The sequence below is a fragment of the Spea bombifrons genome, chromosome 1 (genome assembly GCF_027358695.1).
Source record: "Spea bombifrons isolate aSpeBom1 chromosome 1, aSpeBom1.2.pri, whole genome shotgun sequence".
Taxonomy (NCBI): Eukaryota; Metazoa; Chordata; class Amphibia; order Anura; family Pelobatidae; genus Spea; species Spea bombifrons.
Window position 1 is genome coordinate 29,588,304 of NC_071087.1, and position 72,089 is coordinate 29,660,392.

The window sequence follows — 72,089 nt, forward strand, 5'->3', positions numbered from 1 at the left end:
CATGTTGTTAAAGACCATCCTCTTCCAGCACTTGAACACAAATAAATGGAAGAATTTTGCCGTATAAAAGATTTACTATTTGCTATGCTTTAAATAAATTCCGCTAACACCTCCAGGCCATTTCTTTAGGACAGTATACACAAAAGATCATAAATCGAGTAAGAAAAAAAAACTATAAAAATTACTCCCACTTCACCATTTTCTAGAATTGTATTGCAGAGAAGTGAGTGATGCGGCTGATAGTTGCAATGATTTAACATTTGTTCCTCTTTAACTTTAGATGATAATAAGTCTTGCTGGATATTACATACACTGGAAAAATAAAGTGTACACAGATTAAAATTATTAATTGATAACTCCTAATCCGTTTCACTTGTCGCGCTGAATTTATGGCTTGTCAGATGAGAAATATGCGCGCTAACCGGCTACATCTCCCAGCGGTTATTACCTAGTCTTTAAAAATTCCTCACATTTAATTTTACTATGATTCATCGAAAGGAACTGGAGATAATAAAACCTTTTAGGGTATAAATGAATCATGTTTACCTTTTTCTTCTTTGCTTTGCTAAGCTGGCCATGGTGAATTCTTATGTACAAATACTAAAGCCTTAATATACATTGAATGATAATTGAATAGTTGAATGTATATTGAATGACTTGGAGGTAAGCAGACAATGCAATAAAGAATCTCAAAAAGAGACCCCATCTTCGGAAGCATGTTGACGCATTGGAGAGAGTTCAGAGGAGAGCTACAAAAACGGTAAGTGGTTTGCAGGACAGAAATTATCAGGAAAGAATAAAGGACCTTAATATGTATAGTTTGGAGGAGAAGAAGAGAGATAGGGGAGGCAGGGCCGGCCAAAGACTTAACCCTGCCTGGGGTGAAGTTTAAAATGCCGCCCCCCCCCCGCCGACGCCGGGGGCGGCATTTTAAAATTTGCCGACGCCATTATCTACCCCCCCCCGGTACTTACCTTTAAACAGTCCTGCGGCGAGTCTCCCTGCTCTGCCACGGTGCCGGCTTGTAATGCTGAGCGCCGGAAATTGACGTCACTTCCGGCGCTCTGCATTACAAGCCGGCACCGGGACCGAACAGGGAGACTCGCTGCAGAGGAGAGAGAGAGGGGCGCCGAGCAGGTAAGCGAAAACCACTCGGTGCCCCTCTCTCTCCTCCGCTTCAAAAAAAACAAAAACAAAAACCACTTGGGCCGGCCCTGAGGGGAGGCAATAGAAATTAAATACTTAAAGGGATTTAACAAAGTTAAATATGTAACCTATGGATGTTCTACTTTACTAGAGAGGTAGTAGATAAATGGGACAGCCCTCCAGCAGATGTGGTGGAGGTTAATACATTGAGGGACTTTAAACAGGCATCAGATAGACATAAAGCCTTCCTCACTATAGGACATGATCAAAGTCTGATAGGGGTTTAAACCCTTTACATCAGAAAACAAATAGGCAGGAAAGATGGTGCTTGTTCATCACAATAATACCATCAGGCTATTGGCAGGCAGAGGACTGCTAACCGGTTCAAGGTCTCTGCGTCATTCACACACCCGACGACCGTCTGTTTGGTGGTCCCATCGGACGTCGGTGGGTGGCTCTGTGATGTTGGTGGGGAAACACCCCCATTTATAGGGAAAACTGGGCGGGAGCGGGGCGTGTCCCTGCGACCCAGAGGATTCTGGTCATGGCACGGAGAACCAGAAAAGCAGTGCGTCACCCGGAGGGTTCCCAGGTATGCGTATAATGTGCAGCAAGGACTTGTGATTGCTATATTGGTTCCTGGCTTACAATTTTGTACTTTGCTGACCTGATCTGTATACCATACCTGGCTACCAACCTTGGCTCTGCCTGACTACCCATTCAGTGTACCGAACCCAAGTTTGGCTACCTTTCTGCTCTACATTCCTGGCCTGGCATTCTGCGACACCTGTCCTGTAACCTACCGGCAGCATTTGTATTCCTGCAGTGCTTAGCTACATATAATCAATGACTTCAGGGCGAGAAGCTCCAGTAGTATGTTTTTCCACTATTCTTCCCTCTGTCCACTTTTGGATATATTGATTATTTGTTACCAAAACAGTAATTCTTTGAAATCGATCATACGCAAGTCCAGAGGAGTAAATTCTATGACTAAAAGTCTTGGCAATACAGGAATACGTAGTTGCATTCCTTGTGCATTAGAGGACACAGAATTCTGGTATTGGGTAAGTCTGGGGTTTGTCTGCTTTGCAAGTATAAATATTTGTCAATGCAATACAGGATATTTCTGACACCTTTATTAAGGGACGAATAAACTATGGGAAATTTTTAATTAGGACCAACCGTGCCTAGCATTAACAATTGTTTAGAGTAATACAGTGACTGGTTGGAGCTTGATGCCAGTGAAATGATTTATGATGTGATTAACTTAGTATATTTAAAAGTTTACAAAATATGCGTCATCCTTTATGACTCTCATAAAGTGACAGTCATTTTTGCACGCTCGACGCTTGAGGAACATGAAACGTTGATCTTTTATTAGCATCATACACCATTGCCATGTTTTCTTAATCAGGAGGTATCTCCCCATTCCCTCCCTGTGAAAAGCCACACCGTGGTCCAACTTTTATAGAAGTTAATAAACTGTTAGGGACAAAGACCTGACCAAAATCTTCTTTCATACTCAATGTGAGAGCAATGTCCTATGTGTTTTACCCCAAAGGATTTTAATATGGTCTCTACGAATTATAGGGGTTTATCATGTATAGTGTGGTACAAAGGTATCTGTTATTATATGAAGGTTCTACAAGGTTATGTTGTTAAATAGATTGAAACTTCTGCTTGATATTTTAATTTTAGCAAAAATGTTGAAAAGTCTCATTAAATATTAAAAAAACCTCTGTCAAAGAACTAACAGAAAATCAAGACGTCTTTTTGGCAGCAATGCGTCTTAATAAAATAGGCATGTTTGGTGTTGATGGCCAATTAATGAAACATTAATTATCAGCCTTTCCCAAGTACAGCTATCCAATTGTAATTTGGGCCCAAACATTCCTGTTTTTGTCAACGGGCAGCCATGTTTCATCATTTTACAGTTTCCATAACAAGTTCATAGACATACCGTATTTAGATAGACAACCTACCACCTTTATTGGACTCCACTTCCATAAGTGAACCCTGTCCTAACAAAACTTTGGGACATGGGAACTGGTGAGACTATTCACCATCATGTTATATGCCTAGAATCCAAGGAGAGTGTGGGTTTGGTAATTTGTACATACAATATGATCCACAATTCAGCTGTAGCGCCATTGTAAATTCTAAACATTAATTTGGATTGAGTTTTTTCAGCATCTCCTCAATCCTATTGATTGATCGTTCATAGGATGAGTTTCGTGTTAAGATGTTCTCAAGAATTAATTGTAAAAAAAATATTAGGAGGAGCAATTAGGAGAAACATCCCATTGGTTTATTGGTTGATTACAACATTTTGCACCAGCACTACTCTTTCTATATAACCTCCACCATGCAGTTGATGGTAACTCTATATTAAAAATAAAAAAAAAAAAAATCACATTAGAAGAAAGACGGGCAATAAAAAGAGAAATCTTCTCACTGTTATATGTGTAGGCACATCCTTAGCACAGTGCATTACTGAAGACTAGTGTATTCCCAGATGTTTTAATTTCTTCTAAAACTGTTTCCTATTACCAAAAGGTGAAGAAACAGATGCACGTTTGATGCATATCATTGCAATATGTGCATCATATATCTACTCTGCAACACCTGCTATTGACATGTCCATATTACAAACTGAATCACTCAGAGCTAAGAGTTACAAAATGAACAAGACTTCCTTTGCAGCTGGTATAGGATCCATAACTGTAATATGTCTTCAGATTACACTTACATGTGTGCACGTTCAATATGATGTCCACTCCTAAGGTATGTATGGTCTTTACCAGGGAAAAGGTATACAAGATGGAAAGGATAGATTTAACCGTAAATATTTTCCGTAAGGACAATGGATTTAGCCGTGTTGGTCTAGAAAGAGGTTTTAGTAGAAGGTGATATCTTTATTTAACCAGCATAGAAAAAGATGCAGTCCCATAAACTGTCAGGAGTTCAGAATATGCTCTTGAACCAAAAGTTGAAATTCTTCCTGTATTTTTTTAAAGATTCTAGACAAAGGTAATTATATAAGAAAATAAAGTATTTCCTCTTTATCCCAATGAATCCCTTGTTTAAACTTTGTAGATCATCAGGTGAAATTGGTCTACCTACATATAGCTGTCCTGGCCCATATGTTTTTGTTTTCCTTTTATGCCCCTTTTTTTCACTCTTCTTCTGTTTCATATTAGTGCTCCTTTAGGTTCTCTAGAAAGAAAATGGCAGTGATAGCAGCAGAGCTGAAAACAGTCTCTTGGTCGTGGCTAGCCTTACCATAGAGGCAAATTAGGCTGCTGTCTATGGCACTGAGCCAGTGTTAGACCACCATGATATTTCTTCCAATGTAAAGGGGACACTTTAGCCATGCACTTTATAATATTATATGATAGCTGTGTGTTCCTTCTAAACACTCATGTGGTCCAGTATGCAAATTCATTGGGGGGTTGTATAGAATACCCCTATATAAATGTCCCCCTTTCCACATCCCCAGCTAAATGCCCTGCACAAGATATGTTCTGCCAAAAACATGGTACTCATCTCCGGTCAGCTCCAGCACTGGCTCGGGTGAACGCTGCATGAAGGGGTTCAGACATATGTGGAAAGTGCCGCCATTGGTGTCATTGGGCGCACTTTCCTGTGACTGATTAACAGCTTCTAGCAGCAAATTGAATGCAGGACAGCCTTTTCTGTGTCTGGTAAATGCTTTAATATTATTTTTCTTTCTGCATTTTGGAAGAATGCATAATAAAGTAATCACTGGGTACTTTGATCAAGTAAATATGATACCTTTATTGGCTAAATGATGGATTGCAATTTTTTTAAGACTATCTAGATATCTTCAGTCATGTTATACTCTTTGACCACTTGGATGTCAAAAAACTGGCCCTGATGTCATACAGTATGCCTTTTCTTATAAATAAATATCATTCTCTATCTGAAACATCTATTGAACTAGAAGCTGCTGCAAAACATTACAGGGAATGATGAAAATGCGTGAAATTTTCAACAAACTCCTATTTTGATTCAGAATGTGTATATCGAGATTTAATAAGCCTACAAAATGGCATGCATTTAACACTTAATTAATTAGTTAATGAAATGTGATCTCTTCTTGCTTGTCCTTGATTCAACACCACCTTCTACTGTTAAACGGTAATCTGTTTCATATTTCACATAAAGTACTGTATATATTTGACTGCCTAAAATCCATTGTAAGTTGGTTTGCTTTTTTCGAGTGCCGTTAATAATGATGTAATTCCATTAAAATGTCCATCTACAAATTACTTTTATAAAACCACGTCTTTACCTTAACTTCCACTAGCAATTAGTTATCCCCATAAGTGTCATCTTAGCTTAGAGACTGAAGTCAATGCAATAAAAAATGTTTAGAATTTGCCAGTGTTTCATTTTCATTTAAACATCTTTACAGCTATTTACATAGTTGACCAGAATGGCATTTGCATCATGGAACGTAGTGCTAGTTCTACATAAATATTTATTGAAATGAAATACACGTTCAATTTAGTTGTCAAAGAGCAGTTCAGGATAAAATATGTCATGATTTAGGGCTAATAAAGCCTAATATACTACTTAGTTGTATGTCTTGGAATAAAAGTAAAGAAAACCACAGTAGTCCCAGGATCAAAAAGATCATCAAGGTCTTTGGATGACAGAGATCTTGGTTTATTCCCCCAACTGGAAAGATCAAGTTGGCTCATCATACTTCTTCACCTTTAAATTCGGCCTAAAAAAATGTTGTTGGGGTATGGCCAAATCTCTTTTATATCCTATTTCCTTTTAGATTAACTTTCTATTTCAAATAATGAAGGCAACTGGAGACCTACAAATCTAGCTGAACATCTAAAACTGTGTTTTGCTAGTTTCCTCTAATAATCATTATATATTCTGAATCCTTTCCATTTGGCGGATTTCTTTCCTAATTTATCTCCCAGACTCATTTGCATGTGCCCAAGACATCTTTACCAATTCATCATGTCCTCTCTGCGATTTAATAAAAATAATTACTTAAACAATAATTATTTAGACAATAGGCTTCTTGATGGTTCTAAAAAAAGAAAACCCAACAAAATAATAATAAACATATTCAGAAAATGTTATGTGTGTTTCTTTTTCTGTACTTTAAAGACATATCTGACAACTGCATACCATGGGCCTTAAAGTGTTATCTCTATATTCCTTTGAAGCCAAACATCTTGCCTTGATAAGCAGATTAGTTAAAGGGAATGAAAAAGCACTGTGATAATTTATCACATAATATAGTGATTCAGTTGTAGGATATAATTAAAATACATATATCACCACATAGATTACCATCTATGTTTTGGGTCGCTGGTATCCAGCATTTCACAGTAAGATTTCTGTATACCGTTATGATCACATCATGGTCATCAGACATGTAATATTGATATCTAGGCTTTGTTAATTGTTAGTTGACAGCACATAGGTTTATAAACATTATAAATCTCTTGCTGTGTTAATGATTTATTTCATGTTAGGTTATTGCTATAGGAAAGTCATAGCAGTAAGAAAAAAAAGCTGGCCCAATGATTCAATCTTTGTAATGAAACAAATATGAATCTTGCAATGGTTCAAACTGATGGATTCCTTTTTTTTTTACATATATTGTTATAATCACATTGCACATTTCTAACGGGTTAATACATTTAGAAGCATGTAGACTTTTGTAAATGTGCTGTGTTATTACAGTGGACCTTGTCCATACCTACTATATATTTTGAGTGGCAGCTTTGTAGAATAATGTAACTTCATTTGATATAGTAGCTCCTGTGTATTAAGGTCTTTAGAGATCTAATTTTTCCTTTCAATGTTGAGAGCATTATTTACATATTTTCCTTTACTTGATTGCCTGTTGTGTTTTCTCCTCTTGTCATTACATGGAGAGTTTCTGGAATTCGTATTAGGGTGCCCATATGAATGCATTCGTCTTTGGTGGGCTGGGGGATAGTACAATACGATGAGGACTTCTGGGTGCCCATGTCTATCCTGTACCCTATGTTGAGGAATATCATATATCTGGGCAAAGGCTATCCTATGCCTCGATTCCCCTCCCCAATGAATGTGCTGTAGTATGAGGAAGCATTAAATAACTTCTGCAGTGTGTACTGTAGATATTGGTCTTAGATATGTAGATATTAGAGAATTGTTATTTTTATGGAATTTATTGGGAAACAATTTATAGACTTATTTGTACCAGAGATAACTGAAAGTATCAAATGTGATACATTTTATTGGGCCAGCATTTAAAAAGATTTAAAGTTACATTAACTTTCAGAGCTTCAGAGGTTTCTTCTTCCATCTCTTCTTCCTTACAGAGTTAAGAGGCATATTATTTACAGGTCCCGACTGAAAATTAAAACAGCACTTGAAAAATATGGACAGTTTGCCCAAAAATGACACTATGAATTATGTGGCTGATAATAAATTATACTAGACAAGAGTTTCAGCCCCATTTTTTTTTTTTTTTTGCAAATAAGGACATTCAGTTTAAAAGTATATTTGGAAAATAGGGTCATAAATAAGCTACATATGAAAACATATTGTTCCTAATAGCATGGTGGCCCAAGACATCATGCAGTGGTTTGGGACAAACTGAGAGAGCAGTGGTACAGTTCAAAAATGTTTAAACAAATATTGAAATTATTAATCCTTTCAAATTCATTTAAAAAGGTTACTGAAAACAAACTTCTCTAAAGCACAGAAATTACTTCTAGCCTGCCTAAATAATTTATTAATTATATGAGTAAAATATGCAAGAGGGAGTCTGAGAAAGGAGAAGCGTGTGTGCTGCATGGATGAGGGAATGTGTAAGTTTGTATAAATGTGTAATAGTGCTAGAGTGGCTGTGCGTATGTAAGAGTATGGTTTTAGAGTGTCTGTGTGTATCTGTAAGTGTATGATTTTAGGTGGCGCATGTATGTATGTATGCTTTTATATGTAAATGTATTGTTTTAGAATGAGTGTATATGTATGTGTATATGTGTAAGTGTGTGGTGTAGGCATTGAAGGGTCTTTCTGTATATATTTATGTGTAAGGTGTTAGAGTGGCTGTGTGCATGCATGGGTAAGTGTATGTTGTAAGAGTGTGTGTCCATGTATGTGTAAAGTGTTAGAGTGGGTGTATGTATGTGTGTACATATGTATGTATGGGTAAGTGAATGGTGTTCGAGTGGCTGTGTGTATGTATGTGTAAGGTGTGTGGTGTTAAACCAAATATAAAAATATATCACAAAGGTTCGTCTACATTCAAAGGTATTTATTATAAGGTAACAACACAGCAAACACATTTATCTCATATACACACGCATAGCCAAACCCCACAGGACTACCACCCCCCTTTTATCTCTCTCTATACATATAACAATTCCCTTCAACACAATTTTATCTCACCCACCGTTGAGTCTCCAGAAGTGATAATAGCTCACTGCTAGGAGCTGACTCTTACCACATCCACCATGGAGGAAAAGGAAAAAGAACTGAACTATGTCCCATGTGGCATTATATTATATACCCTTCATTTGACACCACATCCTGTTTCCAGTGTATTCATACATCACTTCCTTTAAGCACTTAAGTCTTGAACTGTGGGAGGGAAGGATTCTAAGAATGCCCACCTAAACCTATTTGCTTTGTTTATGGAGATCACGAAGACAAGACAAGTTACCACAAGGTGTTAGACTGAGCACAAGTTTATGTATGGGTAAGTGTACAGCTTCCCCTGACCATTAACATACCCCCCACGTAATTCACTTCCATTCCCCACCACAATCATTATCTCCCAGATACCGTCATTCCAGATTGCATCACAATCATCCCCCTCCATCTTCAAGCCCCCTAACTTCTCTTCATTTCCATTTACGCACCCAGCATTATTTACCCATCATCTTCATACTCTTTTCTTAGCACAACCCCCTTCATAATTATACAAACATATTTCTCCCCTCACTTACCCATCCTCTGCCTCTGAGTCTGGCAACCTTTTGCGGCGACAGCTGCATTGGACACCATGTCTGGCCTCAAGAACGGCCCCACGGAACTCGGCCTACCTGGAAATTTCCCAGTCTCCTGGTCCGGCCTTGATTATGCACTGGGAATAATGTATAAATTTGGCTGTGTCTGCTAGATTTATAGCACTAAAATAAAAATGCATACATTTGTTGGTTTCCTTGACACACAGCTTTTTCTCATAGAAAAATACATTTTACTTGATCTGATTCTTGTGCCAGGTAAAGACATCTCCATTACTCAATACAGTCCATTGTATAAACACCTTCCTGTCTATGTATACTTTGGTATAATAACAAAGTAAAAGGGATGGAAAAATGTACTTGAATATTATTAGTTCACCTGTGTTCAGGCAGGGATATTTTAATACCCAGAGTATTTCCCCAACCTCTGGAGTGGAATTTCCAACCCTGGCTTTAGAAATACAGAAAATATAGGGGTTTTTTTGAAGCAATGCAGTAATATAATTGTCAAACAAACACTGCCTCTTGTGTAAGCTGTGCACAATTTTAGAAGAATGGGGTTAATGCTTTTAGGAAATCATGGTATTGACAACACAGGCACCTCTAATGTTGCTAATTCACAGCATGTGAGTGGTGCCCGATCCTGCTAAAAGAGCTCACAGCTGAAAGCATTTATCCAATTCCAATTGTTATTTGTGAAGGTAAACATTAATGGTAACGTTGTTCCAGTTGCTACTGTTTCCAATAATGGCAGCACTTTTAAGAGTAATTTCTTGAGTTAAGCGCAGAATTTATTATAGACCTCAATAGAACCTTAAAGTGTTGTATATTGACTGTTCACAAAGCAGACGTTAAAAGAATATGGAAAAGGCAGTGCACTATATATATATATAGATATATATATATATATATATATATATATATCATTTATTTTATATCTGGGGGTTTATTCATTAAACCATGCTTTTGCAGGTGAGTTAAGGTGAAATAAACCATTTTAATCCCTGTGTGCATGATATTTTATTAAAGGCACGAAGTATCTTCTTCTGAAAGTAAGACACATCATGCGTGGTATAATGCATAATATTTTCCCAAATCCTATATGTCATATTTCAGTCCACCAAAAAAAACCTGTGTAATGATGTTTAGATATTACAACCTCATTTATACCATTTTAACTTCCTATCCTTGGGATTATTCCTCCTTAATGTATCTCAGTTTACCAAAATGGCAGAGTTGGTCGTTTCCAAAATATAGCAAATTTTGATCATTGCATCTTACTGTATAACCCCAAATACAGAAAAAAATTCCCACCCGTACAAACTGAATTAAAGAAATAGTAACTTTTTACATTAATTGCTAAAGTTCCTGTTTTCTTATAGGACCCAGCAACATAACTAGAAGGGGGTCTCTAATTACAGTTATTGATGAGTATCATAGAAATCAGCTAATTCTCATCAGCTAGGCTGGTAGAGGCTCCATGTCTGTGCATTCCATAAAGCCCCAGTTTGTAGGATCTGTATCCCTGGTTAACCTATTTCCTTGAAGAGAGAACTTGGCAGAGACAAATGCAGAAGCCGGCATCTAATAATAACTTTGTAATGCTTTAACCTGCTGAAGCTAGCAAACTGTTCGTCTATGTTCTTCAGAAAATGTTTGCACAATTGTAGACATGAAAAGATCAGGATATCTATACACATATTTCAACAGCCTATCCAACAAAATGCAAAGAGTTTATAGTTAAAAAAGCTAGAGACTATTCATAACCGAATCCTGATTTTTATATCAAGAGCAGATTTGATTCACAGAACAGTTATTCCTAATTTCCCTATTAAAATATAGAAGCTTCCTCTTTTTTCATATATACTAGCGTACAAACGTGATTATCTATAAAAAGTGATTCTGATGCAAAGTTTGAAAAGTGGCAACCAATGGATTATTCTTGCTGATTAGACTATTCGATTGGTTAATATGGTTGTATTTTATGGTCAATTTTATACAGAAACTCTATGCATAGACATCCCAGCTTGTCAAGTGCATGCGCAATTAGTTGGAGTAAACTATGAAGAATAAAATGGAAAAATCCCATCACGCTATTTAGAGCAACCTTTTCCATTATTATGCTATCTTACAATTGTGGTGATTTTTTCCCCCTTTAAAAATAACATAGGGGAACATACCGGTATTCTACAGGGCTCCATTAAAACTACTGCTAGCTTTTTACATTCACAACCTGTTCAGGGCCAGTCTTAATGCCAGGTGAGTAATGCAGAGGCAGCGGGAAGCCGAAAGTCACTATAGAAAATGCCTCAAATATGTATAGGTGTGTCAGGTATCTCACATTGTTGTGACAGAATGCTCCACAGTACATAGGGAATGTGCACAAGATCAGTTTCTCCATCGGTGTTCTAAAGGGGCTTCTTGCCCTGGGTGCTGTTTGGTCGAGGATAGCCTGCATCGTGAACAAATAAATAACACACAGCAGTAAAAACAGTTTCTCTCAATATGCTTTATTCTTCACAGCCGATCGATCCTTAATATTAAAGATAGGAGAACGTTCCAGTTTTGGTATGCATATTTCTTTACAAGATTTAACTGCATAAAATCTAAAATATCTCTAAAAATGGGGGGAGGGGCATGCAAGAAATATGGAGATTTGTGGTTATAATATGTATATATATATATATATATATATATATACATATAATATATTAATAGGTGATAAGAAGCTTTCAGTGTGAATTCCAAGGTATATGATATCGTAATAAATATTCCAAGGTCTCTAATAAAAAGTAGGATTAATTATGGGTAAATCCTCTAAATATGCATTGGTAACATGTCCGTAAAATGTCAGCTATCCCCAAAGCTTCTTTCAAGAGAGTCTCAGTTAATCGTATTTCCATTTAAACACAACTATAATGGAGTTTTCAATTTGCCAATAAATGATGAAGCATATGGAAACTCACATGGAAACGTGCACCAGTGTCACCAAGTTTATTCCTGTGGGGTGCACAAAAACAAAAACCCTTCAAGCTGTTTCAAAACACGTTGTGCAAGAGTACAGGTGTCAATTTGTGTAATGTTCTTTGTTATTTTAGTGATATATTTTGTGGAATAACATTATCCATGAGGCTCACTTTGCACTTCTTATTTCCCAAATTTCCCCGAGCAAGTCTCACATTTCACCTGCTACAAATAATGCAGAACACAAAGGAGCAATCACTTATACACGTGTCAAATGATTGACCACCAATAATATTACCAAAAATATTGTGCAAAAAAAACAACTCGCATTTATTCCACAGAGAAAATTCTAGCTCGCTGCTGTGGTTCTGGCCAGAGCTGCCATTGTCTTGGTTTCAGACTCAGTGGTTTGACTGAATTATTATTTCTTCTTAAAGTAAAATTTTGTTGTTCTTTTTTTTGGATCAAAATGTTGAAAATAGATGACAGATAAAGAAAATGTACATGAATAATATTGAGAATGTCTTATTGTATAACTCTATCTCTCATAAGGCATCACATCTATCACACGTTCTGTGTTAACACATGGTTGGTTTAAAGACCTGGCTGAAGACATCAGGACCATGTCCTCACCTTGGTGACAGCAGCCATAGAAGAAATGCTACCAGGAGTGCATGTAGTGTTTCCTTGTCAGCACACATGTTAGCTTAACTCTCTGTGGATCATTTTTGCAGATGTATTGGCTACAAATGCCCTTATAAGCAGGCTAAATAAAAAAATCAATCTGGTATCTGGGGGGACCTATCAGATATATATTGCCAGGATTGACAAGGACTAAAAATGTACTCTTTCAATTTAATGGGGGAGTCCTATGAAAAAAGAAAACAAATAGTATACAGTAATATACAATATGAAGTAATGTGGTTTAGCATTGAAGAAATTGTGATTTTGGCTTCCCTGCTCAAATGTCAAATTGAGAGAGTTCATAATGGCAATGCTAATGAAGTCCTGTTTTTCTAATGAAGTCCATTCCGCCATAGACTTTCATGCGTAAGAGGGTCCCTATGGGTAAGAAGGCTGAGAACATTCTGTATTTTACCCCAAAGCGGTATGAAAAGGAACAGTGTGTTTGTCAAGTAGATAACTTGTTAAGTGGGTTAACAGAGATTGAACACAGATGCACCACAAACATGCAGCTGTCTAATATCATTATGTATTATTAGTTATTGAAGTATAGAGCACCATCATATTCTGCTGTGCTGTACAATAGGTAAGCATGACACCACAAATAGTACACATAACAATTTGGACTTTCTCAGTCAGGTTTGTGAAACTAAAACTGGAAACAAAACTTGTCTCTAATATTATACTATATGTATTTATCGTTAGTGCTGCCTTAGTCTTGACCCATGGCTTCCAAAGTCTGCTGAGCACTGAGATATGGTGTCCTCTTAGAGACGTGCTTTGGAGGCTGTGCCAGCTAGGTTATGTTGATTGGAGAGTTCAGGGATTTCCCTCCAACCAGACCATTGAGCAGCGGAGCACCAGGGAGCCTGATCGTCCAGTAGGGCAATCTGTCGATGGTTTGGTGGTGGTGGTGGTGGAAGGGCTGCCACCCCCCACCCCCCCCAGACCTGCTGTCCTAATAAACAAATTGGGTGAGGATCTCCACTTCCAAAAATCACTGATCCACATGTGATATGTCAGGCTAAACACTGTGCGTGTCTACATGTGATATAAAAATATGACTTCTTGGCAGATCCGATATGTCTTAGACCCAACCCAGGCTCACGTATAAACCTTGATTCTCAAATGTTTGAAAACAATAAATCTCAAAGGAATTGTAAAAATATTTTAGACAGCTTTTTACAGCAATATTACTTAACTAACGAGACATAAGTCTCAAAATATTTACATCTCTTTAAGTATTTGTTGGTAACACCTGATTCAAAAAACAAGAGGCCTCGTCTTGCCAAATGAGTATAAGATGTGAACTGAAATGCAGTCACATTTTTTTTCTCTGGGTGAATGTATTTTACTTCTTTATTTAGGGGCGATTAAATACGAGTGAAGTGAGAAAAATGCAGCTGTGGAAAATGTAGCAAATCATAGCTGTAGTTATAGAGCAGGAGAAATATTGCAGTAAAGTTGGGCCTAATCATGCACTTAGCCGTGGTAATGATGGAACCTGGACGCAGCGTGTTAGAGCAAAGTCTTTAACTGCAAACACAGTTGAGATGAGGTGAATTAGAAACATTATGGGCTTACAACCCCTCCGAGTTCCCATATGCCTATACGGCACTATCGAAAATTGGGTTATTTTCGCAAACGAAGCCAATAGCTCAGGCCTTAATATGAAGAACAGCTAAAGCACTGTACATGGGAAGATTTGCCCCCATGGTTCTGCAGCCACAAGCCAACAAGTAATTACAAAGCAAACACCGATGAAATATTGGATTGGTTTCGTTAGTGACAAGATCTACGGTCTTTGCCGCCAATTTGTTTGTATAGCTATATTTAAAGGCACTTGATTGAGGAAATGTTGAAAATAGCAGTTAGGGTTTCCCTAATGAGACCTCTAGAGGAAAGTAAGAAACATTCAGGGGCTCAAGGAAGATGAAGGGCCAGATGAGGAGGTATTAACCCTATGTAGCCTTCAGAGCTGGTGTCAAGTAATGTTTACATCTCAAGTTGCAGCTGTTTCATTTTAGGAATAGGAAGAGCTTTCTAATTACATTATCAAGCATATAGCTGTGTGAATATGTATTTCTGAATATATTTTTAATTTGATTTGTATTAATAATGATCTATTGTGCAGTTGCTTTAATATAACATATACATTAGTTTGTTTATGGATGTCTATATTCTCTTGTCCTAGATGAAAGATATGTAGATAGATAGCTGGATAGATAGATAGATAGATAGATAGATAGATAGATAGATAGATAGATAGATAGATAGATAGATAGATAGATAGATAGATCTAATCTTCTAATCCCTTAGTTTTATCCTTTAAATTACATTTTTGTAAATGAAATAATACATATATATATAAAACAGAGTTTAACTAGATAACAGATCTGTTTAGTTCAAAAAATGATGCCCTTATTAATTAATGAAACATATATTTGCTTATAATACATGATAAATACATGTTCTGAAGCTGTAATATTGTTCAGTGGATTTTTGCAGTTAAATACCGTTTGCATAAAGACCTGTGAGCTTGCTGTTTCTATTAATGTGTGAATATATATATATATATATATATACAGTGTGTATGTATATATATGTATATATAGTGTGCATGCATATATATATATATATATATATATATACATATATATATATATATATATATGTATATATATATATATATATAGTATAGAAAGGAAACACTTCTATTCATTATATATTATACTCTGTGACTCAGATGTATGTAGTATCAGAACTTACTTTTTACATTCATGTGGTGTCTGTAAAACTACTTGCTTATTACATATAATGTTTTACTATGTAAATTACACACTCCTACTGCTTTCTTCCCCCTCCTTCCAACTTTCTGTCTGCATTTTCTCTTGGAAATATTTGATATTAGAGAGCAGCCAGTGTGCTCTAGGATTCTTATATAATAATAATAATATGCCTGCAGTTTACTTATGTATTACATAGAAGTCCAGATAGATAGATATATAGATAGATAGATAGATAGATAGATAGATAGATAGATAGATAGATAGATAGATAGATAGAATTAATTCAGTCTCATGTCATGCTCACTTTGTTGCCAAGATTTATTCAAACACAATTTTACATTGGGCATTTAGATGAATTACACACACTTGTAACAAACCAGTTACACAGTATTTAACTTAGGTAACTCTACTCATTGACTGTATCTCATAGATTTAAGAGTTTTTTTTTAATTAAGTAAATTAAAAAAAGGACTGTCCTTGTTTTTAAATATGGATTTTGGTAGAATATCAGTTATTGAAATTACTAATTTTCCACTACAATATTTAATTATCATTTTTTCATTTTTTTGTTAAAATATACAGCTTGTGATAGTGGTTTATGAAACTTATACAACAACAGAATATTAATGGTTGGTACTACTTATCAGTAGAATTGGAGACTGTAGTGGACATGATCTTCTGTCTGGCACCCCAGCCAAGCTGCTGTGGATCACATTCTTCATGATCCTCAGCCAGTCTCCTGACCAGCCAAGCATCATAAGAGCTGCAGTCCAGAACCCAGAAGAGATCCACAGAGCCGATCAGGAAAATATGATCTTGAAGTATCACAAACCCTCAAAAAATGCAAGAGGTAGCTTTGAATTTTATGGCCATTGATATATATATTTTCCAATTATATATTTTGTTATGAAAACTTTATTCTTTAAATAATCTGTAATCTGAGGTTTTCAGAATATTTTGCTCAAATACATTTTAATCAATTGACAAAATTGATTAAATATATATTCTATATTTTTGCATTTAGTAAGAAATGACTGTTATTAAGGAAAGATAGATAGATAGATAGATAGATAGATAGATAGATAGATAGATAGATAGATAGATAGATAGAAAAATAGATAGATAGATAGATAGATAGATAGATAGATAGATAGATAGATAGATAGATGGATAGATAGATAGATAGATAGATAGATAGATAGATGGATAGATAGATAGATAGATAGATAGATAGATAGATAGATAGATAGATAGATAGATAGATGGATAGATAGATAGATAGATAGATAGATAGATAGATAGATAGATAGATGATAGATAGATAGATAGATAGATAGATAGATAGATAGATAGATAGATAGATAGATAGATAGATAGATAGATAGTGTCCATTTCTTCTGAGGCTGTACACAAGTCGTGTATATAAAATATAATATTTGTGGCCACAATCAGTGCTGGTCCTTTGCTTTTTTAACATGAGAAAAGAAACTGAATTGGATTTGCCAGTTAGTTTTCTTGTGTGTTCTGTTTATTTTATAACCGTTCTGCTCTCGGTTGTTTTATTACAATGTGTGGCATTTAACACAGCCCAGAGGTTGATTGTTTAGTACACAAAGCCTTCATCCTGATAAGATGTATGTTTGGTAATTTATAACATTCTGAGCTCTGGACCAGCCTGCCCCGTTATTTCACCCACTGAAGAACTTATCCCTGTCTTGCTTTATTTATATGGGTGAAATTCAGCTTGAAAGAGAGATCAGAGAGTGCAGGAGGGCCTTGTAACAAGAGAGTGACCAAATGACCTGTTGGCTGATTATATGTCATTAACTGGAGACTCCACGTATCTAAATTACCGAAAGGACCTCACTCAGCCAGATCAATTATCCTTACATACATTTAACAATGCTCCTACTGCTAAAAATACTGGCTATTTCATGCTTGTGTCAAAAATAACCACCCTTATGGGTTTGTTTATTTGTGCAAAGGAAGGTAAACAAATGAATTTCCATGACTAGCAATGGCATGGCCTCTTTGGATCTACTAATCTGCTCAATTCATTAAAATGTTGCAATGTATATATATATATATATATATATATATATATATATATATATATATATATATATATATATATATATATATATCCACAATTGTAGGTATTTGGTGTGAATTAGGACTCATATGATTTTAGATTAATAGCATAGATTTATATCCATCTGATTTTGGAGAGACATTGACCTAAAATAGTATTTCTTTTAGCAGCATTGGGACATATCTTTTAATTATTACTTTTTAATTTATTTATTATAGTGAATATTGTTGTCCGCACGCAATAGTTAAAATATAAAAGTGAGATGAGAGAATGGATAAATGCAACATGAAGGAGAAGAGAGGAAGGAACATTGATGACAGGCAAACATGAGACAGATTCAGTAGGTGTATTATATATTTTGGATATTTAGATATATTAATAGAAAAAGTTTATGTCTTCCTTTTGTTCTTATATTATAATTTAACGGGTTATAAAAGATTTTAAAAGCTCCCTAAATTGATAATAGTCATAATAGTAACGGAAAATATTTTTGGAAAAATAAATATGTTAATAAGCTTTAATAGCAGCAGCTACCTTGATGTTGGAGCAGTACATATTCATTGACTGGTACCCTGATTCAACTAGAAATCATGGCTATTAAAGAAAATCGCTAGTAACTACCTAAAATAACATCCTTTTCGTAATATAGTTAAATAGTATTCCGAGGAAGTAGTAATATTTAAACTATAATTAAATAATCACAGATCAGTTATGGGGTAAACATTCATTTACCTGTGTGTGGAGTAGAACTTTAAATTAAAATGCAATGCATGCGTCGTAATTAAACTGTAAATCTGATTTTATTTTTTTTTTCTTACAAATGATCTCGTTTTAACTATTTTCAAATAAAACGAATCAGGGACATGGCAGAGATTATACCATAATGCAGCTTGGCTTTATCTGTGATCCAAATAATATGTATCAATGCATATATTCTGCATTTGATGATATAGCACCTGGATCTGCAAAATATACCGAATAAATGTAAAATAAAGTAAAATATGCTGCTAATAAATATGCAGATTTGTGGATTATGTATATCCACTCTTTACAAGTAGTTTGTAAGAACAAATAGACACATTCCTTACAAATAATGTGCTTTATTTTATTGTTACAGTTTCAAGTTATTTTGGTGTAATAATGTTAAAAAATATTAATAATGTGGAGTGGACAGGGTGCATATTGTTCCTTATAATAATGGGACGCTCCCTTTCCCATTAATTTGGCCAGAAACTAAAATACTCAATAGAATGGCCTGAACCAACTAGTATCCCATATAGAAGATGAAATCTATGGACATGTAAAACAATGATTATAATCCAGTCTAATCACTGCTCTGTGTTAGTGGCTAATATGCACATTAACATCTGAAGTACTTTTTATTGCTTTTACTGCCTTCGCCATGTCTCTTGTTTTTCTTGCTCTCATCCCACTAGATGTTATCTGAACTTTGTGGTTTATTACTAAGACTGGGAACATCAGCATGTGCCAGGGATCGACCTCAGAGCTTTGCAGAGAGCAAGGAGAAGCTGCTGAGGACTGACACTCCCATGATCCTCAGCCGACCGAAGATCACTGGAGCTTAGTCCACAAAATGCGGGCCGACTGCCTGTAATGTGTTATACTCAATTATACCCACACCTTCCTGGTATCTAAAGCAGCAATATAAATCTTTCATTGCTCGCACCAAATCATATGATTACATCATAATTAATATATACGGGCTTTGATACCTTTGAGATTAGCCTGTCAAATGAATCCATATACATTCAATACAATAATCCTGTACTAATTCTGTATATCAGTGTATGTGCATTGTATGTCCAGCCTTCACAGACAGGTACCTACCCTATGGAATTCTGGTATTAGTATTATAAATGGTGTCTGTAAAACCAAAACCACATCCAGACCTTACTGTACTTTAAAGCAAGACATGTCCAATGCAGCCATTCACGGTAGTCAAGGAGTTAACCCCAAGAACACAAGAAGAATAGCATATCTTTTTAGACTTCACATCTAATGCTGACATTTTTTTAAAATCAAAAAACGAATTATGAACATGTGAGAAAAAAGTACAGTAATTGGCTAACATATTATTGAACATAGTACATCTGAAACTACAACTAAGGACGATACAGACAACATGCAAGTGGACAATTATCCGGGGACGCTCTAATTTTATAATGATTTACGTCACTGAGTGCTAATATGACATCATTCATTTAATTTGGGTAGTATGTATTCAATATGCACTGTTCGTGCAAATTTACCATGTGCGTAATTCACTTTTACAGCACTATTAATAATACGCATTATGTATTATAGAGTATATGCCTCTATACAACAATATACAATACAATGTAAAATGTATGACATGTATATAATTGTACATATATACTGTGTTTGATAAATGTATATATATATTATTTTTCTTATAGGAATACACCAAAATACAACATAACTATTTTCTAATATTGCATTATTGCACTAAATTAGTTAATTTAGATAGATAGATCGATAATTATATTACATATTATATACATAATATAATGTACTTAAAACTGCCCTGAGGCAACTTATCGAAATACAATGTTATACATTACGTATTACTGATTTAATTTCCCATCATTATACTGCGTCTTTTGCTGTCTAGCATTATATTCAACTTTACACACATTATATATATACACCCCGGAGACCAAAGTTCGATTTATAATAAGGTTTAATTCTATTTGAATCTAGATATTCATATTTTGCAACATTTTCACAGTGAAATTAGACCAATTTACTATATATATATATATATATATATATATATATATATATATATATATATATATATATATAAACAATTATAGAGCTAAACAAAAATATCAAATATTGGCGGCTCCACATAGAACAATACTATAAAGTAAGAAAAAATAAGCATTCTGCAACATATTATATCTTATAGCAAAGACCTAGCGATAGTGACTCCTTCACAGAACATTTAGCAAAATAAACATAATAAAAGGAAATAGAGTGCTTTCATAGATGCTGTGTAGCATATATCTGAAATATTATTATTAATAGCATGTTATTACCACGAGGGGGTTTTATACATTAATAGGCTAGCTAGGATCTCCTTAATCATTTTGCATTGTTATTCTAGTAGCAAGAAAATATAGGATACAAAATATATATATATATTTTAAAAAATAATGTATATCAGAAGTTGGTACTAAAATGAGAAGCAATACTGTACCTGACATAGGTTTATCCAGTTTATTTGAGTGCAGTGGTGTTTATGTAAATGTACATAACTATTTACCATGAAATACATACAGTTAAGCATCTGCTACACACTTGCATTAACCTCGGTCTGATGCTAGGTTTTTTTTTCTTCTTTTAATTATATTATGATTAGGCAGAGGCAGCCAATCCTAGAAGAGAAGCCCTTAAATTAGCAACGTGAACATCAAAAAGGTTTATTGCGGTGTATGAGGGGCCCACCCCTTCTGCTCTCTGATTGGCCGAAACGAGCTCTGACGACATATATTAACCCAAGCTTCCCAAATGATGTAGCTGTACATGGAGATCCTACATGGATATAGTGCCAGTGCTGAGTATTCACTGAAGGTCTATGGGGTGCAGAGAAGACACTGGGAGTTATTGTTAATCTACATGCCCACATACAGGGCAAAAGGGGATATATGCTGACATCCCAAGATCTTACACGTTGTCTGGTGTCCGGATTGATAGTATGCTTGGTGCTCAGATCATTTGAGGCGTAGGAAATGGATGCCAGCTCACAGTGAAACCCGATCAGAAACTGTATGCTCCCATTGGGAACTATGTGCAAGACCTGCTGTAAGTAACAGATCGCTGGTTAGCAAGTTCGTTTTACGTCACCCAGATTTTTGATTTAATGGAAAGGATTTCACTGGACCCTAGCAGCACCCATGCAAGCTCTGGTGCCTCGTAATACTTGAATTTACAGCGTTTGGGACATCTGATCTATTGCAGATCTGTACTAACGTTCCATTGCTTGCTTTTAATCTGCTGTAAAGGAGAGACAAGATCTATGGAGGGCTGGATATAAGATCATATTTATACTTGATATATATAGATATTTATACATAGACATTCACCTGGTGGTGGGAGGCATAACATCCCAAAGGAAAAGGACTAGGCAGAAGGTGAAGCTGCAATGAGTTTAGTTGGAGGCTTCCCCCACCACCCTGTGGTTCACCATGATGGGTACCCGTTTGCAGCCGCTGCAGCTGCCGCCGCAAGCCGCTGCCACGAAGAAAACCCTTATTTCCACGGCTGGCTTATCAGTCACCCTGAGATGTCTCCCCCCGATTACAGCATGGCACCGTCCTACAGTCCGGAGTACGCTAATGGTGCGGCCGGGTTGGACCACTCCCATTACGGGGGTGTCTCGGGAAGCGGGGCCGGTGCTTTAATGCAACGGCCTGTAAAGCGGAGGGGGACTGCAAACCGTAAGGAAAGGCGCAGGACTCAGAGTATTAATAGCGCCTTCGCAGAGCTGCGGGAGTGCATTCCCAACGTCCCCGCTGATACCAAGCTCTCCAAAATTAAAACCCTGCGCCTGGCTACTAGCTACATTGCCTACCTCATGGACCTGCTAGCCAAAGATGACCAAAACGGGGAGACAGAGGCCTTCAAGGCAGAGATCAAGAAGACAGACGTGAAAGAGGAAAAGAGGAAGAAAGAACTGGTCAGTATACGATTTCTTGGTAGTAATATTAATGTGTAAATGTTGGATCAATAATTTAGAAAAATTAATATTTTACTCAATTTCTTTCTTACGTATTACCAAGTTTCTGTCTTGCAAAATACAACACGATTTTATTTTATAAGTGTAAATATTCGCGTGATAAATATTGCTTACCATTCCTCAAAGATTTAATAGTACAGAAGAAAAATAATAAAGCTGAATTGACGATGACCAAATTTCCTTAAAAAAATTGTACGAACACGAATTGATAAAATACAACAATTACGCTAAAAAACAAAAAAAGTTAAAAAAGAGAAGGCTTCTTCCTATCCATTAATGCAATGATTTCCTAAATTCTCTGCCATTATACACAAGGCATACATCATATAATTATTATATGTAAAAATATTGTTTAATATTTATAAAATATTTAAGGAATTCATACATTGTTATATTGTATAATAATATTTATAAATAAAATACATTTTATAAAATACATATCAAGGTTAGTAAAAGAGTTAAGAATTTCAAACATTATATTATATAGCTGATGCTTTTTGTATAGAGATACAAAGAAATAAAATATAGTAATACATTTCGTGGTGGAAGAAAATATTTAAAATTATAATTACGTCTTTAGAAAATATTTTACCAGTGAGAATACATGATTACTAATACACGAATTATTAGTATTATTAGTATTTGTCATAAAAGCTCATGTATAATTCTGTCAGTTTGAACATATTTACAATGCAGAAAAGTGATATTAAATACATTTAAGATTTGTACTCATTACAGTAATTGATGATTTAAATTAAATTAATTTGTCGATTTTAAAGTGTATCAGTAAGAGGCAAGGCCACAAGTTAACCCATCTTAAAGTATTGTATTATTAATCGGCACTGGAATATTTTTTAAAACATATATTTTTCTATGAACTGAAATACCGAAATATTTTTATTCTAAATTAATTTTCTGTTTTTTTCCCCCCTTCGGTCATTTCCAATAGAATGAACTCTTGAAAAGCACAGTTACCGGCAACGATAAGAAATCGAAAGGGAGGACTGGCTGGCCACAGCATGTCTGGGCTCTGGAGCTTAAACAGTGACCTTATGGACTGCATCAATGAAGACTTCATATACATACATATATATGTATGTGTCTGTATATATATGTGTATATATGTGCCCTGAAAAAAACTATGTATTTGGAATCGTCCAGTTTATTTATGTGCAATTTCACCCCCAACCACCCCTTTACATGTGGATACCTGAAGAAAAGCATTCCATTTAATGAAGAGGAGTCTGAAGGTTGGTTTAAAGGGGTTTGTGAGTTACAGTATTTTCTCTGTTTGTGCTGAAAACACAATGACAAAAAAGACTCATTGGCATTAGTGTGTATGTGAAATGTATGTCTACAAAACCTGGCCTCATAGGTAGAAATATTGATGGTATTATAAATGTATAGGGAGGCTGAAACAATTGCACCAATGGTGGTAGATGAAGCATTTCCTGGTGTGAGAGGCCTAGGGGATACTACAGTCTGATCAGTATTATCTGCTGGCCACTTTCTCACACACTGAAAGCAGATTAATGGACAAAAGGAATTTTCCCTTTTTTGTACAGGTCCAACAATTGAAGTTTTTTTTTTTTAATCAGTTTTTGTGCACTTCTGTCAAGAAATGTGGAGTTTAATTAATATTTGAAGGTGTAAAACTTTATATGTGATCAATAAACCACTGAGTGTTTTTTGTATATATTTGTTACACTGATCTGATATTTTTTAGGCAGTGGGAAAATGATCAATGAACTCATTCTATATGTGCATAAATTCTTGACAAATACACATGGGTGTGTGTATGGAAATGCATATACATTGTTTGTTTAATATATGAAGCAATGTTTCATTATATATATATATATATATTATGAAACATTGCTTCAATATATATATATATATATATATATATATATATATATATATCCACTGGTACTGTTAATATACAGAAAGATAGCTGGTTGCTTTTAAATTAATTAACTATTTACATTTCCTTACAACAAAACAATTTTGTTTAAGGTTTAATTTGTATTATATTTTATAAATGAAGCCATTTTAAAGATAGACAATAATTTGTTTGCAGACAATTACAATAATTTGTAATTTGTAACAAAAAAAGGTTTACACTATTAGTAAAATCTACTGTGCTGGAATAATTTGAGACCCTCTTTTTACCCTTGACTTCAGATTTCAGACTTTCAGATTTACAACAATTTTCATGATCACAGGCAAATTCTATGTAGTTTGGATGAGATACAAAACCAACTGTTGTATGCAACCACATTGATATACACAACCTGAAATAAGTACGGTAGTTACTTCCTGATTGTAATAAAACATTTAATCATTAAAGCAGAGTAAAGAAAAATGGATTGATAAAATAAAAATCTAACAACCTCCCTTGCTAATCATATTGGTTTATGCCTTATTAATTTAACCCTTGGTGTCGGGAGGCTGAGCATGATTTTTAAAGATATTTTAAAATGACATTTCAGCTGAAACCCCTCCTAGAATTTTACTTCAATATGGTCAATTGGTGTTTTCCTTGACATTAGCTGGAAAACATGTGGGTGGACATGCAGTAGGGCTATAAAAAGATAAGAGGGGTCTTTCCACCAGGTCCCCATGTGTGGGGTGAGGGGTTATAACAACTTGGCCAGTTTGTAATGCCCTTTCTTGTCAGAGGTCAGAAGCAGGGTCTTATTCTCTGAGCCCTTGTGCCTAGACACTTGCTTTTGTTTACAAGTCTTCACTGTAGATTCAAAGTTGAATTTCCTTATATAGATCATGATATTTTGGGGGAAGTTCATAGGAATAGTGCCTGCGATAAAAAAAAAGGAACTGTCTTACAAAAGGAACCAGGGGTTTCTGGAGTATTGATGTTAACCCTATATAAAATAAAAATACAGTCAAATCTAATTTACCTAAATAGCTGCTTGCCTCATACTATACATTAACATTACATGCTTATTTCCTTGAGAATTGAGAATGATTATATATTATATATATATATATATATATATATAAAATAGATATATATAAAATATATATATCTATATATAACTATATAGATATATGTATATATATAGTTAATTTCAGATTTTTCTTTTCTCACTGTCCTGAGCCTCTAATTATTTAATTATTGTAATTATTGGAAATCAAGCTGCATGTAGGTCTCAGATCTTAGCTTTTCTCCTATACTACTAACCTTCTGATTGCATGAAAAAAAATCCTTCTGTGGGTACAAATTAAAAGCTCACCCTTAAGCTGAAGAATTTTAGTAGCCTCGGTGTGTTGCCAGCTAAGGAAATCTTTTTAATTACTCAGTAATGTGGATGTTGCCGATTCCTCGAGTCTAATCACTCTCAGAGTAACTCTCAAGAGTCCTAGACAGGCCGGAGCCAACAAAAATGTAGCTTTTGACGTTAAAAGCTAAATGGTGAAGCAGAGCTGTATAAGGGAAATAGACTGGTAGATTGGGATGTCAGTACCTTGGCCTCTGGTCGCCTAGCAGAGCTAGTCCACAGTATGATAACACCAGCAATCTTGGACCAGAAGCCTGAGAATCTGGATTAACCCCAGTCCCCTCTTTCCACTGGGCCCCTGATGGGAAAATTGCCAAGATAATGCCTTTTTAGCCTAATAATAAATAATATATATAAATTATAATATTGTATAGCGCTTTAACATATGGATTCCTAATATCCAATTATCATAAGTATGTTATAACTGAAGAAATAGATATTGATCAATTAGTGGACATTTAAGGGTTTCTTTAATTAAACTTAATATATATATAGTATTATTTGACACTTGAAATATTTTTGTGTGTGTAGTAATTCATAGAACGGAATTTTAACACAGGTATATGAAGAAAAAAATCAAGGATACAATTAATTCGATTAAAAAAAAAGGAAGCAAGCGAAAACCAAATGAGAGGAAATTGCTGCATTCTCCACATCAAATATTATTTAACCCTTTATCTATCAGATTGTTGATAAAGGCATTGTAACAGTGCACATACACCAGGTGCTCCAATGTATTCATTTTTTTTTTATTATTATTAAAATGACGGCAACATATTGCACAACACTGCATAATTATAGTATTTTTCAGAGGTTTTTTGTGAACGTTGAAGTGATTAATGTAAAATACATGCGCTCCTGTAGATAAGGGTGAAAGTGGAGTCTTAGAACCTAGTCAAAATAAATGCTAAAATAGATGAGATTTCCTATAATGACACAATGAGTGCTGGAAAAGCCATGATTTCATCGGTCTATTCGGCTCTGATAAAGCGCTTTTATCTGCTTCCCTAAACAGAGACAGTGTTATGAAGTGAGCTCTCAGTGCAGAATCAGGGCTGATAGCACTGCCAGTGAGAGCCATTAGGAGCCAGCAGGGAGATCACTTCCATTTGTCTTCTAATACGCTGGACCTGTCACATTGGTCTTGTTAGGAACCTTGAAAATCTGAGCCGATTTTTTGCTTGTCTTGAGTCTGTACTTCAAGTATCAAAGTAAAAACTGGTTTGTACACATTTAAGGCATCCCTGGTGCCCCTTCCAGTGGCTAATTATTGCTAATTTGTTATCATTGTCAAGATAGGGTCAGAGATAGATCTAATGATCTTGTCCCTCTATTGAACTTGTTCATAGGTAAAGTTCTCTCTGCCTGCGGGGTTAAAAACTAAACGTAATTATGAAAAAAAAAGACAGAATACATGTCTTTATAGATGAGCCAATCGATCATGTGTCAATTTACTATTTTAAAACCAGATTTGGGATTTAAAAATTGGAATGAGTTCCCTTCAACTAATTTTCTTGTTGTATTCATAGCAAGACCCTTATCACAGTGACGTCATTGTTTAAATCTTCTTTAGTATTTTAGCGGATATTGCTTTTAAATAATAGAATTCCTAACATATAAGATATTCAATTTCACATCAATTCCCTTTAACCAGAAATAGAAATAGGCTTAGTAATTACAGCTCTGGATTCCCTCTGTTTTAGACTCTAGTTCCACTTTAAATCAGTCAAACCTCACTGTACCCTGTTAAAATGCAAAATTATGCAGAATGCAGCTGATTATTAAAAATCAGGCACTCAAGCGGCAAGATTGTCATTTGACAGGTATTTCAAGGGTTAACGAGATGATCATAACATCGAACCAAAAAAGATAAATATTTCATAAGGGACAATTTAGTTTATTTACATAAACTATGACCTCACTAAAAATGCAATAAATTAGCATTGGCAGCCTTTCAGATTATGCATCATGTGCTCTTCCTTATTATGGAATACATTTCCCTTTTTTTCAAGGGCTTATTTTTCTTTGATGACTAGATCATGTTGAGTATGATTACAAAAAAAAAATCATTCCTAGGCAGTATATAAGTTTTTACATGTGCTATTCCTGACATCTGGGAGTGATTAGAGGCCAAATCCCTCCCCCATTTGTGCTGGCTATATCTTAGCTGAGAGCCTATAGACAAGCTGACGTCAGATCAGACGACTAGGAGCCATCCTGCTCTTGACTTGGGTGTAATCAGCTTCTCTTAGTCTTTGGATTCGAATTCAGTTCATTCCCCTAGCTGGAATGCGGATGCTATGGCTCCATATTCAACAAATATTTTCAGCTGATATGATTTTACTTTTGGAGGTTTTAAGCCCAACACACATTCCCCCCCCTCCCCTCCCCCCAAGGGGGATAGATCATTTCTTTCCATATTGAATACAAACACAGAATGATGTATCTTGCAACAGTAACCCTCTCTTTATATATCCCAATGCATGGCTCCCATCCAAGACAAACACGCAGCTTTATAATGGCCAACAGCAAACTATTAAACAAAGTGAAACTTTTATGATAATTCCTGTTTAGGGAAGATGTGAGTCTAATCATTGCAAGATGATCTTAGTTAGTAATTATTCTGAAGAAGCAGGGTGATGAATATGAAGAGAATGAGGCTTGTTAGACCAGTTTTCTGCACCTGTTCTGCATCCTATTAGCAGGTTACACCCTGGATATTCGCAATTACTGCTGGAGACCATAGGGTTAATAATGCGAATATTAATGCAATGTTGTATTCTAGCTGGGGGACAATAAACACCCCTGCCTTTTGCGTTAATCAAAGCCAGACAGATATAGGCAAATACATTAAATATTTCTAGGGATGGTGCATAACAAAGACATCCAATAAAGTGTTTAGCCATTATGAATCTGGACATTAATAATACCCAGAGGTAATCTATGAAACAAACCAAATTGATGATGACAGAACGTATTGTTTAAGAAAACAACTAGTCAGATATCCTTAGCACAATAAAAACTAAACTTGCCATTTGCTGGAACCAACTTCTCTGATTGTTATTAATTATCATTATCATGACCATCATCATTATCAAATGCCGCAGTAGCCTGGCTGTATTAAGTATTTAAACGGCAGCATCAGCTTTTTAAAAGAATGGATTTCTGTTTCTTACTTTGATTAAAACACTATTTTACAGGTCCCCGTGGCATTCTTTTGCGCCCTCTGTTCTCATGTATTATCAATATCAATACCTAATAGGAAACTAACTATTCCCAATCATTTTCTAACATATACCCTTATGAGTGGTTGCGACGTATGTGTGTGTGTATTTGTGTGTGTGCATGAATGTGAGTGATCAATGAGTTTTTTGCACCTTCTCATATTCAGAATAATATCTAGTTTTATTCTGCATGGATTATTGCAACATTTACCTTAGATCCTGGAGGCCTTTTCCCAAGCATTAAATAATATTGGACACCACTTTAAGTCCTGTAGTAAACACATAATTCCATCCTTTCACACAATCACACTAGATAGATAAAGCGATAGCAATGTAGAGTGGGAATAACCATAAACCGCATTTACTTGCTGTACAGCTCTGGAGTGGAACATGCCTTAGTACTTTGCCTATCTGGAGATTTATTGAGTGAGTGGAGAAGACACAATCTATTGCTAGTGTCTTGGTTGCCAAACCCAAGTTTGTCATCAAATTTATAACCAGTTAAATCGAATTTGCAAGTCTTAAATCATAAGAACTAATAAACAAAGAACTAAGGAATCAAAAATATCAAATATTTCTTTTTAAGAAATCGATCCTTATTTAGCCTTATCCCCAATATTCTATTTAATGCCAATATTCCTAAAGGTAACAATTATAACCCCAACATTACTTTTTTCGCCTTAATCTGCAGAGGGGTGGTTCTGTGTGTATATTTATATTGTTTTATCCTCAGAAGTTTAATGTTGTGACTGGTGTAAGTGTGATTAAGCAGGCCTACAGACCGTGTGATTAAACAGGGTATACTTGCTGGAGCTGTATATAGTGTTGTGCTGAATATCATGTCTGTGCCCCTATGGTGCTGCTGTCAGCAGTGACAGATCCCAGATGGAGCAGCTACTGTATGTGAGATTGAGTTTCTCAGCAGAAAAGACTTTGCCTTTCCTCGAAACGTCTTCAAAAAGCTTCTCTAGATACTCCTGGTCACTTCAAGCAAACGAAAAAATGCTGCAGACCGACCTGTATCTCTCTCCAGTTCAGATTCGGGGGAACTTATTAACATATTGCTTGCCGCATCAGATCTCAGTTTTTAATCAAATGGCTCATGGTGTTCCTTGACTGAAATCCCCTATGCGACTTATTTCAGGCTCCACAGATACAGGGACCCTGGATGTATGCATGTATGTTATGGTAAGTAATTTATTCAGTGTATGCAGATTAAGCTCCAATAACAATATATATATATATATATATATATATATATATATATATATATATCACATTTATTATATATGTAATGTATTTATATATATCATAGGTATTTAAGTATAGGGATATTCTGTTTGTCGACGTTTTTTGGATTCTTATGTTCACATATATTTTACATAGATATATTTTGTGAACTCGTGTACGCCTACATTGTGTTGATCGTGTCTTTATCTGGATGTTAATATCTAAGGCTGACCATATTTTGACTTGAGAAAGAATGATTCAATTCTTCACCATTTAAATTTCCCCAACAAATGCCCATAAAAGAATATTCACAAAACACTATGTAAATAAAAAAATGGACCTCCATAAAATCAAACGCTTAAAGTCAGAGAGAGTAATAAGTAGTAAATACACTGTTTTTATTGAAGAGGTCATCAGCTGGATGTTTATATGCGCACATATTTAATATTGTTAGTATAAACGCATCTGTGTATTTCTAGTATGTAGATAAGTATACAGGTAAACACATGATATATATGTACATACTACAGACACGTATACACAGGGAAGCCAGCATTTATTGTTTATTTAATATTATTTCCATATAATAATATAATCTCCATAAAATTTGACCTTTGGGATGGAGCTGTCTTTAGCTGAGACTTGATGTTCTGCAGCTTTACAAATATCATCAATGGATATTTCCTTTTTACACCAGATTTTGTTTTGAGAAGAAACCACCTAAATATCCTTCTTTTATTAGCAAGATTCTTAGCCAACTCTCCGTCCAGTGTGGCATTTACACAGTTAAACCCAGTCCCCTCTGCACCGATCCTCACTTTGTTGCATTATATCTTCAGACTAGGTGAGAAAGATCTGAAGGCATCTAAAACGTCTCAGGACTTGTGCTAAGAAAGCACTAATAGTGTGAATCCAGTGCCTCGTAAGATTTAGATGGTAGGATAAAGGCTCCGCATTCTCTACCCATTCAGCGCCCATAAACTATATGACTTTTAAATCGCTTTCTCAGTCTCCACTCATGGCTGCTTGAAACTTAATTTAAAAAATGTGTTTTGTTACTAAGCTGAACCCCCACAAAGAACTGATTTTTTTTTTGTATTCTTTTTTTGTAACTAAGCGTCAAATTAAATGGCAGCCTGTATTAGAGGCATAATTATGACCCTGACTGCTCCAGAAAGCCTCCTGTGGGGAGCTGGGAGCTCTGGGCATGAGGGAGGACAGACCTCCCAAGTGGCAGTGGCCTGGGTGTCACCACCAGGAACTCTCCTCCCTGTACTGGAAGGACTGCAGTCTCAGTGACATCAGTTTAATGGGGCATGAAACAAGCAATGTGATCTTATCTATCTACAACACTATACAGAATATATACTGTGGGTTTACAGAATCTATGATGATCATGTGATATATACATACTTACCTAAACACTCTTATACTTTTATCCATAGATAGTTTATTTACTTGTCTTTACATAGTGTGATTTAAAAAACAAATTAATCTCTATTAATAGCCCCTGATCACTCAAATACTTATGCTCTCTTTGCACATTAACTTTGTCAAGATAGTTATGTTTATAATAAGTTAATAAATGTATATATATTTATAACAATGGTATATATATATATATATATATATATATATATATATATATAATGGTTTCATTTTTCATAAACCTGATCTCATTCACTCTCTGTGAGTCGTAGGTTTTTTTTCTATGTGATTTTTTTATTTGATTTAATAAGTTACCGCCTTTAATTCGAAAAATGAGTATTTTTAGTTGTATGAGTCAGTCTCTTAGATTGTTGATGTCCTCTGCTCTGTGTGTTACTGCACATTACTAACACATTTAACAAATTGCAGGGCTATGGTGATATACACACAATATACTTATACAGAACTAGGAATCAACTGAAATAATAATAATAATAATAATAATAATAATAATAAAACACCATACACTAAAGGGAACAAACCTATTTTGTTATCGGGCGTTAAAAGATTTCTCATTTTAGTGAAGTGGAATTTTTGATTAAAATATTTTTTGGTGCGAAATTATTTCCAATATTTCAATTACTTTTAGCGACGACTTACATATTAAAAGAAGTTTAATTCCCTTTTTTACTGATAATGTTGATCTATAAACGATCTATTACATTTTGTTCTAGTTATTCTAAATTAATAACGTAACGCGTAAGGCGGATCTTCCCGTTGTACAGCGCATCAGAATATAAATTAAAAATAAATCTTATGTGTAGAAACACATATCTATAAATTCGAACATTGCATATAGTTAGTATCATTGCCCGCTTTATTTTAAATGTAATTTTAATAATTATACATGAGTAACTGTTAAAAAAAATAATAAATTATACAGGCCCAGCCTTTGCTATATATATATATATATATATATATATATATATATATATATATATATATATATATATATATATATATATATAATGATATTTACGATGTCAGGGTGCTTTTTATTTATTTATTAATTCATAATAGTTACCAATTACTTTGATTTATTAAATTACTTTTTGATATTTATGAAAATGTGCCTTCTTAATGTTGTGTTCCTTGATAGTAAATGGCCCGAGGCACCCGTGTGGTTATAATGCAGACAAATGTATTTTCTACAGAATTAAAGTCAATGTAAAGTTTTTACCAGATACACAATTTGATATGAAAGATTGAAATCGGGCATCCTGGCTCCATCTAATAGCTCTAATGGGCTGTTATTTTTACTAAACGTTTAGTGAGTGACATTTAGTGACCTCTGACTCAATTAAAATCATTTTGTATCATCCGCAGAACACAAAATAAAGCTCGCGTTAAGGAGGCTTTACCGCACATATGATGGATAGCGTGCTTATGTATCATGTGGAGATCATGTATCCGGATCACTGGTTTTATGCACTTTTATAATTTGGAAACAAATAGCTAAAACTCAGACAGGTCACTGCATTCGTCAGGTTACAGTATATTTACATTGTGCAGGGGTCCTATCAATAGATACATTTTAGCACGTGTTGTAATAAGACATATACATTATTGTTACATCATAAAACAATGACAATCGTTATTTCAGAGATTACTCTCTAAATACATTATTTTTCTTCTGGAAGTCTGCCTACTGTTACCGCTGCTACATGGAAAAGATTTTTTTTTAACTCTTTCCTTCTCAAAACATGAAAAATATATATATTTTTTTTTTACTCTTTCCATCCCAAATCAATGTCAATGCACCCAAATGTCACCTTAGGTTTCAATCTCTCTCTGAGATTAACACTTGTCTCAAGTCTCTCTTTCTCTAAGATTAACACTTCTATGCATCAATACTATAAATCACAATAAACATTCAGAATATTATATACAGATAATACAATTGGCTAGAAAAGGGAATAATGCATTGCAAGTTGTTCACGTCATCCCTCCATAATTTAGTAGTAACTTATTTCTTGCAAGAACTAAATGACGTCAGATGTAGGTATATTTCAAATAAGTGAAACAAATAAGCGCAAACACAATATTTAAATATACACAAACACTAATTAACGCGTTTAATGCAGTCAATAGCTATTTAAATGGTTTTGTTCAAGTATTCCAGTAATCTTAACTCTTCATAGTTTGGTAACATGACAAATCGCTTTAAAATGTCACCAAGGTGTATATGGTATTTACACGCAATTATGCCTCGTTGAATGTTAATTCTTCACAATTTGCTGCTGACTCGAAAAGTAGGTTTTAAATTCACCTTGAACAGCTATTATTTGTCTCGGTGGCAGATACCATTTAAGCATTTAGAAGCCGCAGGTTAAAGCAAAACAATGTATATATATATATATATATATATATATATATATATATATATATATATATATATATAGTTACAATGGTTTGGTTGCTTTAGGTACCTAACTATATTTGTAATTAGTGCAGCAGCAGTCACACCCGAAGGGCACCTTGGTCTGGGGACTTGAGATCATTACATAAGTAACGGGGTAACGGTTGATATGGGTGGTAAATCTGTGTATATTTGTATAAATAATATAAACCTCCACAAATGTATCTTACTTAAGAAACGTATATACTTTAGGTAGATAAATCCTCAGTATACTATTTCTATCAGACGAAAAATAGAATAAAATTCTAATATTAATCATATTGGAAATAAAAGTGCATTTGGGAGGGTATTTGGGAACATATGTCTAAAAAATAACTCGATTATAGTAATCAGGGAAAAAATATGCCTTATTACAATTGTTTTACAATGAAGTATCTTGTAATTATTATTATTATTATTATTATTATTATTATTATTATTATTATTATTTCTTAGAACTTTAAAGCATACTCGGTACACGTATAGGGCGAATTAAACATATGGACAGTTTTTCAAGGAATACATATGATTTATATTTGTGACATACTGATGTGGAGTGCTCAGATCCCTTGCATGTTGGTAGATGTTAGAAAGTAGGTGCTACAATTTGGTGGAGGTGTCATGCATTACATGTTAACATGTCATATTTAGATATTAGATATTAAAGTTTACAACACAGTTGTCTGAGTGGATATAATTATAACTTTTTAAAAGTTATAATTATAAATATAAGTAGTTTCCTATGATTTAAAAGAAAAATGTGTATTAGGAATTTAATAAATTCATTAAACAATGCTTATAGGGTTGCCATGCCATCTTGCACCACTGGCCGTGTTCCATCTTCAAAAACAACAAATATCATTAGTTATAAACTGAAATAAAAATAGGCATCTACATTACTCACTGCACGTTATATCTGATTATCGATTGGGGCTCTTCAGGTACACTAAAATAATAAAATAATACTGTTGTGTAAATTCTTCACACTTCATCAAAGTGAAACACGTTGAATAACCTGCTTTACAGATGACAGCATCATTGGATCTGGCTCAATAATATGGGATTAAGATTAAAATTGGGAGATTAGATTTGCAGGCTTTAGTTAACTCTTTGTTGCCCACCAAGATATTTGGTTTTAACACGATCATGGAAGGGGAAGATTTTTTTATTATTATTATTATTATTATTATTATTTTGATTTATATAATGTCATGATATTCCATGTCGCTGTACAATAGGAAGACAGAGCAAGTAGTGCATCATATAGGAATTTGGACAGGAACAAAATGTAAGGAGGGCCCTGGTCAAAGGAATTTACAAATTGTCAGTGACTGGCAATGTGATATAAAACTTTAAAATATAAAAAATGAGCAAGCTATTTGATCCTTAATCTTGCTTATTTGGGTGTGTTTGCGTTAAATTTTTAACCGAAGTATCTAGATACGTTGTCTGGTATAGAATTGATTATTTCTGCCCCACTATGCGATGTATCTATTCTTTTTTAACTAGGTTTAAAATCGGTGTTGCAATATGAGGTCTGATTTAAAGATAAGAGTGCAGATTCATTGCAGACACATAGTTCAATCAGACGCTTAGAAATCACAGGCAGCCTTTTCTCCACAAAAGGACTAGCAATTTTTCTTGATCTTTCAAGTCGGACAGATACAGTATTCATGTTTGCCTCTGGAGAATTTGGTTTTAACTGCTTTTAATGAAACCTGAACCCCTTACTTCAATATCTCCACAAAGTCTGTGACAAGGAATTCTGCAAAAGCAGTCTGATATATATAATCATATATATATAGTGTTATAGAATTTTGCATATAATTTTATGATATATGATTTTTCTCAAATTTTATTAGCTCATACCATTAGGTGGTGCGATTAGCCTATAGCAAGCTTTAAGAGAAAAATGAATTAAGAAGGCAAACCAATTATTTTGAGGAAAATCTTTTAAAGATTTGCATACAACCATAGTGTGTATCGGTTAGCGCAATAAAAAAATAGGTGACAAAACCTATATATTATTTTTTTGTAGTATATCTTACAAAACACAGACAAAGTTAACCCTTTTTACTTGCTGACTGGGAGCTGCAATAATGCATTCGCAGCTCTGATTTCTAATATGACTTTTTACTATACACACTGGCGCCACCTTCTGGTTTCATTTAATACTACATCACATAGGAATATGTCTGGAAGATCAACTTTCTCTGAGAATTAGCATTTCCAGTCAGAAATTAGCTGCCTACTCTGTGCAGAAGCTTACCCTTTAATTAACTCTTTCTTAGCCGCCAAAAAGATATATTGGCAACATTAGAGTTAATGTGACAAAAAGTACTTCTTCTTTAATGTCGTTATTGATTTATGTTTTGTATTTTCAGCGGTTTGATACAAGTTATATGCTCAGTTTTATGTTTATTGTGGGGGGTTTTAACCATAAAAGCTCCGGGAAATGATCATGGGAAGCTAATTCATTTGGATAAATATAAGTAGTGGAAATGTATTTAAATGCATTAGTGGTTTCATTGGCATGATCTGAACTTTCTTCATTAATAGTGGCTGCAAGGGGCTGTGTGTATTTATTGGTGTAATGTCTGTTTCTATGTATGTACTCATCTAATAAGTATGATTAATATTACAACTGTTTGTTAAAATCACCCAATTAATTGTTTTATGGAATGAAATCTTTTCAGTGTTCCTGGAGTTTCACATTCCTGCACCAAAGGTAAAAAGCTCTGAGCCTAAACCAAAACTGATGCTAGTTGTTATAAAGCATAACTATATTGTAATCGTTGGTGTCCACTTAATCCATTGGAAGCCAGACGACTATGGATACATTGGTCAAACGAAATATCCAAAAAGATCAATCGCATTTTATGCCATAAACGTGTCATTGTTTAATACACTTATAGCAGTTAACACATTAAATAAAATATAACAGTACATCTCCATTTCCAATACACGAATGCATTTCTTTAGTTAAGGACTGTAAAATGCAGAATGCGACATCCTTTTGATGCCAAAATACAGGATATAATTGTTATTGTAAAGGGACATATTAGTATACAATACTCCGTAATGGAATTAAATCCCCAAATTATTGCTTACTGTACAGTAGACGTCTTACTGATTTAGAAAGCAGTATTAGTAGGCAAATTAGTGTGAAAAGTTATTAAACCAAATATTTGTCGACTATTTAAACTGAATGAAGCGTTTTGGTGGCACCAGTAAAACTATTAACCCATTTCTTGAGACATAATGAAGATTTTGTTCTACAGAAGTGCCCCAAGAATTAGTGATCAGCAATAACCCTCCTTCCACCCAAAGTATTTGAAGACAATAACTGCTGTCTATATACCGGTATTCTCTGGTTCTAGGTGTTTTACACCAGCTTTACAAAAACTAGGAATAACGCTCGACAAAATGGTATTACAAAGTTGCAAATGTACATATTTGTTAAAAGGAAAATCTACAACATCTAGATTATGGTATTATATATAGATATACAAAGCAATAGGTGTTCTCTTAATTGTTTGACTCTTTTTTTGCTAGCCCATTTTTTAGATTTGTTTTTCTGTTTCGCCACGGATCCCCATATCTTGTAATAATATTATTCTAGAGATAATTTTCTGGACTTCCAGACATAGAGGATAAATGAAGCTCTTTATTCCTAGTTGCTGCTCAGCAGAATGTTTCAAAATGCCATGCACATGCCGCAGTTTTAAGAAGTGTATCTATCAGCATGTTCTTCAGGTTGTCTGCCAATAGATTTCTTGTTTACTTATTTCCTTATCTTTAGTTTTTAACATTTTCCCCTCACATCCAGAGACAATTACAACATTTGCTCAAAAAACAGAATTGTACCCAGAAATATTTTTCCAGATTAGATTAGTTTGCAAAGAAATAACTAAACGTTTTGGGTTAAAAAAAAAAAGCGTTACTTCAGGGTTATAAGAATTTATCTATAGCATAGGTAATGTTATTTCAGAAAAAAAAATGACATTTTAATTAATATCAAATATCACATATACAATAATTACAATGCATTCATATACATATTACATATTCATGTATATATTAATCCTATAGGCATCATTTGATTTGTCATTGTTCAGGGTACACTTAAACGTTGTGCTTGTGTTTTTTCTCATGAAATATCTGGCATATATTGTCCAGAATGTGTTTAGTAATGATACCTTGGAATGTGGCTCTAGATAAAGCATTCATTTGGTGAGAGTTAATTGCTAGTCATTCGGCCGTGTTTATAATGCACTGATACTGAAAACAAACAGTCATATTGTATTCTGATCATAATAAAAATAAGCGAGTGTTGGGGATATTTTAAATTCCGTTAAAGTGTCGCGATCTTCCAGTCCTTATTTCGAAAAATGGATTGCAGAAAAAAAATGTTTTATCATTTTCTAAAGAAATATCCATTCGATTAAAAATCTCTTAAAGAAATTGATTATATATATTTATGAAATATGTTTATAATGACATCGGTTCCCTAACACTCTTGGAAATTATATTATTTAAGAGAGAAAACATTTTTGGAATAAAGTTGCGTGTTCTGTTGACTTCTAGGGAAACAACATATTAACCCATTCAAACTGGAAAAGATATATCACCATTGTTGATGGTTCAGGATATATTAGTTATATCAACCACATCTGTGCTACAGGGGCGATCATTATAGCCTCAGAGCCTCCCGGCTCCCAAAGAGTTAATAGCTTCAGATTGCTCAAATATTATAGAGGTTTAGGAACCAAAACAAAAACAATTATTAATACGATCTATTTACCGTTAATATGTTTAATATTTTTATATGTTAGAAACATAAAATACAAAATACAAATATTACATCACTAATTATCTAACACAATAAAACTGTCCTTACATATCAGGACAATAAATAATAGGGATTAAAATTAAGGATTATATATATATATAGAGCGAGAGAGATAAATATATAGAGAGAGATGTATTTAATAACATGATTTTTTTTTTTTTTTTGCAGTACTGAAAGAATGATGCTACAGGCCCGTCTTAATTTTTAAATGTATTTAAAATTCTATCAAAGATTGTTAAATCCGGAGCTTGGCAGTGTGTCACAAATACACACACACACACACTTTCATCAAGATGTGTATCTTTATTGCCCCGCTAATCAAACAGGTCTGGGTGCTTACTGTACTATCTCTTGTTTACATGCAGCTGGGATCTAGATCTCAGTCTCTCTCTGTCTGATGAAACATCAGAGAGGATTTTTTAGATGGGATTAATTGTTCAAGAGAGGTAAAATGTAACGAAAAAAGTAGCATTAACTCTTTGATTGCCAGTAACAAGCAGTCCTTTGTAATCAGTTTTTTTCTTCAAAAGAAACTATAGCTCAATAGCTCTACTGATCCATTATTCTGATCAACCTCTACACTGATTCTTTATTCTGAACAATCCATGTATGGGTTGAAATCTTCTTATCTGATGTCAGCTACCGGGTGACAGTTTTACAACCATTCTATTACACACTTGGACTTTAATGACAAACAATAATTTTATATATATATATATATATATATATATATAATTCGGAAAATTATACAATTCAAATGAAAAACCCAGGTATATGAAATACATTTTCATAAATCAGAATTGGCAAGAAAATACATTTAATGAAAGTAATCTGTAACTAATATCACCATGTATTACACATTTATTCCTGTACAACTGCCTATATATAAAAATCATTACTAGTCTTTATACAACTACAGTACTGTCTATTACATGTACAACTATTACATTTATGTATATAGCGGCTGCGGATCCCATAGCGCTGTTACAATCGGGAACAATCAATGAAAATATAAAATTAACAAAAACATTAACAGAAGTTAAAACACATTTGTACATAAGGAGAAGAGGGTCCTTGCAAGCTTACAATATATTGTATTCAGGGTCATGTTTGCAAAAGGCATTAAATGAAATGGTTATATCTCCCTCCATACATTATTTCCACTGTAACATATTTAGATTCTTGTTAAAATACTTACATGATCACAATACTGAAAACAAGTATCACAGACATGATTGGTTAAATGTTCTGTAATGAGGTAGGGAAACAAAATCAAACGGGCATACTTGGTACCTTGTTTTTATGAATTATGATATAGTGTGTATATATATATATATATATATATATATATATATATATATATATATATATACCTCCCATAAAACTGCTAGTAGCATATGAATAAAGTGAATATTATTTTTATGAATAACCATAGCAAATAAAATATGAAATTAATTGTATTATTAGACAATAAATATTGTAGTAGTGATATAATATATAATTGTTATTACATGAAGAAAACAATGCTGGGTAGAAAAAGTAGATGTTTGATAAAATGTATATTCATTTAGGCCATTGAAGCTGACACATGTGAGTTAGGGGAATGGAAATTACAGGTGTAATACTCTAAAAAAACATTAAAAACAGTCACCATAGATCTTTTGAATCTGTTACATACATATTAGAGATTTGTAGCTAAATGACAGCTATTTCACATATGCCCCAATAGTTAGGAACATTGCTCATTTGCCTCTTGCACTGTCTGTACAGAAAATGCCAGGGATGAGGTAATGGAGATTTTGAATGTAATAAAATGATCTAAAGAATTGGAAAACTTGTCACTTTTTGCATTTTATTATATTATACATACGCATAACATTCCATATTATTTTTACATGAAAGAAAAATATGTTTAATAGACATTTTCTGTGATTAATTTCCATTTTATAGCAGGCCCCCTAGCTACCTATTCTATTAAAGTTGAGCTGAAACTTAACTTAAGCTAACTGACTGTCCAGGCATAATGTATTCATCAGACAACATTCTTTTGGGGGCTGCTGCACTAACATACATATGCAGGCATTGACACATATACGTAATGGACACATCCTCTCCTAAATATACATTTGCAAATACACTCATTTTCATACAGACTGATCCAAGCTTCCTATACATGTGACTGTGGCTGTTCCCAGTGCATGCGCTTTCCCTACAAGCAGACAGCTATGCAGCTTCCATGACTGCAGCACATGACTCCAAAATGGCTGATCCTGTCACATGACAGGAAGTAGGAATCCCTCTACATTCACTACAAATATCACTGCTATGAGCCCCAAACACCAAATGATCCTTCATGAGCTCCCAACACACACATTTCATCTCAACAAGTGAATGTGTAGTATAAGCAAGAATACAAATGATAGGATAGCAAGTAAATAACAAGTGGGGGCTTATTTTGCCCCATAATCTACCCTAACTATGTTGTTTATTAAAAGTAAGACTGTTAAACTGGCCTTTATTACTTTCAAGCCACAGTAATCCCCATGAGTCCAGTGAGAAATAAAGGTAAGAGCTGTAATGGGGTTTAGTGGCGATTGCCTCCAGGGCTATAATGATTTGAATTAGTGCCATCATGCTTTATATTCTTAACGCAAATCTGTCACTAAAACAAAATTGACATTAAACAACGTGGCATAAAAGTTGCTTTTATTATCTTAATAACACTATTTTTAAGGCGTTATTGATATGTGCAATAAAGTAGATTAATATATTTCCTCTCTCTGCAGTCTTTACATCCAAAAATGCAATTTTATATAAATGAACAATTCAAATTGGTGCAAAAACAAAGAGACTAGAAGGTAATTTAAATAACAAGGATGGAATTATGAGTTTCACATCAGTTATGAAGAAACATTAAAGTAAATCATTTCATACAATAATAAGAATAAGAAGAAGAAGAATTCACTTATATAGCACAATGATATTCAGCAGGGATAGACGACAAAACACGTACATCAAACAAAAAAAGAGTGCCCGTTTCATTGTATAAGCTGAAAAAAATATCAAACAATGTACAAATATTCCATGTGATGTGTTAAATACTAACAGACATGTTTGTGTCACTGCTTTTGGAACCTTTTATTTGCTATCAACAAAATCCCCCTGGTGAAAAAGAACAGATACTACTGTGTTGTGTGGCTCAAATGAATCCCTGTTGATTTCTTGCTACGTAAGAATGTTACAGAACTAATATACAGTGGATATAAAAAGTCTGCACACCCCTGCTAAAATGCCAGGTTCTTGTGATGTTAAAATATGAGACAAAGATAAATCATGTCAGAACAACTTCCACCTTTAATGTGACCTATAACGTGAACAAAACAAGCTGAAATCTTTGTGGGGGGGGGGCTCACGATAACCTGGTTGCATAAGTATGCAAACTAATACTTTGTTGAAGCATCTTTTGATTTTATTACAGCAATCAGTCTTTTTGGGTAGGAATCTATCAGCATGGCACATCTTGACGTGGAAATATATGCCCACTCTTCTTTGCAAAAGCGCTCCGAATCTGTCAGATTGCGAGGACATCTCCTGTGCACAGCCCTCTTCAGATCACCCGCAGATGTTCAATTGGATTCAGGTCTGGGCTGTTGTTGAGCCCTTCCAAATCTTCTTCAGGTGAAGCCATGCTTTTGTGGATTTGGATGCGTGCTTTGGGTCGTTGTCATCCTGAAAGGTGAATTCCTCTTCAACTTCCCTAATAGATGCCTGAAGGTTTTGCCAGAATTGCCTGGTATTTGGAACTGTTCATAATTCCCTCCACCCTGACTAAGGCCCGGTTCCAGCCGAAGAAAAACAGCCCCAAAGCATGATGCTGCCACCACCATTCTTCACTGTGGGTTTGGTGTTCTGTGGTTGATGTGCAGTGTTGTTTTTGTGCCAAACATACCTTTTGGAATTATGGCCAAAAAGTTCAACCTTGCTTTCATCAGACCATAACACATTTTCCCACGTGCTTTTGGGGGACTCGATGTTTGTTTTTGCAAATTTCAGCCGTGCTTGGATGTTTTTCTTTGTAAGAAAAGGCTTCCGTCTTGCCACCCTAGTCCATTCATATGAAGAATACGGGAGATTGTTGTCACATGTAGCACACAGCCAGTACAGCCAGAAATTCCTGCAGTAGGCTTCTTGTAAGCCTCCCTGACCAGTTTTCTTCTCATCTTTTCATCAGTTTTGGAGGGATGTCCAGTTCTTGGTAATGTCTCTGTTGTGCCATATTGTCTCCACTTGATGATGATTGTCTTCACTGTGTTCCATGGTATATCCAATGCTTTGGAGATTATTTTGTACCCTTCTCCTGACTTTCAACAACGAGATCTCTCTGATGCTTTGGAAGCTCTCTGCGGACCATGGCTTTTGCTCTGAGATGCTCTGAGATGCAAAATTCAGGATAACATACAACAACCTATGCTATTCACATGGTATAAAAGTCTGTCATAGCTGCAAATGATTGCTTAAGTACAGAAATTAATACAACTATTAGTAATCTATATCCTCTAGATTGTAAGCTTGTGAGCCAAACCCTCTCTACCTAATGTATTGGTTTGTCTTAGTCAGTTCCAGCCTTGTCATATACCTTTAATATATGTATTGTAAGAAGCACTGCAAAAATTGTTTGTGCTTTGTAAATAAAAGATAATAATGATAATATGTAGAAATGGTGCCATGTTAGCCATAGAAATACAGTAAAAAAAACGCCAAGGAGATACCTCTGCTGGATAGAATTAGTGAGCACAATTAACCCCTTAATGACAAAGCCCGTACATGTACGGGCTCAAAATGCATTGTTTTCAATGGGTTTAGGGACCGCCCATTGTCCTTAAGGGGTTAATGTAGTTCCCTTCTTTAGGCATCTTACAAAATGAAAGCTGTTAACCTGTGTCATTTAACTATGTACTATTAAAGGTAACTGGAAGCAGGAAAAGTGATCTTCTCTATAAAGAGCCATACACTGGTTAGCCATCCTTCTTCTATCCTCAATTTATGCAATATTTGGCCCTATACATACATACAAAAAATGTAAGACTTTCCAGTAGATATAGTTGTGGTCTGCCAAGCTAGGTCCATTAATTCTTGAGTATATTTAAGCTGCCTCTATGAATCCCTACACCATTACTCCTTCCCAGTGGGTGGAAAAGCTGTGGGGGTGATATGACTCCATAGACTAAACAGGCCATTTCCTGACTTAGCACCGCAAAATCAGTAATGATATTTCTCTTACCAAAGACGCTTTACTATTCCATAAACATACCTCAGTTTGAAACAAATATCAGATACAAATACAAAATATTGTATAGAGCTGACATTAGCTAGATCTTTCCGTGAATGGACGGGCGTCCAACCAAACCTCTGCAACCAGAAAAGGTCATGGAAAAAATGCTCTGATATTACGTCTCCCTTCTTAATTTCATGGAAAGTCATTTCTTTTATCGTACTTTAATGTCTCCACCCAACATAATTTCCAAATATAATAAAAGTAACTTAATGAATGTCTTCTTAGGGGTTCCAGTGGTCAGTATGAATTGGTGCACCCTAGCAGGACAAGTGCATTCATGATTTAAAGAAAGAATGTATGGGTATATAGCATGTTCTATGATGTATTTTCACTAAACAGAGCGTCTACATGTGATTTAAATGATCTCATAGAACTTCTCATGCAAGATGGGCTGAGCTGACCCTGCATAATGCATAGTTTAATATAATAATTATTTAATAATGATAATTGAATAATAATAATAATAATTAATTGTGTATAATTGGACGTCAATTATGCCCTTTTTGCAGGAGATGCATGCTGAGTTTTTTATTCTTTCTCAATGCATTGGGTAAAATGTTCATATTATATTAAAGTCCTGAATGTTAAACATTAGGGAAGATGTAATTTGATTTGAAATTACATAAAGAAATGTGTAATTATGTATATATAGCATCTCATACACTATTGATTTAAATGCATTAGGTTAAGTAGTAACTGATACATGTGCCAGGATACAAAGGAAGGCAATATACATTCAGCATGATCAGCTCTGTGACAGTTAACAGCAGATATACCTATTTGAATACATATAGAATATAACTCAGTGGCCAGTCATGTAAATATGAAAGCATATATTAAGAATAAGGTGCAATATTAATGCATGTAGTGTATATTACATTTTCACAGCGACAAGTCAAGTATGTAAAATCCTAGAAATAAAGAAAGCAATTATTATTTTAAGGGACCATAGGATGTGATATACATGTAATTTTAAGGCGATCAAGCACCTATAAATAACAACTTCACAACAAGAAGATGTTGCTTAGATGTTGGGGGTCTCCTTCCAATACAAGTTGAATTTAATTAAACACAAATTGATGGGCCTTTTATATCTGTTAGCAATCTTGTATTCAGTATATTATACCGATGTGTAATATATTAAATCTCTACCCTCAACCCTGACAGAAGGGGCAGGTGAAAAGTGAACAAGTCATATTCATTTTTAGACATCATTATTTATTGTTTTATATGGCGCCATCAAATTCCGTAGCGCTGTACAATGGGTAGACATGACATAACAAATAGTATGTAACATAACAATTTGATTTACAGAAACAGGTGAGGAGGGCCCTACAAGCGTACAATCTAAATCCTTAGCAATGCTTTAGCAGCATTAAGCAAAATCAAATAAAAGACATAGCATATTCTTGCTTTTTATGTATACTCAAACAGGGAAAAGAAAAAACGTCGGTGCGCTAAGCTAGTCTCAGGCTCAAATAATACAAATGTGTAATACGAGGCCTACCAAACAGGTGTAAGCATGCTGCAAGAAACAGTGTATTGGCTGTACAATGTATACAAAAAACAAAAACTGTCTGCGCTTTTTACCCTAATAAAGTTGGCAACAAATATATAAACATAATATAAATGAGAGGTTTTGGTTATATGAATTGGCCAAAGCATAATTAAGCTCACCCGCCACATCAAGGCACACTCTCAATAGGGTGAGAACCTACTCTCACCTCCTACATAGTGGGCACACAAAGCAGTTTATACTGCTACCAAAACCTTATTAATGTGTTGGGGGAGGTGCAATTAGACCTCCTCCCCATTAACCCCTGGGCAGCAAGCTGCAACCAGACTGATGAGGAGCCAACAACCTCAAATATGTGCAAACAGGGAAAAGAAAAAATGTCGGTGCGCTAAGCTAGTCTCAGGCTCAGATAATATAAATATGTAATACGAGGCCTACCAAACAGGTGTAAGCATGCTGCAAAAACAGTGTATTGGCTGTACAATGTATACAAGAAACAAAAACTGACTGCAGTCAGTTTTTGTTTTTTATGTATACTAACTGTCTAAACAACAAGGTTGATACCAAAAGGTTGCATAATAAACCCATTTTGACCAGTACCCAATCTGACCAGGAAATAACCCATTGTGTGGCAGGAAGGTGACTTTTTGTATTACACAGCCACATACATTTTAACAATAGTATATTGCAAAGTATGAATGCCCTGAAAAAGGGTGTCACTATGCTGGGTGATTAGCATTTGGTAAGGAGAGGTGGCACAACGCCCTCTGATGACATGATGCGCATCATTATACCTATGGTTTGCATTGAAACTCAATCTATGTAAGTATGATCTGAATATGATCTATGAAAAAAACTGTTTTGCTGATCATCTGGCAACAAAAGTGGTGTCTGCAGTTCTGCGTGTTGGAGTATCACTGGCTTTCCCATAAAAGGGTTAACAGTTGACAACCTGTTGGGATTTAAGCTTTCACCTCCTTGGCAAGCATCTTATTACCTCTGATGGCTTTCTGCACTTATAGCCCCATTCTTCTATCCCACTGCACATGTCATTGTCTGTTCATATAATTCTGCAGGTGGCTGGAGCTGAAGGCTAAAGTTAAATAATTCATTATTTATTTCACATGGGTTCAAGGAATTTAAATAATTTTGTTATTTTATGGCAGTGTAAATGTTTACACAAATTCGTTGAGTACCATAATGTTTTTTTTTTCTCTAGAAAGAGAGGGTGGATTGGAGAGGTGGTAATAAAAATAATAATAATACGAATTTTAATAATAACAATAATAGCTATAGTCTAGTTATCATAGCTCTACAGAATATTTTTTTAATGAAATAATCAGCTATGTTTTACAAATGGAATTTAATTTGGCTAAACACTAGAGACCCAGGAATAGGAAATATTCTAAGTAAAACTAATACAAATAATGATTTATATTATTATTATTGTTATTATTTGTAATATTATTATTAAGTATAGTGTATAATATATATATATATATATATATATATATATATATATAAATATTTCAATTTCAGATTGTTTCAACTGCTGAAATGTGCCAGCTTGTGAAAGACCAGAATATTGATGATCATCACCCACTCTAGTCTCTAGAATAACAATGTGTCCAAGTACACACATCATTCCTTTTGGAAATTATTGTAAAAACACATGTTTTTTATTTGGTAAATTAATCTGTACACGCTAGTATTTCATTGCACTGCAACAGCCTGCATTGGATGCAAGAGAGAATTACAGCTGCTCTATAGAGACAGACAACATGTATTTATTTTATGTTTTGTTTTTGTGTCTGGCTATACTAGTGCATGTTTCCGTACACAAAAACACACAAATGCTTATACATGGATGAGTGTAAGCTGGTTACTGCTTTTATTTTAAGATGCCAATTCCCCCTGTAGCGAATGTGTTAGCTCTTTAAATAATGTGCACATAAAATACAAGTGACTTTGCTTCCTGTAGCACGTCCAGGTAATATGGCACATTCATTTTTATGTGGCCAGAGTGTTGATGGAACATTAAACGTGGTGTTGTATGGAAGTAAAATTGCTCAAGCCGTGTAAAAGTGGAGTTTATTTGGCTATATAATCTCTTTTTTTGGCAGTAGTACAGCCCAGTAGTGTTTCAGATCACATGCATTAAAGCACTTCAAGACCTGAAACAGTCCCAAAAACTACAGCTGGGAATATTATATTCCTAAACTTCTCACGTGAGCTGGTCACCATCCAGTGGGAATGCCTCTTTACATGTTTTGTAATTGAGACAGGTAAATGGTTAAATGTATCATTCATTTTATCTTATTGTTTTTTTTCCATCGAAATCAATACGAGCAACACCAGAGATCGTTTTGCCAAGGTAAAAAATATCTAGCCTATAGAGACACATTTCACTTTTACTACGATTTTTGCTAATTTCTGCCAGTTATTCAATGTTAAAAGTTATTCTAGAGGAAACAATTTAACTTATTGTGCACTTTCATTTCTTACAGTGAACATTATATGCAAGCTCATAAACCTAATAAACCAATAATTAAAAAAAAGAGACACAATAGAATATATTTGACACAAGAGTCAAACCGAAAGAGCATGTTTACATTTAATTTTCTGGTGCACAAAAGGTGATGGACCTCCTTTCAGGCTCCATGCAAGAGGAGAGCTAGTATATATATATCATGAATATAAGCACCTGTAACCAAGTATTTTTATATACTCACCTGCCATTTATCCCACTGAGTGAAACCAACATCATACACACAGTGGCATTTAGGATCTCATTCAATGGTGAACTGGGTAAAATTGGTTATAGGGAACTGGCCTGAGTAAAGAACCCAATATTTATTTATTATTGCTTTACATTGCTAATTTAATTAATTTCCTATGTTTCCGATGTGCGTTCTAACAAAGTAGTCCTTAAACACTTCTCTTTGGCGGTATAAAACAAAGACAGAAAAACATGAGGGATTTTCTGGTTACCAAATTGTGGGCGGTCCTCATATTTATGTCCATTTTACTAATTCTTACTATTCTTCTCTTTTTTTCCTTGAAAAATAATGTTATTAAAATATTTGAAGAACATCAATGATCACAATTTTTTAATATCAGATTAACTCAAAATATGTAGGGAAAACAATCTTGATAACTAACATTTGCATTAAAGTTTACATTGTAAAGAGCGTCAAACTGCAAAAAGTGAGAGTATAGAACATTGTTTAATGATATATAAATAATGAATTCATTGCAGATGAGTTACTTCTTGAAAGGAGATGCACTAAACATTTTTTTTTTCCTTTATTTTAAATATTTTAATATTTCTCAACAGTACAAATTATAAAAGAAAGCCAAAAGGAGTAAAGTCGAAGGCAAAGTAAAAAGAAGCAAACAAGGAGACAGAGTTCCTAAAAGAAAGGCACTTTGCAAAAACATGGAGGAAATCTGATCCGAAGATCCAGTGGGACCATGTAAGATCACTCTGAAAAAAAAACAAGAAAATCCATCTCAATAGAGAAAAAAGGGCACACCAAGATGAATAAAAGAAACAGTAAAAGCAGATCCAGGCCAATCCTCATGTATTCACAATGGGATCCAAGAATCAGATCCAGTTTTATAGAATGATGTCAGGGTTTCATGCACCAATAAAGCAAGTTTATCCACTAAAATAATAATATCATTAATATTATGCACTATTTGGGCTTGATGAGTACCTTTTGTTGGAACCAGACCTTGGCCAAAGTTTAACCTAACTTTTCCACCGTATCATATCTAGTTTCATGCCAGCCGCCAAAAAATCACCAGTTCGACACGAATGAACTTGAAACTCAACCTAGTCTTCAATCTTATTTGAAAACAGAACTCTTTGAAACCACACTGGATGAAATGAAATATGAGTCATATACAATTGTTTTCCTATTAGATTTTTGTAAGAGATGAAACTGTTATTGTGTGAAGGTCAATCGAGTTGGGGAGTTGGAAAGTAAGAGAATCTCTTATGGTAACCTACCTCAGGTACCAAACAACCACACCTCTTCCCTAGAGAGATATTGAATTTGCTTAGCTCGTCTGCGTGATCACACAAAACAGTAGTTCACCTCTAGGTGTAATGGTAATGTTGTCAGAATTCACTGGTCTAATGTCTATGAGTTACTCCATCTCGGATTTTCTGAATCTTTCTTCTAGAGCCACGTCTGAGTGTTTCACAAGTTATTCACATACACTTATTATTGAAACATGCATATAAAATACATTTATTATGTAATATTCATTAAGCTATTTTGCTCCAACTTCAAAAAGCAGACATGTTTTGTAAGGAAGAGCCAGCCAGAATGCTAACTACAGAGCAAGACGACAAGGCATGTTATGGGATGCATTTTCCCGACTCCTCATGAAGCCGCTCTAGGACTTATTAAAATGTATAAGGGTGAGCGGGATCTATTTTATGTTTAGAATCCCTTTTTGGTCATGATTATCTTCTTTAACATTGCAAACTGCATGTGGAAAAATATTTGTGTATTTTTCTGCACATAACAGATTTATTTACTGAGGAAACAAACGTATATGAGACAGGTTATGCTAAACTTAAGAGAAATCCAAGGACCAAATACGTTTTTTGATAATATATTTCTAGTGTTCCTGCTCCATATTAGTCACATTGGGCACTTTCCGTGAACTCAGGACATCTTTGAAAAAGAGAGAAATCTCAATGTATCCTTCCAGGTAAGATACGTTACAGCTGGGATCCATAACTCATAAAGAAATTCACCATGCCTGGAGATCTCTGAATGACTTGAGCTACTTAATTGTACAACACTGTGGAATATGATGCCATATAAATCAATAAATAATAACAATAGCCAGCATATTATATCATATCAAGTGAAAATTAAATATTGATCATATTTTTAATAACATAAGGGATCATCCTTTAAAAATTGATATTTATTTCTAACAGGTATTTAAACCATAACATATGGTATTCAGCGGATGACCTTAAGAGTAATACAACGGCTAAAGGCCACATTTTTAGTGTTATGATTTGGAGTTGCTTCACAATATATATGCTTCACAATATAAGTGTATATAGGCGCCAACTAATTTCTCACATTCAACAACACACTTAGATCCAAAAGAAGATACATACATGGAAAGGGGCACCTCAACACAGCCCCACGGATTTTGTTTTATGCCACTGCCTCATTCAGCTATGTTGCTGAATATTTACAACATTGTCTACAATCTCAAAATGTAAATAATGAGGTTTGTTAAGAACAAACAAACAAATTGGGTTCACAAACAGAAGTTAAATAAAAAAATATATGTTAGCAGTTATAAAAGTACACCCCCTTCTATTCCATGGGTTTATATATCAGGGCATAATAATAATCATATGTTGCTTAGGAGGTCTACAACCTTAGGTGAACACCACCACATGACATATTACACTGTGTCATAATTTATTCAACAAAAATAATGACAAAATGGAGAAGCCATGTGTGAAAAACTAGGTACACCCTTTGTGCTTCCATAGGAATTAAGATGCCAAGTAGCAGACATGTGCTGTTAATCAAATGCCCGTGATAAAGTGATAATCAGCAACTGTGACCACCTCTATAAAAGCCAAAGTTTAAGCAGTTTGCTGGTCTGGAGCATTCAGGTTTGTTAACACAATGCCAAGGAGGAAAGACATGATTTCAGAGAAGCAAGTGTTGCTGCCCATTAATCTGGAAAGGGTTATACAGCATTTTCCAAACAAGTCCATCATTCTACAGTGAGAAAGATTATTCCAAAGTGGAAAACATTAAAGACAGTTGTCAATCTTCCCAGTATTGGATGTCCCAGCAAATTCACCCCAAGGTCAGACAGTGCAAAAAAAAACAATACTTACATCTCAGACTCAACAGGCTTCAGTTAGCATGTTGAATGGTAAAGTCCATTACAGTAAAATTATTAAAAAACAAAAGATGTATGGTTTGATTGGAAAGGTTGCCAGGAGAAAGCCTCTTCTCTCTAAAAAGAACATGGCAGCACGGTTTGCAAAGTTGCATCTGAACAAATCACAAGACTTCTCTTCATATAGACCTCTTCTACAGTGCGCCCTGCAAGGGAGAACTGAATGAAGGTCTAAACAAATAGACCTCAGGCTCCTACCATGGGAATCATGAAGACAGAAAATAAGATGGGGAAATGGGAGAGATGAGTGAGAAAGTAGAGAGATGGGGAGAAAGGGGGGAGATAATGAAAAAGGTCATAGATGGGCAGAAAGGGTAGACACAATGACAAATAAGGGAGATAATGAGAACGGTGATAGATGGGGAGAAATAGTAGGAGTAATAAGAAAAGGTAAAGAGTAGAAGCCATAAGGAGAAAGACGAGAGATAAAGACATGTGTTTCAGTATACAGGGTTAGAATAAGTGTGTGCGTGTGGGGGGGGTGACAGTGTACAAGTTAAACTGTATATGTGTCAGTGTACAGCATTAGACTGTATGTTTATTGTGTTTGTGTGTGTGAGTGTCAGTGTACAGTGTTAGAACATGCATCACTGTACAGTGCTACAATGAATGTATGTGTGTCAGTGTGTACAATGCTAGCCCATTTGAGGTGTGAAAGTACGGTGTTAGAATGAGCATGTCTTGGAGGTGTCAGTGTACTGTGTTAAACTAAGTTGGTGTGCCAGTATACAGTTTTTGAGTGTGTGTTTATAGGGTGTGTCAGTGTTCATTGTTAGACTGTGTTGGGTATGGTGTTAAAGTGAGTGTGTACATTGTTTGTGTGTCAGTGTATGGTGTTGGATTGTGTGTTAGCATATGGTGTTAGACCGATTGTGTGTGTTTGCATGTAATGTTAGAGTGTATGAGTCCGGAAGGTAGTGTACATGCAAGGAGCAGACCACTGAGCATAAAAACAGTGTAGAGAGTAGGTGACAGAGCAATGATTGCCACTGCCTGGGTGTGATGCACATGTGTACCTGGCTCAGCTTCCCCTGCATAATAAATAATTGCTCTGCACATCTGTATAGCTCTTTCAATGCTCAGTCCTGACATGTTTTAAAAAATTGCCATCTATGTGAAAGAATGGGGGTAAGGGATTCTTGTCTAGGATCAGCCTTGCTGTGGAGGGAGCCATGTCTATAGTGTGAAGTCTGTAATTTATCAGCATGTAATGTATAAGTGCTGATTCCTGACAAGATCCACCTGTAACAGGTTTTCTTTTCTAAAAGCTTAAAAATCTGATAATTCAATGATTTTCCGTATCAGGTAAATATTTTTACATAATACCTAAACAAACTGGATTAATATTGAAAATAATGAAATGTGAACCAATTTGCTTTCTCAACATCCAGCGATACTCAAGAGCAATGCATTGTGGGAGTCATACAGCTGAAACATTGCTATAAGAAGAGCTATATAAACAAATATAATTGAGAATAGGTTATGCTCACATTAACAGCTGCTACAGAGGTTTGCCTGCTGTGCAAAGTGACATATACTATTTCCATACCAGAACACAGTTATGGATCTAGTATTTATTATATATAAGAGTTTAATCCAGTTTTAAGGAAAAGATGTTTTTGCAGTCAGCTAGATGAAAGAATATAGCATATAACGTATGAATCACAGATGTCTCAAATGCCTTTGCCTGCCAAAATCTGTTGCATAGAATTGTTTATGCTTATAGTAGTATAGAAAGTAGAGAGCATGCATGTTTAACTATATCCACTTATATGTAGACAATGTGTCAGTGTTATAGCATTAAATTTGTACGAGCTGAAAATAAATAAATCCTTTAATGTAGCACCCAAGGGGAATTCTTTTTTAGATTAAAAAAGTTAAAGATTCACATGGTAAGTAAAAAAAAAAAAAAAAAAAAAAAAAACACGGTATCTTACTGTAAGTTATTATTATTTTCTTTTTAAAAGTCAGTATTAGACAAAATTGCACAATTACACCACTATATTTTAGAGGCCCTTTTCTGGAGGGCTCCTAAAAAACCCAAACACTCTGATTTGGATAAACAGTACACCTTGGAAATTGTGAATCACAGTTTTAATTTAACAGATTTGGATGACTGATTGTTGACTATATGTGAACTTTAAACAAGTATGGGTAGCTCATGTTGTGACTGCGCATTAACCTTATAAACAAATCCGTAATGAGACCATTTTCACAAAAAAACATAAAAACAGGATGTACGTTGTGATGTAGAAGAGATAAATGGCAACTTTGTCAAGTACAACATAGCAAAGTATCAATTTATTGAATTTTTATTCACAGACAAATAAAGACAAAAGGAAGGGAAGAGTAATAATAAAAATTCAATTGAAACTGTACGTATTCTCTGCTGTATGACATTTAAGGTGAACAAGCAATGCATGTGTTTGAACCTTTTTTTTTGGGGGGGGGGATAGCTTCCACAACAGACAGTGGCGACTGTAGGAACAATATATAGGGGAGGCACATAAGATACCGCAGTCAAAACTGGGGGCAGTAATAAGTTCCACCACAAAATCATGACACTGAAAAAAACTACAGAGGTTATTTTATTTACACTGCCCATACACGCTGTCTTTACACACACCTGTCCATAAACACACATATACACATATACTGCCCTTACACACACGACTGCCCATACACGCTGCCTTTTACAAACACCTGCCCATAAACATATACATACACTGCCATTACACACAACTGCCCACATACACTGCCTTTACACACATCTGCCCATAAATACACATATTCACATATACTGCGCTTACACACGTCTGCCCACACACACTGCCTTTACAAACACCTGTCCATAAACACACATATACACATACACTGCCCTCACACACACATACACATACCAGTTTACAAACACACAAATATGTACGTTGCTCTTACACACACATTCCCATACACACACACATACCCTGTCCATACACACACACCAGCATGCAAACACACACATATATACACATACATTGCCCTTACATCCTTTCCCCCCATCTCTTACCTTTCTCATCTTTCATCTTCCATCTTCCATCCTTTTGTGGGAGGTCTATCATGCTTTTGTGCTCCATAATCACTATGTGTCGGCTATTGATGCAGAGCGCCAGGATAAGATATCATATCAGCATAAATTTTCGGCGCATAGTGATTAGGCAGCACAGAAGCGGTGGTCCGTCACTTCATGTTGGGCTGGTTAGAGGGGGATTATAATCTCCACAACTAGTCCTGCTGATCAGTCCCCTGCTCAGTAAAGTGGCAGAAGGCCTTCCCATAAAACTGCCGTCAATACGAGAATATGCAACTGCCTTATACTGCCAGGCTGTTCTTAATAGAAATTGGCTTTTAACAGGAAACAAAATTAGTAGACACTATGTGCAAGACTACACATAACCACACAGGCCAGAGGCAGCTGGTAACAGTATAAATAAAAATCTAAGGATAGTACTTGCTTTCTGAGAAATTTGCAACCAAATTAATGTGCATGTGTATAAATAAAAAACAAGAGCACAAACAGTGACACAAGGCCATAACTGGGGACTTCAAGGTAAGCTATCCGGACCAAACACCTCTTTCCTCTGCCTGGAGAAAGAAAGCAATGTGACCCAAGAGCCAGGAAAGTAGAGCTTCTCCTGGAGACAACAGGTCAAACCCAGAGAGTTCCTGGAGTGCACATGGCTGCAAGAATACTTATAACATATCATGACAATATAATACAAAAATGCCCTATGTGTTTGCATGGACAGAATGAATAAGTAGAAACAGGATTAGTTGTAATATAAGCAATAAGCCAGGACGAAGGGAGGCATATTAGAAATATTCAAATAAATTGAGGATTAAATAAAGTCCAAAAGAGAAGCATTTTTAATAAAGAAATGTGAATGGTAGGAGCCAAAAGTCAAATATTGCTGACCTGGCTTCATTTTAGCTCTTTCAATGCATTCATACAAAAACCTGAGCATTTTATGAAACGATTATCATGTTGAAATAAACAAAATAAATGTTTAATTCTCAGGTTACACTAAAAGAAAAATAATGAAATGGTGAGGGCTGACTATAAAAAATGTCTCCCATAGCCAGGGCAAGTAAAGAGTTAAAAAGAGTGAAGCAAAAGGGTCCATTGGGTTTCGGTGCTCTTACCTGTACCAGCCATACAGTGACTGGAATACATTTAGAATAAAGGAAATCTACCTATATATATTTTTTAAAAAGTCTAATTGCATAGAAATTACGTATCTGAAAAAAACATATCCATATTTTTAAACTTCAATAATATATATATATATATAAACATATATGTACATATGTGTTGCATTTCCGCATAATCTAGTCCAGAACAGACAAGCTACCAATCCAGAGACGTACAACATAAAATATACCACTTCAAACAAAGTTTCAAATGCAGTTTATTATAGGAGGCTGTGATCTCATTCAATACATCAACTGTCATGAAGAATAAGAGCACATGTTTTGTGTCCCATCTTTTGCCTAAACGCAGTCAAGAGTTAATAGAAATTAATTTTGACTGGAAATGTTAAAATTTTGTTTGCGTTTTTCTGTACGCTCAGAGGAGGAAAGCACTGAATGGTTGAAAGATCACCAGTCATCAGTACTGAGAGAATTACATGGCCCGAAAGGTGGTTAGCTATAAGCATAGAGATTTGATGAAGAACAGGTCTGCTTTTTCAATGAGGGTACACATATACATGTAAATAAACTCAAATTAGAAACACATTCTCATGTATGAAAGGATTCATTCGAGTGGCCAAAGCAAAAGAAAAAAAAAATGTGGTCGCGAACATGAATAACTGTATATTTCTGTAACAACTGTTTTTCTTTTGTTTTTCCTTTTTTAAAACTCATTTTTCATTATTAAAATGTCATAATGTAGCAGATTTACATTAAATAATAAGATTTATTACATTAGTTGCAAAAGTTTGAAAACATTTGGGGAAAACAGTTTATGTGTATTTGAGACTTGTTTAAAAAAGGATATATTAAGGGATAAAGTTTGGAAAGGGCTGGAGCAAGTGCCTGTTTTAAAACAACATTTTAAAAGTAATTTCAAGACTTAACATAAATAGTCATGATCTTATGTTTCACATAAATATTTACCAGTCTGTTTAAATGGTTATACAACAAAGCAGTGGATAAAATCATTACATAAATCATTTCTTAAGATAAAAAAATAATAAGGTACATCATTTTTAAAATACAGTTGTAATATGCAGAAAGCACCACTTAGCAAGAAATACTTATCACTCTGTATTAAATTATAGAAATATAAACACATAATTATGACTACAAGTAAATGAATATTGAAATATGACAGATTTGTTTTGCCAAGTTTACTGTGATTAAACTAAAACCGTATAAGGGTACATTAAAAGGAGAAGAAAGTGGTCACTGAACACTTACGTTTAACAAATACTGGAGCTATTACTAATTACTATTATTAAATCAAAGAGACTTTTGAATCTATTTTTATTTCTATTTTTTTTAATGCATATTATGTCCAAAAAATTATTCAGACATATTTTTTGTTTAGTTTTTGGTCAATGATCTTCCAATCGAGGGAGAGGAAATACCACCATTTTGGCGAAGTTCACCAGGAGGCCAGGATAATGAAAACAGATTCACTGAGAAAGAGAAGCGTCTCTCTTTCTGTGCGAATCTATTTGCAATGTTCTGTTCTCTCTGTGCACATCCACAAAAGGGCAGCTTGGTTGCCGTGTACTGGACCTGGTGGTCCGGTCTTCACACATATACATAGCTCCAGGTTTTATATGGAGCTCAATTTTTATTACACTTATTGTTATTTACAGTTCAACACTATGTGTTGATGTCTGCTTTTTTTACAGACACAGATACACTGAGGATACTTTTTTCAACCATATATTTTTATAAGGATAGTCATCTTTTTTCCTAGTTATTGTAAGTGCATATGTTTTAGCACTACTTGGTGTCTTTTTCGTACCATTATCCTGCACACGGTTATTTGTTTTTCACTTTTCTTTTTTATAGTGTGTGCTCTTTTGTCAATTTTGCAGCACAATTTAATTTTCTCTATTTGCCAACTTCTTATTTCACCTGCTTTTATTGTTGGGCAATCTAATGTGCCAGATCATTGAAAGTGGAGGGGCTATAAAGCCATGTATAGTGTTTCCCATAATTATTATTTTTTAGTTACATAGCTTCAAAAATTCACACAAATGACAAAACTAGATTTGGCAAGCATATAATTGCTATAATTTACAGTTTTAACTTGAACCTACATCATATTTGACAAAAAGTAGTGTAGCTAATATCAGCAAAGCAATTGTTGTAAACTTATTAAAAGACAGAAACTAAAAGCAAAATAAATATTTATCTACAAATATTCAAAGCATTTACCCAACAAAGTAACATAAAGACATTATAAGAAGGGTCATACAAGGTCAAATATTTCTAAAATGTCTGGTTACTGAGAGACACAAGGGAATGAAAATGTAAAATAAACAGACAACATACTGACCAGGTGAAACTGTTAGAAATGGCTCTGTATAAGCAGTTTCATAAAATATATATCCAAAAAAGTCACTAATAATAAAAATGCAAATAGTGACTTTTTCCATGAAGCTCAGCAAAATGCCCCATGGACAGAAGTTGCCATATTTTTCAGGCTGATGTGGTATTTACACGCTTGAAGTTTGACAGTCAACATGCTTTAATTGTGAAACAAAGGGTTAGTTTCTGGCGATTACAAATGTAAAGAATCACTTCAATGTCATTTGACAGTACATCTATAAGGTTCACATTTTTTTATCCATTCAACAAAAGCGTTGACTTATTTGTAAATCCAATACCATATTCCCGATTTACTCACCCTTTTGGAATTTTATTAAGCAGCATTCATCATGTATTTCAAAATCTATGTGGGTTTTTTTTAATAAATGATACGCTGCTGTACTAAGTTAGTTAGGGCAACTCGCCATACAATGATTCACAAGTCATAAATAAAAACATAACAGCCGTAGTTTGGACACATATTTCAAACAATCATAGGTCAATAAAAGAAGCATTAATAGTTCATTTTGGCATGATGTTCTCTTGCCAGTGATCTATAAACAAAGCATGTTTAAAAGGAAGCATTTGTCTGAGTTTCCAATCCCCAAACTCTGACTCCTGTTCAAAAGATTTAGTAGCCTCTGAGCTGGTGGTCACCCTAAGACCTGTTAAAACGTATTAGCCTAAGGTTTAGCGCACCACAGCTGGGAGCCTCTGTAAAAGTCGCATTAGTCGAAGAATATGGACATGGGCCGCATTTAAAGCCGTTTGGTCAATGTCTCCAAAATCAAGAGGTAATTTAATTCAGTATGAACTCTGCTCTGGAACAATCTGGAGTGTTAAATAGTAAATGTGTTGTTTAATCAATAAAGAAATTAATTAAAATATATCCTTTATTACTAATCACTTTAAAAGTATAGCACTAGCCACTCTATATGACTAAATTATATCTATCAAGCATCAATGCCAATAGTGACTAGGTGTGAATGATACAATCAAATCATAGCTCTAATAACATCCAAAAAACAATTGATGAACTTAATTGCAATATTCCTGGGAACAGGAAGTTAATATGGTCACTCCTACGGTGTACACATAAGTTTGGTTTAAAGACATGGTGCTTAAGTTAAGATGCAGACAATATTATTTTGGTTTATCATGTGTAAAGAACTGTAACGTTAATGATATGGAAAAAAAGTGGCAGACCTGAGACATCTAAATTATGCCAATTTAAAATTAGCAAATATCAACCTAGAACTAATCTGGAGTTTAGCAACATGACATGCAAGCTACAGAAATGTTTAAAGGCATTTAATACGTCTCGGTGTCCGGTTCAGTTCTGCAGACCTACTTCAATGCATTCTTAATAGCAACCATTGAAATGTTCCTGTTGGATCATCCGATTGGCTGATATGGTAAAAAGTTCACTTTATAAATAACCTTTTTTGTCTATCGCTATTAGAATAAATATTGTCTGCAGTTCCTGTTCAGTTCATAAACACATAATAGAAATACCCGGTGCATTATACGCCAAAATGTAGTTAATGTTAGCAATTAAGCAATGCATGTTGCAATGTCCATAGTCAACAATAGTTCTATAATCCTCTGTTCTCCTTTGCTTCCTCTTCAGCTCAAATACTCCATGAGGAAATTTATTATACTAACACAGGAAAAACCTCAATAAATTCAGGTTTTTTAATGTGGCCCTAATATAATGCTGAATAGAATAAACCTTTTATCTTAATGACTTACGTTATCTTAATTATAAAGAAAACAAAGGTTTTCTAAAGAAATACATTTTTACAAGAAGGCACAAACGGATCTTTTCTCTTACTGAAGTGAGTGTCTGTGAAACTTTAGTCAGGGGTATCCGGCCTGTCATGGCAACACTGCAAGCATAACTCAGCACGTCTCACTTATGCACACACTGCTTTTGTTAGATTGCCGGCAACAGTTTGGGACAAATCCTTGCTTTTTTAAAAACTGGTATAGGAGCTTAAAATGCGAACTGTGATCAACGCAAATATTGCAAATCAGTGTATAGATACACCACATGTTTAATATGTTGTGGACAAAAATTTGTGTGTGATTTCTAGGGGTTTCATTAATACGTAATGCAGCATGCACATCTCCTTTCTGATGATCTAAAAATCAGACCAAGCATATTACAGAGTACCCTTTTCCCCATTACCTATCCAATTCAAATTCCTAATTTCTGCATCTATTTAATAGACCACAGACTGGGACAGAATGGATCCTGCTTGCAGCTTACTTGTCGCTCTGTCATTATTGTGCAGGAACAGAGTGCTTTTTGTGCTGGGTGATATGATTGCCCAGAAGGGGGCTACTTAAAGTATTTCTTCCTGTTCCTGTCTTGCTCCTGGAGCGCTCATTGGAGCACCCCTTGGCAGCCAAGACATATAACAGATTGGGTTGCTTTGTATCCCCAGTATATGTTGAATGCTTTAGGGGATTCCTGGTACCTCATCCCTTCCCAGAGAGTGTGTGTGTGTTAGTGTGTTTGTGTTAGCTTATGTGTGTATGTGTAAGTGTGTGTGTTAGCGTGAATATGTGTGTTGGGAGAGTGTGTTAGATTAAGTGTGTGTTAGCATAAGTATACATGTATAAGTTTATGTGTGTTACTATGAATGTGTATAAGTTTGTTAGCATGAGTATGTGTATGAGCATATGTGTGTGTATTAGAGTGTGCGCTCATGTGAGAGTATGTTTGTACATACATTTGTGTTAAAGTGAGACTGAGTATGTGTAAGTATGTGTTAGTTTATGTGTTAATGTGAGTATGTGTAATTGCATCTTAGTGTAAGTATGTGCATGTTAGTGTATAAGTGCCCGAGTGTGTAAGTATGTATGTGATTGTGTGAATGTGTAAATGTGTGCGAGAGTGTGTGTAAATATGTCTGCCAGTATGTTAGTTACCAGGGGGCAAGGAGCCAACAAGGCCAATTAGATTTATGTTCTGTCCACCCCTGGGCCAGAAGGTGCCAGCCCTCCCCCTATTTCAGTTGAGCCCTTATTATAGGTACTCATTTATTCACACAGATGTAATAACACTTCCAGAAACAACACTGGAATGGCCAAATTTATAGTCTGCATACATGAAAGATTAGCATGATATGAATTACTACAAGCACTGGTATTTTGATTTGTCAACCCCTTGTTTTTAATATTTTCCTTATACCATCATAACAGTTCCCAATGCATTACACCTTGGCCCATGATGCCATCAAGCAGGCAGTAGATGGTAAGACATGGGGCCTGGCTCTCTGTGGCAGACATCTCGGATGCCTTAAGTGGAAGGGTTGTTATTTTGGTACATAAATAATTATTTTAGATATTTGGTGATTTTATTAGCTAATCATTGGCTATCTTTTTTAACAAATGAAACTGGTGCTGAGGAACACCTTTGTATGGATCCTGCCTTAGATGTTAATGTATTTTAGAACATGTTATTTTGCATTATGGAATCTGTACTCACTAATGGCAAATAACCACAGGAAGCAAGTTTTACATTTAAAACACCGTGAATTGAACCCTTGGTTTCACAGGTCGATGTGTAAGTTTAATTTATTTTTTTATTTTATTTATTTATTATTAATTAATTTAATGGTTTTCATAGAATTTGGTATAATACAGAAGTTTATTATTACATTTGGCATTTGCTCTATGCAAAAGATCCCCTCAAAAACTGGATTATTCCCATTTATCAGAGTCAGCCCTACAATCCTACATCAATTTATGCCAGAAATATGGGTCTCGTTTATTAGACAGCTGCACATCTGAACTTACCATGCACCTTATTATGTAATTTGCCAAAGAGATAAAGATAATAATTAATGTTATATAAGTGAAGTGGTTAAGTGAAATCCACACTATAATAAAACATTAAGATTAAACATTAGTTTTACGGTTGAGAGGAGAAGGAATGAGTCCCACTTGTTGTTTAGTAATAATTGCTGTTTTGTCCAGGAACATTTTCTTGGAATTCGTTTTTTAACATGTTCTTGGTATCTCAAGCCTGGCACTGCAAATGTTGGCAGAAAGGCAAATGCACATAAATCATATCTGAACACTTATTTGTCTACAACATTTCCTGATCATTTTACATGTGAAGACATGTAATAGGAGCTAATTGTATGTATGTGCAAACAAATGACACAATCCAATAGCCCTATGCTATCTGCCAAGCCAAACAGCTGCATACATTAAAATGATCCCTGGCAGGACCAAAAAAACCCATAAATCAGCTAAAACATACTCTTTTATACCAATTAACAGCAAGAGGAAAAAATACGAAATTAATATGTGTCTACAACATGAATGACATTTTTATGTGAAAAAAATCCAACAAACCTACTCTAGTTTAAATAATACTAGGTATCAGTAAACTCATTTTTCACTTTTTACATTTTTTTATAGTTGGGGTTTTGCCTTAAAGACTTTAAAATCATTATTCTTTTGATAATAAATAGTTTTATACATTTCATTCAGAGTTGGTTATTTGCATATCATGTTGCAATTACCTCATTTTCATAAGAGTTGGAGTCTGTTGCTCGAATTCTCAGTAGTGCAGGGTTTTTGGGTAAAGATTAGGTTTTTGCACAAGGCCCAAAATCATTTTGGACACATTTTGTGTTTTATTTCTGGTTCATTCATTTTGGGCAAACACATTTTTTCTGCCTGTTCTGGTCAAACAAAATTCAGAGAGCATATTTTATTGCCCTAAAATAAGTCTCTCTCTGTGCCCCCTATCCTCTCCTCCAATCCTATCTATGCTCCCTGCCCTTATCCCCCAGTCCTCCCTCCCCATAGCCTTCTCTGCCCTCATTGTCCCAGTACTCTTGTCCTCTCCCCCTGTCTTGTATATGCCCTCATCTGCACACTCACCTTCTACAGCCAACATGTGGTCTCCTCTGATCCCTCTTGACAGCTACAGCATAGATACTGACAGGAGAAATTTTATGGACAGCAAGCAAGGGGAGAGAGTAAATGTGTGAGCGAGTGTATAGCTGCAGAAAAAACAGTAGCTCGTTTGATGGATATTCGACTACACGGGCCAGCCTTCGCCCCTCACATGCATCAATGAGCCTTGGCCGCTCATGACCCTGTCGCCAGTTCACCTCTTTTCCTTCCTTGGACCACTTTTGATAAGTACTGACCATGGCAGACCAGGAACACCCCACAAGTTTTGTAGATACTCTGACCCAGTCTTCTCGCCCTTTGTTAAAGCCGCTTAGATCCTTACACTTTTTCCTGCTTCTAACCCATCAACTGCTAGATAACAAGCTCACGGCAGGGTTCTCATCTCCTTATGAGTCTGTATGTATTAATGTTTATTTGTTATGAGTGTTAAAAATTGTGCAGTGCTGCATAATTTGTCAGCACTTAAAATAATACTACTGGTAATAATAATAATAATAATAATATACTGTATAATATATATATAAATATATATATATATAATAATAATGTAATTGATGTTCAGAAGTGATTGCTTGGTTACCATTCATCCGTAATATTCTAAAGAACAGGACATTGGAAGCATGGCAGCTTAAAAAGTCACGTGAAAGCAAAATAAAATAATGTCTCATTACAAACATTTAGGATGTTATTGATTTACCAGGAGACCGAGAACCAGTAAACTTCCTTATGACTTTACATTGTAATAAATTACGACCTTACCAAGAGGACATTTCATTAGTGAAATAATAATAAAAAGTAAACATTTTGACTACTGATATAACGTATGTCCAACATATGGGTAAGTTATGGCCTCTAAGTGCTTTTTACACCGACATTATGTGCATTACAAAGCCAATTGTTGTTCTCAAACAAGATTGAGAACTATGCTATTTTGTTGTGCATGGAACATTAATGGCTGTGTTGAATTATCCCCAAGTTGACCATTTTCCTGCTTACCCACACAGGGCAATGGTGCTGCATCAGCATGTAAACATGGGGAAAAATGTGGGCAATCACCTAACAGAGATTAACCTCAGGCCGTGACAAATCAGACTGTATAACATGTTCTTCCCTTAGCTATGGGGAGAGGATGATTATTATTATTATTATTATTATTATTTGTTTTATATAGCGCCATTATATTCTGCAGCACTGTACAATTGGTAAACAGGACATTATATAACAATTTATGTTACAGAAACAGGATGTCAGCTCAAACAAGCTTACAGTCTAGAGAAAGTTAGGGTGTATGACACAGTTCAGTTTTGGATAAACTGAGTTTAAGGAATGGTGCAGACATCCAGTTAGAGACAGAGGCAAGGCAGATAGTTTCACAATCTAAGATGGGGAGAGACTTCAGAAGAGGATAGGTAGATTTGGGTGTTATCGGCATAGAGGTGGTATTGAAAGCCAAAGGTTAAGATTAGTTTGTTAAGCAAGGTAGTGTAAATTGAGAACAGAACAGGTCCTAAAACTGAGCCTTGGGATATAACAGAATGGTCCAGTAGGATTACCCCATTTGAATTAGCAGTCAGTAGGTCATTAGTAACTCTAGTTAGGGCGGTCTCAGAAGAATGTTCAGAGCTGAATTTGGGTTGAAGAGGGTCAGGTAAAAACTTGACCCTCAAGAAACTTATAGTAGCATGCTATTGAAATTGAAGATACAAGCTAGTGTAGGGGCAACAGTAGAGAGAGACTGGGTAAGATGAGAAGGGATAGGATCGAGGGGACATACGGTGGGAAAAGAGGAAAGAAGGAGAATACAAACCTCAACTGCAGTGACAAGAGAGAAGAGGAAGTAGAGTTTGGTGTATGGGATGGTGCAGAGTCAGGGGGGGGCAGGAGGGGCACTTTGCAGATATTTCACATATAATAGTTTAAATTTTATTACTGAAGTTAGGGACAGTAAGAAAAGTGAAAGGTGTAGTTGTGATGGGACAAAGATGGCAATTGAAAGTACCGAAGAGGCATCCATGGTGTCTTGTTTCCTGAACAGTAACAAAAAGAACTGACAGACATTATGCCTGCTCTGTTTTATAATTTGAAACAGCTATTATTTTTAACTTATGTTAAAGGCTTAATAAAAAAAAATAATTATGTGTTATGTATTTTTAGGATGATCTCTTTAATTGATGTATTTATTAATATGCTTGATATTGCCATAAGAAATCTTTTTAATCTTTTTCAGGTTGTTTATATATTTTTTTCCTAAATTATTATTTTTTTAAGTGTATTTTCAAATATTATTTGGAAGAGATTCCTGCGGGGAGCTGTACTCAAATCTTCTCGCCTTCAAATCTAACAGCAGCTTCTGTTACACCCTACAGCGTTATTTAATTAAAAAAGACAAACAAACCCCATAAGCCAGATATTAATGTGACCAAACACCTGTACGCTCAGTCGACAATTGCAATTACACTCATGTTTTTGTAAAAGTTCTGGAGCTCTGTGAAACCACAGATGCTCAGTGAACTCCTAGTATGTGAATTACCGACAATTTAAACCTCCCACTGCACAGAGATTTAAAATGTCCATATGGGAAAATTACAAAAGCTAGAGGAGTCAACAATAAAAACCTGGACTGAATAACAATTTAGACAGTGAAGATATCTGCTGCACCAAAAAGTCCCCAACAGACAGTTATGAAAATTGAATGTCAAACGCGGAAGATAAACAGTTTGACTTAAAATATTTTAGCTATGTTGAGATATTTAAATGTGTTGCTAAGTAATAAAATATATTGTGGTGCAAGATCTGTAAACGCATTGCCTCAGATTAATATTTTTACACAATTTAGCACTGCATGGTAGCGACCTAAAAGGTGAAATGGATATTTGTGTATAGAAGGAAAGTTGGCTTGCATTAGCAAATATGTCACTCCGCATAAGCAATTTATCTGTTTCGGGCCATTTTGGTGCCAACAAGGCCATACGGTTTTTGGAACTTTAAGGGGCCTTGGTTAGCTTATATTTAAATAACTCAGAGAGCTTGACTCAATTTATTCTGCTGAGGAAGGACTTCATGCTCTGAGGTGGTGCAAGGTATATGAGAACATGTCCTGGCAATCAAAAAAAAAAAGGACACGTGGTGTAAGGAAGAAGAGTCCGTGATAGAAGTAGGTGCTTGAGACTAGCTGGACAAGCTCCCTGATGTTAGGCCCAGAGGAGTGACCCCCAAAATACATCATATTTCATAAGTGGAAAGGGAGCACTTACTAAACTCTGTTTCTATTGATAGAATGTAAAACACACCTATGTGTGGCAGTAAAATGTCAGGGTCATTATGGGAGCATAAGTCTAATCCTTGTGAAATATGAGGAGAAGCAGCTGCTAGGCAGAAGTCGATGAAAGGCTTGGACAAAATATGAATTCAGTGTTCCTCATGCTGCCAGGAAATGTCCTAAAAGTTTGTCAGGATCTATTAACCTTTCATCCCATGAAGAAGATTTCTGAGAATTTGGCCATGTCCTGGCAATAAGTTTAAACATATATGAAAACATACACTAACCCTCAGAACTGACCCATTCCATGCTGTTTGACTAATCTGCACTTTGCACATAATTTTGTGTGTCTTTTGCGGCATTAGAAATTACATAATTCACAGTTTACAGACATTTGGTTTCACAGCTTTATGATATGACACAATTTATACTAGTATCTCCATTGTCCCGATCACTAAAACTGACAATACTCTTACACCATCATATATGAAATACAAGCTGTAGAATAAACCTAATTATCTGCAGGCTACCTGTCATTTTGGCAGATCATGAAACCAGACTGTGAAATGTTTTTTTGAAAAATATTTCTAAAAATTGCCAGTCCAGTTCCAAAATGTTCACATAGTATTTCACCAGAAAGGGACAAATCAGAGATAAAAGCAAGACTGGACTAAATAATTTGCATTCAAAGCTAAGGTAAACTAAAAATGAATGCTATGTTTGGATACTGCCTCTAGTGGCCAATCTCAGATTTCAGGTTCAGTGTAAAAACGTTTTTTTAATCTACCTGTCTAATAGTAGCCTTTCTGTTGTTACTGTTACTTATATCCAGGGGCGGGCTGGGCCGGGGGGCAGGGGGGCAATTGCCCCCCAGGCCGCCCTAAATCCGGGCCGGTGGGCCAGACGGACGACCGGCAGACAAGCATTCAAAGCGGCTGCGGCCGCAAAGTTAAAAACTAAGCGGCCGCGAGCAGGATTGAATGCGGCCGTCATGCGTACCTGGCGGGGGGGGGGCGGTCCGCCCCGGCTGCCGCTCATCTGAGGGGTGCCACCATGCCGGCACACCTTCAGAAACGATGTGCGCAGCAACTGTGGTTGTGCGCCGGGACTTGATGTCAAATCCCGGCGCACAACACTGAAGCCACGCCCACCGTCTTCCGCGCTCAGTGCACAGGACAGGAAGAAGAAGAAGAAGAAGAAGAAGAGGAGGAAAAGTGAGAGTGAAAGAAGAAAAGGTAGGAGAGAGTGGATTAGTAAGTGTGTGAGAGTGATGGGTGTTATGCTGAATGTAAATGTGTGAGAGTGATGGGTGTTATGCCTAATGTAAGTGTGTGAGAGTGATGGGTGTTATGCTGAATGTAAATGTGTGAGAGTGATGGGTGTTATGCTGAATGTAAGTGTGTGAGAGTGATGGGTGTTATGCTGAATGTAAGTGTGTGAGAGTGATGGGTGTTATGCCTAATGTAAGTGTGTGAGAGTGATGGGTGTTATGCTGAATGTAAGTGTGTGAGAGTGATGGGTGTTATGCTGAATGTAAGTGTGTGAGAGTGAGGGGTGTTATGCTGAATGTAAGTGTGTGAGAGTGAGGGGTGTTATGCCTAATGTAAGTGTGTGAGAGTGATGGGTGTTATGCTGAATGTTTGTGAATGAGGGTTTCAGATAGCATGGATGTGTAAGTGTTGGGGGATAGCTTGGCATTGGGAGTCCGTAATCACATTCCTTTCATGACCAGATTCCAGCATGTAGTGGCTGCCTAGGCATGATAGGAGTGTGATTGCTGTTATAAATTATTTTTTGGTCCAACTTCGGTGTGTTAACACTTTTATTGGACAGAATAATTCAATGACAGTATTAATTTATATATATATATATATATATATATATATATATAATTGCAAACATCAATCACACTCCTATCATGCTAAGTCAGCCAGCACATGCTAGAACATGGGCATGATAGGATTGTGATTGTTGTTATATATATATATATATATATATATGTGTGTAATATATATATATATATATATATATATATATATATATATATATACCGTATTTGCTCGATTATAAGACAAGGTTTTTTTCAGAGCAAATGCTCTGAAAAATACCCCTCGTCTTCTAATCGGGGTCGTCTTCTAATCAGACCTCAAATAGAGGTCTGATTAGGAGACTGAGATCCAGATCCCCCGCACCGCTGCAGGGGACCTGGATCCTCCTGTCTCACCCGACCCCCCCCCCCCATCATACACACACTTACCGGTGCTTCCTTGCTTCCTCTGTGTTGCCGGGGCAGCGGGTTGACGTCTACACGATCCGCGTAGACAACGTCCGCTGCAACCGGAAGGAGGTGTGGCTAGCAGCGGGGGTTGTCTGCGTCCGTCGCATAGACCTTCCCCGACTGTCAGAGATCAGAGAGCTGATCTCTGACAGCCGGGGAAAGTATACGCGACGGACGCAGACAACCCCCGCTGCTAGCCACACCTCCTTCCGGCTGCAGCAGAATTGCGACGTCAACCCGCTGCCCCGGCTGGAAGCACCGGTAAGAGAGGGGGGAGAGCGGGGGAAGGGGGATGAGAGAGTGTGTGTGTGTGTGTGTGTGTGTGTGTGTGTGTGTTAGTTAGTTAGTTAAATGGGGGTATAGGGTGTGTGTGTGTGTTAAATGGGGGCATAGGGCATTTCTGGAGTGGCGTTAAGGGGGCATTTAATAGAGCACTCTGCCTCCTGAAATGCCTTATACCTCCCTATATGCCACTCTGCCCCATAATATGACTTTTAACCCCCTAAATGGCAGAGTGGCATATAGGGGTATAAGGCATTTCTGGAGGCAGAGTGCTCTATACAATGCCTTTTAACTCCCTTAATGCCACTCTGCCTCCTGGAATGCCTTATACCTCCCTATATGCCACTCTGCCCCATAATATGCATTTTAACCCCCTAAATGCCAGAATGGGATATAGGGGTATAAGGCATTTCTGGAGGCAGAGTGGCACATAGGGGGTCAAAAGGCATACCATGGGGCACAGTGGCATATAGAGGGTTAAAAGGCATATCATGGGCCACAGTGCCATATTGGAGTGGCAAGCCTGGGGGCAGATGTGCGTAACAGGGGGGCAGGTTGGAAAATACAAGAAATAAAAACAAAAAAAATCTTTTTCTCAATCATAGCTTTTATTAAAAAAAATAGTTTACATGAATTAACATTTACTGGGAAAACTTTTTTCCTTTGGGGTCGTCTTATATTCAGGCTTTTTCTTTTTTTCTTAAGTTAATATTCAGATTTTGGGGGGTCGTCTTATAATCAGGGTCGTCTTATAATCGAGCAAATACGGTATATGTTAATATTGTTGTTGATTTTTTTGTCTAATTTTGGTGTTACTTTTAATAAAGTATTTTAAAGTTTGTTTTTTTTTGGTTTTTTTTTCAGTTTTGGCCAAGTGAATGCTGAATTTTTAGTTTCAGTTCAGAATTTTCATTTCGGTGCATCCCTACTATATACTATGCCAGTCACTAAAGTGGTAAGCCTACACCACATCAATGTTTGGCTTAGTATATAGTGATAGGGGTTGTCAGTGTCTGGCTCAATGTATAGGCACACATTGACGGTGGTGCTGCGTAATCCCTAAGTATATAATGATAACAATTTTGCTGTACCCCTGTCAATGTTTGCCTAACCATAGACACTATGCAGTTTTAAAGTGTGTGTGTGTGGGGGGGGTGCCACATACAGGGTCTGCCACAGGTGCCAAATACTCTAGGTACGCCCCTGCATCATGCGGCAGTCAGACCCAACGGCCATGCCTCAGCTCCTCTTCCCACGTCTTAAAAGGGGTGTGATGAAGAGCTGAGGCATGCGGTGTGTGCACGCCGGCCACTTTAATTTCATTAGGCGCTGGTGGAGTGACTGCCGCACGGCGGCCACTTTCAATGTCGCTCGCAGCCTCTTTGATGGTGCAATGGGCCAGTTGACTAGACTTGCCCCCCAGGCCTTAGGCTGCCAGCCCTCCCCTGCTTATATCATACCCTGGCATTGGAATTAAGCCTCACAGCTCTGTGTGAATGCATAACAGAAAAAAGGGAAATGTATGCAAAAAAATGTTGTATGGTTCTCAAAATGTTTCGACCCACTTTACATTAAAGTAAAATGTTTTTTTAATCTCACTGCAAGTTACGTGACTGGGGAGCAGTCAAAAAACTAGGAGTTTGCAGAGGAGTTAGATATCTTATCACATGACATTATGAAAAGCCACACAGGTGAGCTTCTTCTGCAAACAGGATAAGTCCAGTACATTATGCAAAGTTAAATATGTGAGTTGACTTTCAAGAAATCTAATCATGTATTATGCCTTCTTCATATATATATATATATATATATATATATATATATATATATATATATATATACCTAACAAGAACATAAGAGGTTGCATGGGTAATATATTTAGGTATTTTCAACATTTAAGAGTTTTCTGCTTTACTTATTAGCTTGGTGGGTGCCATAATGCTGTTTTACACTAGGTGGAGCCATACATCACATTGTATTTTTAGACAGTACTAGATTTTAACTCATTCACTTTCACATTTTTTTGGCAGAATAAAGAATTGTTACTGAAGTGTTAAATTCAGTAGGTGGAAAGAGCACCTTTAAATACCTGATTCTTTCATTTGGGAGCTTAGGTGCAAAAAAGTAGAGGGCCTGACTCTGTAACGCCCAACCTAAATGTCAAGCATGTTCCTTACCTCATTGAATGTGTGAATTATATTCTCAATAGCACATTGAGATCATCTGCAATGTTTAATGGTGCTGGGAGGGTTTACAAAAACTGAAAGGTAATCCTTTGTTGAGCTTCCAGTAAGTGTACATGTACCTCCATTCAATAATTTACTCAAGAAATTGGGAATAAACATAGCCAACATTAATCAGCATTTATCTTTAACATTTTAAGTACATTTGTTATTGAATGTATTTGTTTTCTTTTTGTTTTGTCAACGCTAACCAACATTACTGTAAACTGTACTGGATTTTATGCTCAAGGAGAAAAAATACTTTCATTTCCTCTTTAATAATAATAATACCAACAGGGCCAGCATGGGCCAGAGTGGGCCCTGACTGGTAATTCGAGTAGAGCTAGGCCTTGGCGCCAATTTTGTTAGGCTGGGGTTAAGTTGGATAGATATTTAAGGGGTTGTGTCACGAGGCTGAGGGCCATTTTGTTGTCACCTTACCCTGTGTTGTTTGTACCGTTTGTCCTTCCCTCTTTTTTGTGTTTGGGTGGTGGTGTTAAGCTGTCACAGCCAGGTTGGTAGGTTAACGGGCATCTAGGGGGGTGTGAATGATCTGGAGGAGAGCATTTGATGGAAGGTTCCTGGTTGGTGGTGCTGGGAGCCTCAGGTTTGGACATCTTGGTATGTCCTTCCCTGTGTGAAGGTTCCTAAATTAGCTGGTAGGTTTAATGGGGTTTCTTAATTATGTTCCTTGATGTTATTTATTATATTTATGTGTTCGATTTTGGCAGCCTTTGCCC

General features: G+C 35.5%; 1 protein-coding gene and 1 long non-coding RNA gene across 2 annotated transcripts; both read left to right on the forward strand.

The window, feature by feature from the left end:
* Positions 1 to 21,197: 21,197 nt before the first annotated feature.
* On the forward strand, positions 21,198 to 24,167 carry HAND2 (heart and neural crest derivatives expressed 2). Its single transcript, XM_053455314.1, has 2 exons — positions 21,198 to 22,413; positions 23,423 to 24,167. Exons 1-2 carry the CDS (start codon positions 21,880 to 21,882, stop codon positions 23,519 to 23,521), a joined length of 633 nt encoding a protein of 210 aa, XP_053311289.1. The 5' UTR covers positions 21,198 to 21,879; the 3' UTR covers positions 23,522 to 24,167.
* A 5,769-nt stretch (positions 24,168 to 29,936) lies between these two features.
* LOC128473220 (uncharacterized) lies at positions 29,937 to 49,498 on the forward strand. Its single transcript, XR_008346257.1, has 2 exons — positions 29,937 to 30,187; positions 49,156 to 49,498. It is a non-coding gene; the product is annotated as an uncharacterized LOC128473220 (long non-coding RNA).
* Positions 49,499 to 72,089: the final 22,591 nt, after the last annotated feature.

What these genes read in the sequence shown, in the direction of transcription:
- HAND2 (XM_053455314.1), top strand. Translation starts at nt 21,880, where the DNA reads ATGAGTTTAGTTGGAGGCTTCCCCCACCACCCTGTGGTTCACCATGAT. An exon ending in AAAAGAGGAAGAAAGAACTG is followed by an intron (nt 22,414 to 23,422) that starts GTCAGTATACGA and finishes CATTTCCAATAG; the next exon opens with AATGAACTCTTGAAAAGCAC.